We start from the raw sequence: 70,909 nt of genomic DNA, 5'->3' as shown, positions 1-70,909 counted from the left end.
GTTGAAGACTTTAGAGAATCAGTGCAAACCTGGGACCAACATCATATCATTAATTACCTCTTAAAGTTACCTACATGGTCATAGAATTAGAGACAATGAAACCTAGCAACCCTTTTTTTAAGCAGCATATTTTCATCTTCAAGTTTCAGTTTCGCAGGACCTATCCAGAAAACACGACTCTCTCATACTTACTACACTAGACGGTCATTACACTAGAGTTACCAAATCAACAACAGAGATAAGAAGTCACAGCCATCTCATTAATCAGGTGGTAAAACACCTTCCTTGTCTTGCTTGTGACCGGCTTCCGAATCGGCCTCCACTTCCCCTGGTCCGGCTCTTGTTTTGACCCAGTGAATTGCTTTCTGGCCACCCTTCTTGATGTAACTGAAGATTGCAGGCCCTTTCATGTAAAGCGTCATGGAAGCCACCCCGAGAAATGCTCCGGCGAGTAACAGCTTGCTGTCCCTTCCAGAAATGGAGGTGGTTGAGGTCGCTACATCCCGTTTTGTCAATTTCTTTGCAAACTTCCATCCCACACGTCCAATACGAGACCCAAAACGCAGCGCGGCACTTGCAATACCAGCAGCAGCTTGCTTTTGCGGTGACGCTTCAGATACGCTCTGAAAAGTCAAAACTGTGGCGATGCCGACTCCACCCGCAGCAGCAAGAACTGGCAGTGGCACCCCGCCGACGATACTCAGCCTCCTCGAACCCCCGGAAGGAGTGCGGCCCCTTATAGTAGTCGTGATCCAGCCCATCACATCATTAAAACATTGCAGGCAGTGGCAGAACCACGGGCAGTAGACGTAGATGAGCACCACAATAATAGCCACCGTCACCAATCCGATTCCGAATTTCACCAACACGTTTATAGAAGGATAAAACCAGCTCGGACTTCCTTTCGGAGGCGACGGTGGGCGAGGCACGGCGTCGTCGTCGTCGTGATCGCCGGTAGGAGCCATTGAGTGTGGCGGCGGCGGGCGAGCAACGGTGGTGTCTTCTTGGGGTCCACCACGAGCAGTCTCCGTCAAACCCGTCTCCCGAGGTAATACAGCTCTGTGAGAAACGAAGACAGTCAGAGGTATGAGTCGACGACTCCCGCTGATGAAGCGGCCGGCCAAGGCGAACTCGATGGCGGCGTACTCTTCAGCGAGAGCCGGAGGCCACGGCGGAGCGAAGGAGGGGTCCCAACATTGCAAAGAGACCAAAACGGCAAGCGAGGCTGCGGGACATGTGGAGGCCGGACGGCGTAGTGGAGGTGTGGAGAGCGAGCCTCGGGGAGAGATGGCGGCGGCGGTGAGAATGACTGTGAGAGTGAAAATGGGGAATAGAGCAGCCATGGGGAAGGGTTAGGGGTTTGTGGGAAGTAAAGGATTGAAAGTGGTGAGAGAGATGGAGGTTTTGCTCTGGGTTTAAGAGTTAAAAGAGGATGGAGGAGACGCAGAGAGAGAAAAGAATCTTTTGTGACGCACTTAATTTCTCTCGCACGACTCAGGTAGCTTCTCTTTCACGTTTAGCTTTTTTTATTTTCTTTCTTTTTTTTTCCCCTGTTTTTACGGATATGGAATATATATGGTTTGAATGTAACAACGTCTTATATGTTCAAAAAATTGGTACTTTTATGTATTAGTAATGTAATGACCGGTTGACTATTATTAAAAATTTAAATATAACAGCTGAAATTGATGCCAACATGATTGAATATCAAAATTAGAGCATAGAAGAACTTTTAGTTATAATGTATTAATGTATATTATAATTGGGCTTCTTATTAAAATGTCACTTTTAACACTTGAAATTAGAAAAAAATCAAGTAAGATTTCAAAATTATAAAAAAAAATCGGCTAATTAAATTTCTTAAACCCTTACTCATGTTTTCATAAAAATTACGAAAAATACCACTGGTAGAGTTTCGTTCCCAATCCCAATTTTGACAGAACACGCATGCCTAATCACTTCTCCGATGACAAAACCGCCTCATGCCTTCGATCGGCAACGGAAAGAATGAAGTCTCTCTCTCTCTCTCTCTCTCTCTCTCTCTCTCTCTCTCTCTCTCTCTCTCTCTCTCTCTCTCTCTCTCTCTCTCTCTCTCTCTCTCTCTCTCAGCGTGTGAGGGTTGGAAACGAGAGGCTAAAGAGGAGGTGAGATGGTGGATCTGAAAAGTTTGGGTTAGGCGCTGCATCGCCGCTGCTCTCAATTTCGTCTTCGAAAAAGACCTATCACATTACCCGTCACAATACCTATCACAGAATAAAGTTAATGTGACCGGTAGTGTGACAGGTACTGTAACAACGGATGTGACAGGTAGTGTGACAGTGGGTGTAATAGTGTGATAGTAGGTGTAACATGAGGTGTGATGGGTAGTGTGACATTTGGTGTGAAAGTTAGTGTGATAGGTAGTGTGACAACGAGTGTGATAGGTAATGTGATATGAGTTGTGAAAGGGGGTGTGATAGTGGTTGTGAGAGGTAGTGTGATAGAAGTTGTGACAGGGGTTGTGACAAGGCCAATGTGTGTGACAGTGGTTGTGATAGTGGGTGTGACAATTAGTGTAATAGGTAGTGTGATAGTGGTTGTGACAGAGGTTGTGACAGTGGGTGTGACAGTTAATGTAAATAGATAGTGTGACAGTGGGTGTGATAGCGGTTGTGACAGTATGTGTGACAGTTAGTGTTAGAGGTAGTGTGACAGTGTTTGTGACAATGGTTGTGACAGTAGATGTGACATGCCGAGAGAAAATGTGGAAATATGTGAAATTTTGCTAAAATTCAAATGAGATTGGTATAAGTATGCTCAGAATGAAGAAAATAGCAAGAATTAGGGAATCTTGAGCTTCAGTTTCATCGGAATTACTTGGAGCATCGCCATCGATGGCGGCAACCCTTTGCGATGGTTGTTGCGTCTTGTACGGTTGGTCGATTCGGAGTGAGTAGTATATCAAATGAAAAAAAGGAGCAAGATCTTTCTAACGGTACCAATTTCGTCAAAATCTATCGTCGGATGAGAAAGTTATGGCCAAAATTAGAAAAAAAAAAGTGAGAAATGACAAAACAGTCCAAAAAAAATTTTTTAAGTGCTTTTTTTCTAATTTTGTTGACCTTTTTCTAATTTCCACTTAAATGTTATGATATTTTTATAATTAATTCATAAATAATGATATTTTTCTAATATAAGTTGATAAATGGTACCTTTTTATAATTTAGCCATTGTAATTTTCCATTAGAATGTGCCGGCTTGTTTTTTCCCAATTAAAATTATGAAGTCTACTATTTCGTTACAAACATGAATCGAAAGTCGAAGAGCTTCATAACTTCATTAACTTGTAAACGCAACGGAATTACAACAATGATTTGAACGGTAGCCTCGTTATATTCTCTGTGATCACATCTTCCTTGTAGTCACCAAAATCGTTATGAGCTCGTTTGAGCGCCAGATCGTTGTCCCCCATTATCTCTCTGGCTCAAAATGTAAATCATGTTGGAGGCTTAGATCTTCTTGGTTCTCTTAATATAATTTTTTTGACTACTTCCATTCTGCCGAATGAAACATATATATAGAAGTATATGTACCCTTTTAAATGGAAAAGTACATTTTCACTTGTACCATCTACTTTTGGTCATATTACTTCATTCAGGCAAATCCAAAAGGTTTTATGTTTACCTACATATAAAATTACTACAAACTAATAGTGCACAATTAGTTTATAGTATCCTTGAGCCATCTTGTAAACCTTCTTTTGAGTGTTTAGGTTGATATTCGTGAGTGCAAAACGACGATCAACAACAACATAGTGTTGGCTTTATTGTATCCTAGAGACATATTTGATTGATCCCCTTTGCACACTTGTTAGTGAGGTAAATAATGTCTTAAGGAAATCGTTGCTACAACGTGCTTTAGAAGCATAACTCTCTTATATCTCATACCCACATTTTTGTTTTAACACATCCTAGATTGTATGAAATTGCTTCTAGCTGTTTAAAGTAGTACTCTCTCTCTCTCTCTCTCTCTCTCTCTCTCTCTCTCTCTCAAGATAGGGATTGAATTCATTGATCAATTGTGAGTTGAAAGGGTGCAATTTTCAGTTCATTATATATATTTTACCTAATCAGGCTGCGTTTCTATAAAGCATTGAGTCTACATTTGTAAAATATTTCAGAGCTTAGATATTTTTTCAGAAATTATATTGGGCAAAACAGGTGTTGCTTCAAGCCTTCAATAGAAAATATGTCCAAAGTTGTTGCTTCAATAATTTATGAGGTATGACTGTGTCACTGATTCACTGTATGAGTGAACATGGCCGGCATTTGGCTTGTGTTGGTCGTGCGGTGGCACAAGGCCACCAATCGGCGGAGACCGCAATTTTTTAATATTATATATATATATATATATATTCATGTAGTTTTAAGTAAAACAAAACTCAAGGAAATGAATGAATGTTGTTTCTGCAGAGTTGGTTAAGCATTGATGCTCGCAAGTAAGAGCATATTTAGAAATGCTACTATGCTGGTCATACTTTAGTTAAAATTCAATTAAAATAGTTTAAAAGTCATTTTAATTAGCCAATTTAAAAACACGTCTATATCAATTCTCTCTATTTTAGTTTTATTTGAGTTCAAAATATTTATTACATGCCTAAAAATATTTTAAATTTATTTATAAATTATATATAATTTCTTATAAGGAATGTTTTAAATTCAAATGTTTTAACATTGAACTATCTCATTAAGTAAATTTGTATAGTGAGAACAACTTCAGCAGACTCTCTATTATAATTTTTTAACTATTTTAAAAAGCATGTTTAGTTTTTTTAATGAAAAATAATGGTTGCACGAGACTCTCTATTATAATTTTATTTTTAACTTTGAGTTATTTGAGAGAGGTACGGTTCAAATCCCAATAATTTTGTTTGTTAGGTTTCTCACTTTTGTCTCATTTTCTTCTATGGTTTTTCCTCCTCTTATTTATTTATGCGATAACTCTTTATTTTTGTGTTATTTTTTGTTTTTATTCCTTATTTAAAATGTTATATTTGTTGTTTCTTGACAAAAAAAATTTCTGACAACATTATATTTAAATACACACATTAAGGGTGCAAAACAAATTTCGTACAGGGCCTCTTGTGATACATGACCGGCCTATGAGTGAAGTCTATCCACTGTCCTATACTCTTTAGAAAATCCCCATATATTTGATTTCAAGATTTTCATCATTTCAAATGTGGAATTTGTGACATGGAAAATAAGATTCCATCTTTGTCCCCGTTACATTATTTTTCCACTAGCTCGCGCAATGATTATGAGACGAGTTAAGGTCTGAAAATTGGATTTGTAATAACCCTAAATTTCAATACATTTTTTTTGATTCAATTTGAATTCTATAAAGTTATGAATTTCAGTTTAAATGAATATAATTGTTTGCAACTTTACGGAACGGAAACGGAAACGTTATCGGAACGTTTGATTCGAAAAACGTTACGTTTTCGAACGATTATATCGACTTTTATTCCGTCGCTCGGTTTCGAAAACTTTCTTCACGAAAGTTGTAGAGCTCGTCGATACGAGTTCGTGGATATGTGACGCGTTCTAATCGGACGACGTACGTAAAAGTTATTAACGTCGGAAGTTAGTTTCCGATTTGGAAACTAGTATAAATAGATATTTATGGGATTAGGGTTTCCATAATTAGAAACTCTCCCTCTCTCCTTTCGACCCGCCTCCCTCCTTCTCTCTCTCCCTCCCGACTCTCTCTCCCCTCAAACTCTCTCCCTCCGAACCTCCTCAACACCGGCGATCTCTACCTTCGGGCTGCCGTGGTCATCACCGCCTAGCCCAAGAGCACCGCACGGCTCTCCTCTACGAACCTCGAGGTCGTCGCAGCACCTCGTGACGTCGTGAGCCTCCACACTCCAACCCGAGGCTGCAAGCTCCATCGCCACCATCGAGAGCACCACCTTGGCGACGTGAGGGCACGAAGAGAGCATCACGACGCCGATCATCGCCCTTGGAGCTTCTGTCATCGATTTAGGGGCAAAACCCCACGATTCAAGCCCTCCCCGAGGAATCGAAGAACCGCCAGCGATCCAAGCATTCCGGAGCCAAATTGGAGTTCGTGGATTCGATTTAAGGTACGATTGATGTAATTGATGGATTGTTTGTGGTTATGGATGAATTTTTGGATCGATTGGTGAAGATCGGAGGTGTGGGAGGAGGAGGGGTTACCGCCGCCTAGAGGCGGCGCGTGGCAGCGAGTGGGTTGGCTTAGGAGGGGTCTGAGGATGTGGGAAGGAAGAGGAGGAGGAGGAGAAGAGTTTGGACCCGGCGGTGGCGTGATGCTCGCCGTGGTTGGTGTCGGCGCGTGGGCCCCACGCGCGGCCTGCCGGAGGTGGCGCGTGTATTCCACGCGCCGCCACGTGCGGCGGCGCGTGATCAGTGATTCCGAGAAGGGTATTTTGGTAATTTACTACGTATGGTAAATGTAAATGTACATTTTATTTACGTACGGTAAATGTAAATTAAATTTTACGTACGATAAATGTAAATATAAATTACTTTCAGTAATTATAAAAAGTAATTTGTAAAAGGTAATTAGTAAATTTTATTTACTGAGATTGTATTTACATTTAAATAATATGTATACGTACAGAAATACGTAAACATTATGTATACGTACAGAAACAGTATGTATACGTACAGAAATACGCAAATAGTATGTATACATACAAAAATACGTATTATTTTGTGTATTTGTACAGTAATACATGAACAGTACTGTGAATAGTGACAGTGAATAGTAACTGTGAATAGTAAATTCGTAAAACCGAAAATTGCTGAACAGTAACTGATTATTACTGTTTCGGCATTTAAAGGTTTACGAAACGTTTCTAAATCCTTTTCTTATCTTTTCAAGATGATCTATAAAGCGAGGAAATGAATTATCTTCGGAAATTGTGGGATTACGCTCGACTCGATAAAGTGAGTAAAATCTCACATATTTTATGAATCCACCCTTGCGGTGATTTTAAGATTTTTGCAAGAGTTTTAAATATTGAAATACGACAGGTATATAATATAGTGGATTATATATATTCTGTATAAATGGTAATAAGTATATATATATATATGATTTGCTATATTATATACTGTTATAAATTCATTTGAAATAGGTCATTTCGATGACAAGCATGTGAGTTAATATTGAGATTGTTAAACGTTTTGTCTTCGGACGTGTTTATAAATTATGACATGTATAAGATATAATGAACTATATATATATATATATATATATATATATATACCGTACAAATGGTAAATAAATACGTAAATATATATATAGTTTGCTATATAATATACTGTTATGATTTTATTGTGATTTTGATTTGTACAATATGATGTGAGATTATTGTACGTGATTTTTAACATTGAGATTGTTAAAATGTGAATTGTCTTCGGACCTGATGTTTGGTACAATATGATGTGAGATTATTGTACGTGTTTGGCAAGTCGAAACCTAGCCTTTGGCCGGGCGAAAGTTACGATACAGTTAGAGCTCTAGTCTGTCTGCCTTAGTACTGCATGTGAGGTAACGGGTGGTTATCTGCTCATGGGTACTCAGATTATTTTGGATGTTGGGTAGCGGGTGGCTATCCAATATGAGCGGTGTATTACTAGAGGGGTAACAGATGTGTACCAGCGTTCTTGGTACCCGTATTATAAATGCATTTGGGTAACCAGAAGGGTTACTTAATTTTCTCATGAGCGTTTCATTTTATATTCCTTTGGGACAACCAGATGGGATGTCCATTGACTCATGAGGGCATTTATATTTGTTGATTTGTGATTTTTTCGTATATATTGATATGCGAATTATATTTGATTTTACTCATACGAGCTATAAGCTTACCGGGTTTGTGTTTACAATCCCGGTGCACCAATTCGATGGTGTAGGGAATAACTCTGCAGGTGTTGATTAGTGGAGATTGAGCGACAACTCCGGAGGCTTGAAGTCGTTCGTGTCTTAGTTGTGGTGAGGTTTTTAGCATGGATTTGTGTGCGAGAATTGGTGTGATTTTATTTGTGAGATTTGTGAGTGATTGTGAGGATTATTACATTTCCATTTTATGTATGGATTATAAATTTGGGTTGTAATAACTGCTTTGTCTGAGTTGTATTGAGAACTCAGAATTGATCCGTTGTGACATTTTAATGATTTCGATTTTATTGAGATTATTTTGTGTTTAACGACTTTAGAATTTTGAGTTTTTAAGCTCGAAATTTTGGGGTCGTTACAGTTGGTATCAGAGCCTAAGTGCGTATTTGGCGATTATCAATATCATCCGGGAGCGGTGATCCGACTGCAGGCGGGCACCCATCACATGCTCCTCGGTATTGATATGTCGTCAGGCACGCGAGAGTGTTTTAGGAGCCATACCTAATGGTTTGGTCCTCTGGGAAGTATCGTGATGATACTTCGATGATTCATCTTATTATGAAATTTCATGTTAATACCTATTGAATCTGTTTTAGTTGAATTCGAGATTTCACAAGTATTGACTAAGTGTTTCGTTGTTTGAAGGTGATGAACGCTGATAAGGGCCGAGGACGGGCGAGAGGCCGAGGTCGAGGTAGGGCCGCGGGCCGAGTCCGCAACGTGGAGAACCTGTATGAGGAGGCTGCTCCACAGGAGGAGCAGGTTGAGCCAGCTCCTGCGGTTAGAGATGACGGTCGAGTGTTGAAGCTGATCAAGGATATTAGTGCACTGTCAGCGCCTACATTTCATGGGGCACTAGATCATATGGTAGCTGACCATTGGATCGAGGGTATGGAGACTTATTTTGAGATGATAGAGTGCACAGAGATTGAGAAGAGAAAGATAGCTACATTCTTTCTCAAAGGTGATGCTCTAGACTGGTGGAAGAGCATGAGACAGACTGTGGATGTGTCTACATTCACATGGGGAGGTTTCACCACCATATTCCGGGAGAAGTATTTTCCAGCCTCAGTACAGGAGGACTTAGAGTTGGAGTTTCTGGCACTGGTGCAGGGAGACATGGCCATTAGAGAGTATGTTGCTCGATTCTCACAGCTGTATCGGTATGTCAGGCCTATGGGTACGACCGCTTTAGCTCAGAAGTATCTACGAGGGCTGAAACAGGAGTACAAAACCATGATATCAGTCCTTTGCCTGACTACTAGGGAGTTGATATTTGAGAGTGCCATGAACTTGGAGCAAGCAAGTAAGACTCAAGCAGGAGATGTGGGAAGCAGAGATATAAAGGGAAAAGGCAAGGCAATCTGTACAGGTAGTGAGCACTCAGGACCGACGGGTAGGTCATGGAAGAGGCCAAGACCCCACTATCAGGTTCCGGCAAGGGCGATACCCCTAGCTAACAGGGCTGCACCATTCAGACCATTGGCAGCGGTGAGGTGTTATGGCTGCAACGAGATGGGACATTACGCCTCAGCATGCCCGAAACCGAAGAGAGCAGGATGCCACCGGTGCGGGCAAGTGGGACACATAGCTCGAGATTGTACCCGACCACTTCAGGGTAGGCAGGAACGGCCGCAGAGACAGCTATCAGCGGGCCAAGCTAGAGTGTTCGCAGTGGGTCAGCGAGACACAGGAGTGGAAGGTACATTATCACTGTTTGACTACCTTGCTAGATTATTGTTTGATACGGGAGCATCGCATTCATTCATTGCTAGTTCGGTAGTAGAGATGCTGGGATTGATTCCTACACCTCTTGGGGATGCCTTATGTGTCACTTCACCCCTTGGAGTGTCACTTGAGTTAGAGACAATCTGCAAAGCTTGTCCTATTTTGATTGGAAGTAGAGAGTTCTCTGCTTCGTTGATTGTGATTCCGGATCACAATTATGATGTGATCTTGGGGATTGATTGGTTGAGACCACAACATGCTGTGATTGATTGTTTTGACATGGTAGTGTCCTTTCATAGACCCGGAGAGCCAGTGTTTCGTTATCGTTTCCTCAAGTCAGATAATGCCATGAGATCAGGAGTTTTGGCACATGTGGAGTCGGTGGATCAGAAAGTGACTATCGCAGACATTGTGGTAGTATCTGAGTTTGGTGAAGTGTTCCAAGAGATACCGGGCCTACTACCTCGAAGAGTGGTAGATTTCTGCATTGACGTAGTACCTGGTACGGCACCTGTGTCAAAGGCGCCTTCTAGAATGGGGCAGAATGAACTTAAGGAGCTGAAGGTGCAGATCGATGAGCTATTAGACCAAGGGTTCATTAGACCTAGTGTATCACCTTGGGGAGCACCTGTGTTGTTCGTGAAGAAGAAAGATGGTTCTCTACGGTTATGTGTGGACTACAGAGAACTGAACAAGGTGACCATCAAGAATAGGTACCCTTACCTAGGATTGATGACTTGTTCGATCAGCTCAAAGGTGCTACAGTGTTCTCTAAGATTGATTTGAGATCCGGTTATCATCAGCTCAGAGTGAAGGAAGAAGATATATCGAAGACAGCTTTCAGGACCCGGTATGGACATTATGAGTTTGTTGTCATGCCATTTGGTCTAACGAATGCTCCAGCTGTTTTTATGAGTTTGATGAACCAAGTATTTAGCCCGTACTTGGATGAGTTTGTTGTGGTGTTTGTGGATGACATTCTGATATACTCCAAGACACGAGAAGAACATGTGGTGCACCTGAGAACAGTGTTGCAGACCTTGAAGGAGGCGAGACTGTATGCCAACCTAGAGAAGTGTGAGTTCTGGAAAGAAGAGGTCAAATTCCTTGGTCATGTTGTCTCAAAAGATGGAGTACTAGTGGACCCGTCAAAGGTAGAGGCAGTAAAGAATTGGAATCGTCCAAAGAACCCTACAGAGATTCGTAGTTTCCTCGGTTTGGCAGGTTACTACCGGAGGTTTATCGAGGGGTTTTCTAGTATTGCATCTTCATTGACCAAATTGACCAAGAAAGATACTCCGTTCGTGTGGACGGATGCATGTGAGGAAGCATTCAATAAGCTAAAGACCAGATTGACCACCGCCCCAGTGTTGACGATTCCATCAAGTGGTGGTGGCTATGTCATTTACAGTGATGCTTCGCTCCAAGGTTTGGGTTGTGTGTTGATGCAGCAGGGAGGAGTTGTTGCTTATGGCTCGAGACAGTTAAAGATTCATGAGAAGAATTATCCTACACACGACCTAGAGCTTGCGGCAGTTGTATTTGCCCTGAAGATTTGGAGACATTACTTGTATGGAGAGAAGTTTCAACTCTTTTCAGATCATAAGAGTTTGAAGTACTTGTTCTCACAGAAGGAGCTGAATATGAGGCAGAGGAGATGGATGAAACTCCTCAAGGACTATGACTTCACATTGGAGTACCACCCGGGGAAGGCAAATGTGGTGGCCGATGCCTTGAGCAGGAAACCGAGAGGTGTGGTGGCTTCACTTATGGTCCAGGAATGGTTCATGCTTGAAACTGCATCGGAGTTTGATTTGGTACCATCGGGAGGAGAACCGAGGGTCTTTCTTGGTAGTGTCACGGTGCAACCCACATTGATCACAAGGATCATACAGGGTCAGGCGCAGGATAGACTCGCTCAAGCTAAGTTGGCAGATCTTGTAGTTGATACACTTGATGAGTGCCCTTCTGAGTGGAGAGTTGGACCCGATGGAGGCTTGAGGTTTGGGGCTAGATTGTGTGTCCCAGATTGTGATGATCTTCGGGAGGAAGTCCTTCGTACGGCACATCGATCACGTTATACCGTTCATCCAGGGAACACCAAGATGTACAAGGACCTATGCAGACAATTCTGGTGGAACGGTATGAAGAAAGATGTAGCTGAGTTTGTATCGAAGTGCCTTACATGTCAGCAAGTGAAAGCAGAACATCAACGACCAGCTGGCATGTTGAAACCACTGACTATCCCTCTTTGGAAGTGGGAGCAGATATCTATGGATTTTGTGACCGGATTGCCTAGATCGAAGAAGGGTCACGATGCCATATGGGTGATTGTCGATCGGTTGACGAAGTCGGCTCATTTTCTCCCAGTGTCGATGAAGTACTTAGTAGACGTGCTCGGGAAACTATATGTGGATGAGGTGGTGAGACTTCATGGTGCTCCAGTTTCTATTGTTTCCGATCGAGATGCATGTTTCACTTCGAAGTTCTGGGGTGGTTTGCAGAAGGCGATGGGCACTACCTTGGATATGAGTACGGCTTTTCACCCTCAGACGGATGGACAGACGGAGAGGGTGAATCAGGTGATGGAAGACATGTTGAGAGCATGTGTGCTGGATTTCAAGGGTAGCTGGGAAGATCATTTGAGATTGATTGAGTTTGCCTACAACAACAGCTACCATTCTAGCATCGGCATGGCACCTTATGAGGCTCTTTATGGTAGACCATGTCGTTCTCCGATCTGTTGGGCCGAAGTTGGTGATGAGGCACTGATGGGTCCAGAGGTGGTTCAGGAAACCACAGAGAAGATCTCGATTATCCGGGATAGAATCCGGACCGCACAGAGTAGACAGAAGAGCTATGCAGACCTAAAAATGAGACATGTGGAGTTTGAGATCGGTGATCATGTGTTCTTGAAAGTTTCGCCTATGAGGGGTGTAGTGAGATTTGGCAAGAAGGGAAAGTTGGCTCCGAGGTACGTTGGGCCCTTTGAGATACTTGAGAAGGTGGGCGAACTAGCACATCGACTAGCTTTGCCTACTAGCATGTCGGGCATTCACAACGTCTTCCACATTTCCATGTTGAGGAAGTATGTATCAGATGAGTCACACGTGATCGATCATAGCACCATTGAAGTGAAGGAAAATGCCACATTTGTGGTTGAGCCGGTTCGTATTCTGGATAGGTCCACAAAGAAGCTTCGGAGGAAAGACGTGGAGCTAGTCAAGGTATTGTGGAGTCACCATGATGAGGGTGATGCATCTTGGGAGCTACAGTCAGACATGATGACCAGATATCCACAGTTGTTTGTTGAGTGAGTTTGAATTTCGGGACGAAATTCCTTTAAGGGGGGTAGATTGTAATAACCCTAAATTTCAATACATTTTTTTTATTCAATTTGAATTCTATAAAGTTATGAATTTCAGTTTAAATGAATATAATTGTTTGCAACTTTACGGAACGGAAACGGAAACGTTATCAGAACGTTTGATTCGAAAAACGTTACGTTTTCGAACGATTATATCGACTTTTATTCCGTCGCTCGGTTTCGAAAAATTTCTTCACGAAAGTTGTAGAGCTCGTCGATACGAGTTCGTGGATATGTGACGCGTTCTAATCGGACGACGTACGTAAAAGTTATTAACGTCGGAAGTTAGTTTCCGATTTGGAAACTAGTATAAATAGATATATATATGGGATTATGGTTTCCATAATTAGAAACTCTCCCTCTCTCCTTTCGACCCGCCTCCCTCCTTCTCTCTCTCCCTCCCGACTCTCTCTCCCCTCAAACTCTCTCCCTCCGAACCTCCTCAACACCGGCGATCTCTACCTTCGGGCTGCCGTGGTCATCACCGCCTAGCCCAAGAGCACCGCACGGCTCTCCTCTACGAACCTCAAGGTCGTCGCAGCACCTCGTGACGTCGTGAGCCTCCACACTCCAACCCAAGGCTGCAAGCTCCATCGCCACCATCGAGAGCACCACCTTGGCGACGTGAGGGCACGAAGAGAGCATCACGAAGCCGATCATCGCCCTTGGAGCTTCTGCCATCGATTTAGGGGCAAAACCCCACGATTCAAGCCCTCCCCGAGGAATCGAAGAACCGCCAGCGATCCAAGCATTCCGGAGCCAAATTGGAGTTCGTGGATTCGATTTAAGGTACGATTGATGTAATTGATGGATTGTTTGTGGTTGTGGATGAATTTTTGGATCGATTGGTGAAGATCGGAGGTGTGGGAGGAGGAGGGGTTACCGCCGCCTAGAGGCGGCGCGTGGCAGCGAGTGGGTTGGCTTAGGAGGGGTCTGAGGATGTGGGAAGGAAGAGGAGGAGGAGGAGAAGAGTTTGGACCCGGCGGTGGCGTGATGCTCGCCGTGGTTGGTGTCGGTGCGTGGGCCCCACGCGCTGCCATAGTGAGTGGCGCGTGAGCGCCACGCGCGGCCTGCCGGAGATGGCGCGTGTATTCCACGCGCCGCCACGTGCGGCGACGCGTGATCAGTGATTCCGAGAAGGGTATTTTAGTAATTTACTACGTATGGTAAATGTAAATGTAAATTTTATTTACGTACGGTAAATGTAAATTAAATTTTACGTACGGTAAATGTAAATATAAATTAATTTCAGTAATTGTAAAAGGTAATTAGTAAATTTTATTTACTGAGATTGTATTTACATTTAAATAATATGTATACGTACAGAAATACGTAAACATTATGTATACGTACAGGAACATTATGTATACGTACAGAAATACGCAAATAGTATGTATAGATACAAAAATACGTATTATTTTGTGTCTTTTGTACAGTAATACATGAACAGTGCTGTGAATAGTGACAATGAATAGTAACCGTGAATAGTAACTGTGAACAGTAAATTCGTAAAACCGAAAATTGCTGAACAGTAACCGATTATTACTGTTTCGGCATTTAAAGGTTTACGAAACGTTTCTAAATCCTTTTCTTATCTTTTCAAGGTGATTTATAAAGCGAGGAAATGAATTATCTTCGGAAATTGTGGGATTACGCTCGACTCGATAAGGTGAGTAAAATCTCACATATTTTATGAATCCACCCTTGCGGTGATTTTAAGATTTTTGCAAGAGTTTTAAATATTGAAATACGACAGGTATATAATATAGTGGATTATATATATTCTGTATAAATGGTAATAAGTATATATATATATATATGATTTGCTATATTATATACTGTTATGAATTCATTTGAAATAGGTCATTTCGATGACAAGCATGTGAGTTAATATTGAGATTGTTAAACGTTTTGTCTTCGGACGTGTTTATAAATTATGACATGTATAAGATATAATGAACTATATATATATACCGTACAAATGGTAAATAAATACGTAAATATATATATAGTTTGCTATATAATATACTGTTATGATTTTATTGTGATTTTGATTTGTACAATATGATGTGAGATTATTGTACGTGATTTTTAACATTGAGATTGTTAAAATGTGAATTGTCTTCGGACCTGATGTTTGGTACAATATGATGTGAGATTATTGTACGTGTTTGGCAAGTCGAAACCTAGCCTTTGGCCGGGCGAAAGTTACGATACAGTTAGAGCTCTAGTCTGTCTGCCTTAGTACTGCATGTGAGGTAACAGGTGGTTATCTGCTCATGGGTACTCAGATTGTTTTGGATGTTGGGTAGTGGGTGGCTATCCAATATCGGCGGTGTATTACGAGAGGGGTAACAGATGTGTACCAGCGTTCTTGGTACCCGTATTATAAATGCATTTGGGTAACCAGAAGGGTTACTTAATTTTCTCATGAGCGTTTCATTTCATATTCCTTTGGGACAACCAGATGGGCTGTCCATTGACTCATGAGGGCATTTATATTTGTTGATTTGTGATTTTTTCGTATATATTGATATGCGAATTATATTTGATTTTACTCATACGAGCTATAAGCTTACCGGGTTTGTGTTTACAATCCCGGTGCACCAATTCGATGGTGTAGGGAATAACTCTGCAGGTGTTGATTAGTGGAGATTGAGCGACAACTCCGGAGGCTCGAAGTCGTTCGTGTCTTACTTGTGGTGAGGTTTTTAGCATGGATTTGTGTGCGAGAATTGGTGTGATTTTATTTGTGAGATTTGTGAGTGATTGTGAGGATTATTACATTTCCATTTTATGTATGGATTATAAATTTGGGTTGTAATAACTGCTTTGTCTGAGTTGTATTGAGAACTCAGAATTGATCCGCTGTGACATTTTAATGATTTCGATTTTATTGAGATTATTTTGTGTTTAACGACTTTAGAATTTTGAGTTTTTAAACTCGAAATTTTGGGGTCGTTACAGGATTGAATGGATTCATGTGACGAGTTAAGGTCTGAAAATTCCACTAACTCGTCACATGAATCCATTTAGTCCAATTTACACTAGCTTAGATATTTTTTCAGAAATTATATTGGGCAAAATAAGATTCCATCTTTGTCCCCGTTACAGTATTTAGTGTAAATTGGACTAAATGGATTCATGTGACGAGTTAAGGTCTCTCTCTCTGTTTCCGCTGGCACTTGACTTAACACTGTGCCCCAATTCTGCAAAATTAGCTCCCAACCAACCTGGTACATGAACATTTTCCTTTCATCTTCTTCCAATTGGGACCTGAAACTGAAAACCGATGCTGATGAGGCCCAAATAGTATATCTCCCATCATCTTCTCCATATGGATCTACCTTCATCATCATCTTCCTCCTCCAACCCCCAATCACTTCCTTCACCCTCTAATTGGGAACACGACGTCTTCCTCAGTTTTAGGGGCGAGGACACCCGCCACAATTTTACCGACCATTTGTACTACGCTTTGAGTCAGAAAGGAATCAACACATTCAGAGACACTGAGAAGCTGCAGAAAGGGAAATCCATTTCTTCGGAGCTCTTGAAAGCAATCGAAGACTCCAAGTTTGCGGTTGCGGTTCTTTCGACTAATTATGCAACTTCAAGTTGGTGTCTAGATGAGCTGGCTCATATTGTTGAATGCATGAAACTGAGGGGTCTGGAAGTTGTTCCGGTTTTTACCATGTGGAGCCTTCTGAGATCAGATAGCAAAGCGGAAACTACGGCGAGGCCTTTGCTAAGCATGAGCTACATTTCAAGGACAATATCACCAAAGTGGAGAAGTGGAGGGAAGCTTTGAAGGAGGTGGCCAATCTCTCCGGGGAGCATGTCACCAGAGACAGGTTAAATTCCAGCCACTTTTCTTGTTTAAATGAAGTTTAGTTTGATATAGGACATAAGTTGATGTGTTGATTTATAGTATCGATATATAATTGTCCTACGTTTCCAGTTATAGGTGAGGAACTGTTAAGTAATAGTATGCAATTGTTTGTCATTGTTTAGGAGTGAAGCCGAAGTTATTCGGGAAATAGCTAAAGGGATTTCGGACATATTGAATGACATGTTATGCAAGCCGGACAGAGATTTGTTTGGAGTCTTACTTGGATTTAAGGTCAAGTGATGTTCTTGCCGTAGGGATTTGGGGGATGGGGGACATTGGTAAGTCCACTCTGGCAAAAGGAAGTCTTCAAAAAGATTCGTAATCAATTTGATGTTAGCGGGTTTGTTTCCATTTCCAATGCTGGATCATATTCTGAAGAAAAAGCTCTCGTTGAGTTGCAAAAACTTCTCTGTGGATCTTTTTGCGGGGACAGCAACATCAATATAAACACTGTTGGAAGAGGGATCAGGTTATTAAAGAAAGCACTATACAAGAAAAAGGTGCTAATCGTTCTAGATAATGTTGATGAACTCAAACAACTCAAGAGTTTTAGCACCAGGAATGCAGGATGAAGAGAGTTCCTGGGCTCCAGGGAGCCGGCTCATTATAACAACTAGAGATAGGCGCACATTGACAGAGTGTGGTGTTCTAGAATATAAAATGTATGAGGTCGAAAAACTGAATGATGAGGAACCTTCTCAGCTATTGTGTCAGATAGCCTTCAAGAAAAACGATCCACCAGATGGGTTTGAAGAGCTGTCCAAGAGATTTGTAAAGTATGCTGATGGCCTTCCTTTAGCTCTTGAAGTTCTAGGGTCACACTTGTCTGGGAGAGAGGCAGATATATGGCGTTTTGAAGATGCCTGTGACATGGTCGTGGACAATACGGTAAGAGATAAGAGTCAATAGTCTGTTTGCTTAGTTTATGTACGCCTCTAAAGATATTATTGCTTATAGGATAAATATATGTTACAAACTATAATTTAATCAACTTCCCGTGTTTTTTGTATAGGGGACAAATGCTGTTGAAGGCTTATTCTTAAGCTTGCCTGAAAAAGAAATAATGTCTTTAAAGGATGACCCGTTCTCAAACATGAGCAAATTGCGATTGCTGAAGATTTATAATGTGAACTTTCCCGATGTGCAATTTAGATACGTATCTAAAAAGTCACGACTTCTGGAATGGCACGAGTGTCCTCTAGAATAACTGTCATCTGAGTTTACATCAGAGAATCTGGTTGAAATCAAGATGCCTAACAGCCGCATTAAACAACTATGGAATGGCACGGTATATTCTTGCTTTGGGTTTGTCCTCTATGTTTTTTTACACTTGTTGACTTTTCTTTCAAGATTGATGTGTTAATTTTTCCAATGTCTCACTTTTTCCTTTTCGTATTATGTAACAGCTCTGTCTTGAAAAGCTAATACTCATGGATCTTTCTCACTGCCAATCTTTAGCCACGACCCCAGACTTCAGTAAGGTTCCAAATCTTGAGAGATTGATCCTTGAAGGTTGTACTGAGTTATCAGTAGTTCACCCATCAATTGGGGTTCTCAAGAAACTGGATTTATTGAATCTGAAGGGTTGCGCAAGTCTAGAGCCTTTCCTACTCCAGCATGACATCTCTTCGAATTTTTATTCTTTCTGGATGTTCAAAACTCAAACAATTTCCAGATTTTGTGGAGAACATGGATGCGTTAGCAGAACTTTATTTAAATGGCACGGCTATACAGGAGCTTCCTGTATCAATCCAGTTTTTGAAGGGCCTTGTTTTGCTAAATCTAAGTGGCTGTAGGAACCTTCGCGAACTTCCAAGCATCCTATGTAGTAGTTTTGACATCATTGAAATTTCTGTATCTGTCACTGTGCTCAAGTATAGAGAATCTGCCGGATAACATAGGCTGCTTGGAGTACCTTGAGGAGCTTGATGCATGTTATACTGCTATAAAAAAAAGTGCCCGAGTCCATTTGTCTCGAGAATCTTAAATTATTGTGTTTTGCTGCACTGGATATACAGGTTTAGAGTTGCCCAACAGCTTCTCAGGTTTAGGGTCTTTAACAACACTAAACCTAGGTGGATGTAACCTCTCAGAAGAAGGGAATTGCCAAAAGTTTTGACAATAGAGTGGAGAGATCAATACAAGTACTACCAGAACAAGCTTCTACTTCAATCTTCATCAGTAAAGCGGCTACAGAATTACAAAGGCTATTTCCAGCAAAATCAAGGTTCTAGGGAGTTCGACATATTACTCCACTCCAGAGGCTGTCTTTTTGAAAACAGGGATAACCAGGAGTATGCTGCCGAAGAAGATACAACGTCGTTGTTGAATCATTTATGTGTAATGGTTGAGACTCCAGCCTATGGAACCTACACTTCACTAGAGTGGCGAAGATGTCTGCAGTTGTTGCTTCAACATTCCAAGGCAGCCACTATCAGTAACAAAGGATATGGACTTCCTGCTCTGAAGCATTTCAATCCTTCTTTCACATACAATATTTTGTCACTCTTTCACAAACATCCAGTCTTTCGTCAGTGAACATTATTCTATTGGTTCCAGGGCAGAAATGAATTTACCTCCGAAGTTATGTGATGATTGCTTGAACCCTATTCCAATGTGTTCCATCACTAAAGTAAAATTATTGGAGCCTTTGTATCGTGGTGGATTCGTGTGGGTAACCTACATACCCCGTGTTTTTCTGTCGGAATTCAATGCGATTAGTGATGTAGTGGCCAGAATTTATTGTAATTGCCCGATCTTGGAAGCCGATTGGTGTGGTATCGGTCTTTTGCACCGGCAAGAGGAGGAGAGCTTCAGGAAAGCAATAACTGGATGCTTTACCTCTTTGTTTGATGATTTACCTCGCATTCGGGCTATTGCGGTACCAGAGACGTTGCAAAAAATTGGACGTAAATGGAAAGGTGGCAATTTTCCAATGCTTGAAGGACAGATCAACGTGCTGTATACTCTCTCTCTCTCTCTCTCATTTATTTTTATTATTGTAGGAATTTGATCGGGACTCTATATATAATGCAATTCCCCCCTACTTCTGTGAATATCCCGAGCTGGATTGGGTGACCCAGAGACGGGAGTGGGGCTGAAACTCCAGTTACCCGCACCATCTCTATGCAGTGACAACAGTTTGATAGGATTGGCTCTCTGTGCATCATTTTCTAATCCTTTTCCAGCTGAGGATCCTGCCTTTTGGCACTTTGAGTGTCGTTTGCGCACCAATAACAATGATTTGACATCTAATAATGAGTATCGAATGACTCCTGAAGAACTAAAGTGGCGTTCGTTGGCCGCACATCATCATTGATCTAGAGAATTCCTTTGGCTGTCCTACATACCACGAAGCTGGTTTCTGCATCAGTTAAATGGTGAGTCTGCCCTCTTTGCTGACCTCTCTGCTTCATATGATGTGATAAGGACGGGTATTGCTAAATGTCTTGAGGCTCGTCACCGTTTTGTGTACGCAAATGAGAGACCGACGGATAGTGCTCAATGTCTTGAGGCTCGTCACCATTTTGCGTACGAGCATGACGTGGAAAAGTTTAAGTAGCTCTGTGCCGATCTCCATCAATCAGTGCCTGAAAATGACACACTAGATTGAGTAGTACATCTTCCTTGTGACTTTTAAGTTTTAACGCACATCTAACAGATTGAATTTGTGATGTTGTAGATTAAAAATGAAATCGGCCACCGCAGCATAAAAATATTGTTGCCCAGTCATCGAGAAAAACATATTGTCGTCCAGTAATGTAAGGTTTGCAAAATTTGAAACAAATTTATTGAACATTTGGTGATCAAATCGTTCATGTGTACTACAAGACCCTGCTTCCTAGAAACATTTACGAGTCCTCGTACTGATGATCAATCTCATCAAAATATCTCCTCTTGTAAAAGCTGTTGGATAACGTCTTCCATTGTTATAATGCCAACAGTCACTTCCTCTTCAGTCAAGCTTGGCATTCATATCAATTGCAAAAGTTCCGGTAATAGGTGTCATGGCAATGATGGCATCACTTGCGGTCTTCTCAGTAAGTTCAAGTGCTCCGGCAATAATTGTGTCTCATCATGCCTCAATTCTCCACCTTTTCCAGCCACACTGCCATTGCCATGCATATCTACTAGTGTTTTCAATTCCGCTCTGCAAAACAGAGCTACTAGTAACTTGCTAATTGGATACTTATGAGTTATGGCCAAACCGATATCGAGTACGTACAAATAGATTAATGTGTAAGCTCTCCAAACAGAAGAATTAGTGTCACCGAGATCAGGATTGCTACCCAAGTTATAACCAGACTATGCGGAAAAAGGGGAAGTGCCTACATTTCAGCATTGCAACTTAGAGCATCCGCACCTATAAATTGCATTTGCTCAAGCAAATGGTAGGGTCAGAAGCAAATTTTGCTTCAAGCAAATCGATTTCATATTTTGCTCAAGCAAATCGATTTTTTCACACACCTATTTACAATTTGCTTGAGCAATTCAATTTTGTCTTGTTGTGAAATAATTAATTTTTTTTACCAGATATATTTACAACCAATAATAATGTGCCACGTGTCATTATCGACTCGATATTATTCAAAATTTCCGATAAGGTTTTCGACTAATAGATAATTGACAGGTGTCGCTGTCACGTGTCATTGTCGCTAAAATAATTGGAGCAGATTTTCGACTAGTAGAGAATTGACACGTGTCACTGTCAGCAAAATAATTGGACCAAATTTCTGATAAGATTTTCGACCAATTTGCTATAAAAACGTCTAATATCACTCATTATAACTCATCCTTCAATCTAAACACTTAGCAACATTTCCTTGTTCATCACTCTGATGAATCCTTTCAACTTCCACAATTTTTTCAGACGGAGACAACGTCAACAAGAAGAGGATGACGATATGGAGCAATCATTCGTGAATCAGGTGGTCATGGCGGAAGCACAACACGATGATGAATCAACACGACCAAGCGGTTCACGTCGCGGTAAAAAACCGAATAATCCACGTCAAAGGCTATCTAGGGGACACAATCTCATGGAAGATTACTTCATCGAACGTCCAATTTTCGACGTTCAAGACTTTCGTCGGAGGTACAGGATGAGCAGAGACCGATTCAACATTATCATGACGGACCTCTGCAACCACGACATCTCTTCGCATCAAAGAGAAGACGCCACTGGTTTTCTAGGGCTACTTCCCCAACAAAAGATGACCGGGGCTCTACAAATGCTAGCGTACGGGTCAGCCGCAGATCAGTGTACTGAAATTACAAGGATGGGGGAATCGACTACCCTGAAATGTATGAAGGAGTTTTGCAGCCAAGTTGTTCATCTCTATGGTCCAAGATACCTCCGCAGTCCAACACCAGCAGACCTCACGCGACTACTAGCTAAAGCAGAACGCCGAGGTTTTCCAGGTATGATTGGAAGCATCGACTGCATGCATTGGGAGTGGAAGAACTGCCCAACCGCCTATCAAGGGGCATACTCGGGCCGAAAGGGTCGCCCAACGGTTATCTTAGAGGCAGTGGCCTCGTATGATACGTGGATATGGCACAGTTTTTTTGGCTGTCCTGGAGCTAAAAATGACATTAATGTGCTCCACCTATCGAATGTGTTCTCAAAGATCCTTGCCGGAAGAGGCCCAACTGTCGTCTACGAAGTCCACGGACAGAGGTACACCATAACTTATTATCTGGCTGACGGAATATATCCAAGGTACTCTACATTTGTCAAAACAATTTCTAATCCCCAGACGCCGCAAGATAAGCTCTTCGCAAAGAAACAAGAGGCATACCGGAAAGATGTGGAGAGGGCATTTGGCATCTTGCAATCTCGATGGGCAATTATACGTCATAGTTGTACATTGCACCACAAATCGGTAATGACTACCATCATGTTAGCTTGCATTATATTGCATAACATGATTGTTGAGAAAGAGTATGTGGATGATGAGGAAGAAGAAGAAGACTTGCAAAACCCATCGAGGGCTTTCCGGGTTTATGATGGGCCGGTGAATGCACAAGGGAATCGAGTTCTTTTTGAGCCAATCAGTAGAGATGGAGCTAATATACAACGGTTTCACGACCGTGTTGCCGATCTCGAATCCGCTTACATCCATCGAGATCTCCAGAAAGACTTGGTGAAACACATTTGGAGAGTGGAAACCGGTGAAATACTTTAAATATATTTTATTGTGTGTTTTCATGATGTTTGTGTTTAATTATTAAGCTTGTGTTTAATTTCAGTATGTGTTTTAATTTAATGTGTATTTCAATTTCAACTTAATAAATAAATTGCATTTTATTTCTCGAAAAATTTAAATTACATAAAATGACAAGCCAAGCCCAGATTTATTCTTCGTACAATACTATAACTACTATGGAAAAAGCACGCGATTTGGGTGATAACAATCCGAATATGTTTCATCAGTAGGTTGATCTTGACTAGCTTCTCCTTCATTAAGGATTGCTAGTTTCCTCTTGGTAAAATACATTTTCGAGATTGGGGTCATAGCCTCCAAATCCATTGTCATGATCCTTGTGTCATTCTTTTGTTTCTTCAATCGTAACTCTTCTTCCGCCCTTGCTTCTTTTCGCTTTTGAATGTCTATGTACTCCGCATAATAATTAAGCTCACTTTCATTATGGGCTAGCCTCTTGGTATGTCATGATGCTTGGTCACTTGCAATGGTATGCAAAACCTCCACCCGTTGCTCAATAGGAGTCTTACCCTGTTTCTTTTGGCACCTAGCTTCCTTTGCCGCCTTGGTTCCCATTGGTCTAGGTGAACTCGATGAAGCTGCCGTGTTGCTTTGAGGTGTCTCATTCAATTGGTCGTCATCTAAATTGATGGTTGGAGATGATTCAGTTGCGGAAGGAGTACCGTGGTAACTACTTGCATATGGAGATGGAGTAGTAGGTAGCACCGCAACGAAAGATGGATGATTTTTAACCACTTCCCAACATTTAAAGTGTGTAAACTTTTTCTTCTTGGCATTATAGTAACATGATTGAGCTTGTCGTTCCTGATGTAAAAAACTTATATTAGGTATTTATTTAATTACATAATTTAAATAAATTAGATAAAACAAATAATGTAACAAATTAGATATATTAAAACAAATAATGTAAACAATGCTACATATTTAAACAAATTAAATAAAACAAATAATGTAAACAAAATTAGATATATTAAAATAATTAAATATGTAAACAATGCTACATATTTAAACAAATTAGATATAAATTACATAATTTAATTCATATAATCAAATAAAAATTATAATATATGATAACACAATGTACTTACTTCGTCCATTAGCGAAGTGCCGCTAGCTATACGTTGTCGTGATGCCGCCAAACATTCGCCCCATTTTTGCATGAGTAGCTTGAACTTGTTGTAGTGAGAAGCGAGCGCGATTCGGGTCCTTGGCTCCTTCGGAGGTTTCTCACCCGGTGCTAGCACCCAATTTTGCATATAATCGCCATGAATTGTCTCCCACAATTTGTCCCTATTTTGTTTGTTACCGTCATATTCATCAATGTTATGACGGACAAAAGAAATGCACATTTGTAAATCTTCGGAAGGAAGCCAATGGGTGCCCATTGTTTTGGAAAAAAATGCTAAACGAAAAGAGAGAGGAGATGGAGGAAGATGTGAAATTTGTTGTGCACAAATTGGTGTGAGTTCATAACAAATTGAAGTAGTATTTATAGGCAATTTTTTGGGAGAATTTTGAAATTTTGGGGATTTTTTTACAATTTTTTGGGTTTATTTCCGTTATGATCAAATAGTAGTCGTTGCCAATTAATTCTGGCCGTTGGATCGAAATTTCTGATTCAAAATGGAAGGCCCAGATCAATTGGACCGTTGGCCAATCAGTGTGACACGTGGCAGCCATTCATTGCCTAACATAAAAAAAATTCGCCCGTGCGTGACATCACCCACGAGCGGTGGGCTCCGCCAGGCGATCGAGCAAACGCCGGAGCAAAATTTGCTCGAGCGATCGGACGAGCACCGCGGCTAGGTTGACTGGACGAGCAGCTCGCCTCCTCCTGCTCGCCGGTGCGAGCCTCCCCTTCTCCTGCTCGAGCTCCTCCGGCTGGTCCCTCCTCCTGCTCGAGCACGCCGGCATATTTGCTCGCCGGTGCGGATGCTCTTAGTAGGGTGCAAAGCAACAGGTGCTGCTTTCTCACAACTAGCAATATATTTTCGGCATGCTTGCGTTCTTCTGGAATGCGCAGTTTTCTTGCCAAGACTTCAAGATCGACGGTGCTGAGGGACATGAGGTCTAAGGTGAGCCCAGACATTAGCCCCGCGAACAAAACCAGAAGAAGGGGATGACGTAAATGAACATTACCCGAATGTCCAACTGTAATATATTTGACTAAAATTGTAGTTGACCAGTCCTCCTCCTCGCTATTTCCTTCCACTTGGAGTTGACTAGACATTTTGTATTTTGATAGGGTCGGGGGAGAAGCTGGTATTGAAAGTTCCCGATTTATTTCCTTCCACTTGTTCCAATCCGATTCCGGCGAGACCCGAATAGTATGGAACAAGCTTCATCATCATCTTCTTGTCCCAACCCGCAAACAGTTCATTCACCCTCTAATTGGGACCATGACGTGTTCCTCAGTTTTAGGGGAGAGACCCGCAACAGTTTCACGGACCATTTGTACTATGCGTTGAATAAGAAAGGAATTGACGCATTTAGAGATACTGAAAAGCTTCAGAGGGGGAAATCCATCTCGCCGGAGCTTCTGAAAGCAATCGAAGAGTCCAAGTTTGCGGTTGCAGTTCTTTCGCCTAACTATGCAACTTCAACTTGGTGTCTTGATGAGCTGGCTCATATTGTTCAATGCAAGAAGCTGAGGGGACTGGAACTTCTTCCGGTTTTTTACCATGTGGAGCCTTCTCAGATAAGGAAGCAGACCGGCAACTACGGCGAGGCCTTTGCTGAGCACGAGATAGATTTCAAGGACAATATCACCACGGTGGAGAATTGGAGGGAAGCTTTGAAGGAGGTAGCCAATCTTTCCGGATGGCATGTGACATGGGATAGGTAATTCTACCTCACTATTGGTCGATACTTCGATTCCAAGTAATTTTATTTATGTATTACTTTATATGCTGAAACAATAAGAGCATGCCTGTTTTACTTTTGGTTCTGAGGTAGAGAGTTGGTACATTTTGGCTGGGGTGATTTCATGTTGATTTTCTTTATGATTTCTACACTAGCAATGTTTTTCAATTGTGAGGCAGTTACTTCAGCTGTTAGATTTTCTTTGTTAAATCTTCTGTTTGACAATAATTATCTCATTGGGTTGGTTTCAGATGATTAATATGACCATCTTCTGTTCATTTTGTCATTGTTATACATGCAGGAGAGAATCAGAAGTTGTTCAAGAAATAGTTGATCAGATTCTATATATGCTTGACAATGTGTTATCTGTTCCTGAAAGAGAGTTAGCTGGAATGGATGCCCGTATAAAAGAATTAGAGGCTTGCCTGAATCTAGAGTCAAATGAGATATTTGCCGTAGGTATTTGGGGGATGGGGGGCATTGGTAAGACTACTCTCGCAAAAGAAGTCTACAAAGAGATTCACAACCGATTCCACACTAGCGGGTTTGTTTGCGATGTCAGATTGCGATCGCAAGTGGATTAGCAGAAATTTGTTGGTGAGTCTTTTTTTGGGGATAGTTATGTAGACACTGTTAAAAAGGAATTGAAATGGACCAGGTTATCAAAGAAAAAGGTGCTTCTTGTCCTAGACAATGTTGATGAATTAAAACAGATACTGAATTTAGTACCTGAGAGACCTGGAGGATTGTCCGGTGAAGAGAGCTTTGGGGGTCCAGGGAGTCGACTCATCGTAACAACTAGAGATAGAAGAACATTGACTGAGCTTGGGGTACTTGAACATAAAATATATGAGGTTGAAAAACTGAATGATGAGGAAGCTTCTCAGCTATTGTGTCCAATATTTTAAAAAACTCGCCTCAAGGCTCGCCTGAGGCTTAAAAAGCTCAACACTTAGTCGAAAACGCCTCGCCTTTCTGAAAAAGGTGTACATGCGCAAAAAGCGTTCCACTAAGGCACAAAAAGCGCAAAAAACGTGCACTAATGCGCAAAAAACAGGAGAGGAGCCGCATCACAGAACCCAAAAAGATCAAAACTTCATCATTCAATAAACTAAGAACACAAACACGTAGATCACGAAGTGGAGATGAGAATCTTTACCATGAACAACCCAATCGGTGGTCAGAGACGTCGGAAAACGCTGCAAATTCGCCGGAAGAAAACCCAGAACAGTCAGTGCTTCCCCTCTTCGATTCTCCCTTCTCCGGCGGCGGTAGGTCGAGGCATGACATGGGGAGGACGACAGAGAGGACGAGGTCACAACAGACTGGTGCGCTGGCCGGAGACAGCCTGACGGTGGCGGAATCATGTCGGGAAGTCGCGCGGTCGTTGGGTTGCAGAGGAATAAGGTCGGGACTCGGGAGCTCAGTCTGTTTTTAGGATAAAATGAAGCTTCTTGTTTTTCTTTCCAATATTAATCATAGCCAATTTACTGATCTAATGGCTAGGATTTAATTGATCAATTTCTACGGCTAAGATCGCACCGTAACTAATTCCCATTTTCCAAATACATTACTTATATTTCCAAACTTTATTATATTAACTCTGGAACCTAGAAAATTCTCCGAAAATTTCTACGTTCTCGTTGTAACGTATACTTTAATATCATGCTCTTCGATCAACAGATTCACTTAATCGAAACTCACAAATAATATTTTCGAGCATTTACTGAATTAATCACCGAGATTATAAAATAATCACCATGATTATAAAATAATCACCATACGATCTCAACTTAGCTCGTCAATAATTTCGGGGCTTACAGTAGATCAAGTTATGCTGGTAAACTTTTTGAATTGTATGGTTCTAGACTTTTGCTACTTTACTTAATATATGTATGCATGACAATTGTTGTGTTTTATAAGCTATTCTTCAAGTAATATGTATAAGAATAATAGTTACACTTAAATAAGTTTATTTATTATTTTTATGTTGCAAGGCTTACGCCTTTTACGCTTTACGCCTTAAGACTCTATACTCTCGGAAAAACGCCTTGAGGTACGCCTTAGCGTTTTAAAACACTGATTGTGTCAGAAAGCCTTCAAGAAGGTCAATCCCCCAAAGGAGTTTCTAGAGCTGTCCAAGAGCTTTCTGAAATATGCTTGTGGCCTTCCTTTACCTTTTGAAGTTCTAGGGTCACACTTGTCTGGGAGAAACACAGATATATGGTCAGAGGTACTGGACAGACTTGATGAAGATCTGGATAAAGACATTTTTAGCGTGCTTCAAATAAGTTTTGATGGCTTACAGGATACAGATAAAAATATATGTAACGACCCCAAAATTTCAAAGTCGTTAAACACCAAACAATCTCGATGAAATCGAAATCATTTAAAATGCCACAGCGGATCATCTCTGAGTTCAAAATACAACTCAGTCAAACCGATTATTACAACCAAATTATAATTCAACATTATAACAAATGGAAATGTATAATCCTCACAACAACCTCACAAGATAGTCACACAAAATCCTCACATAAGCTGGAGATAAATAACTTCAAGTCCTCTGAGTGGTCCGTCAATTCCCGCTAATCCACACCTGCGGAGTTATCCACTACACCATCGAATTGGTGCACCGGGATTGTAAACACAAACCCGGTAAGCTTTACAGCTCGTATGAGTAAAATGAAAATATATAACTCGCATATCAATATATACGAAAATTCACAAATCAAACAAATATAAATGCACTCATGAGTCAGTGGACGGCCCATCTGGTTGTCCCAAAGAAATATGAAATAAAACGCTCATGAGAAATTAAGTAACCCTTCTGGTTACCCAAATGCATTCATATTACGGGTACCAAGAACGCTGGTACACATCTGTTACCCCTCTCGTAATACACCGCCGACGTTGGATAGCCACCCGCTACCCAACATCCAAAACAATCTGAGTACCCATGAGCAGATAACCACCCGTTACCTCACATGCAGTACTAAGGCAGACAGACTAGAGCTCTAACTGTATCGTAACTTTCGCCCGGCCAAAGGCTAGGTTCCGACTTGCCAAACACGTACAATAATCTCACATCATATTGTACCAATCACGTCCGAAGACAAATCAACATTTTAACAATCTCAATGTTAAAAATCACGTACAATAATCTCACATCATATTGTACCAAAAATCATGTCCGAAGACAAATCAACATTTTAACAATCTCAATGTTAAAATCACGTACAATAATCTCACATCATATTGTACCAAAAATCATGTCGGAAGACAAATCAACATTTTAACAAACTCAATGTTAAAATCACGTACAATAATCTCACATCATATTGTACAAATCAAAATCACATGCTCGATATTTAAATCTCGTCATCGAAATGACATAAATCACGATAAAATCATAACAGTATATTATATAGCAAACTATATATATATGTACATATTTACCATTTATACAATATATATATAATCCATTATATCGTATACATGTCATATTTCATAAACACGTCCGAAGACAAAAACTCGTCCGAAGACAAAACTCGTCCGAAGACAAAACATTTTAACAAACTCATGTTAAAACCACGTACAATAATCACACCTCATATTGTACAAAAATCACATCACATGCTCAACATTTAATTCTCGTCATTCGAAATGACCAATTCCAATGAATTCATAACAGTATATAATATAGCAAACTATATATATATGTACTTATTACCATTTATACGATATATACGTAATCCACTATATTGTATACGTGTCGTAATTCAATATTAAAAACTCTTGCAAAAATCTTGGAATCACCGCAAGGGTAGATTCGTAAATAACTGAGATTTTACTCACCTTCTTTCCTGCGTGCAACTTCCACGACCCTGAAAGTAATTTCCTCACTCGTTTCGTCAGTCACCTAATAGCACGATAAATGCTTAGAAAATGATACTTAAAATATCAGGTGACGAGTTCAGCACAGCTAAATGTTGTTCATAAAACATTGTTCACGGAACACTGTTCATGTTTACTAATCACTGTTCATAGTTACTGTTTTTACCAAAACACTGTTCAAAGTTACTGTTTTACCATGACACTGTTCACATTTACTGTTACAGATCACTATTCACAGTTACTGTTACAGATCACTATTCATGCGGAGTTACTATTCACAGTTACTATTCATTCGGCGTTACTGTTCACCGACCGCCACCAATCATCACCAAATTTCACCACCACAACCTAAACAACATTTCCAACAACTTCCTAGTTGACACCAAGGTCTAAATCCGAGTCTAAATAGTCCAAACAACGAAGAACATGAAATCGGCACTATTCACAAACCTTAGAAATTGAAATTTTGATTCGGGTACTTACACTTCGATTTGGCTCGATTCCTTTTGTGGGAATGTTGCTGGGACTGAGACAAGCAAAACCCCCCAAGAATCTTGAGCCATGGTGGCCGGAGGAGGCAGCGCCGCCACAGCAGTAACTTCCGGCGGTTGCTACACCGTGTGTGGTTGTCGCCGGAGTGCAAGGCGTAGCCCAAAAGATGGAGCTCGTCGAGCCCGTCAGTTTTATAGGTGGCACGACACGAGGCGACGTCGGATGGTGGAGAAATCGGCCGGAGAAGGTTTTTGGGTCGGGTGAACAGTACCCGAGCTCGGGTGAACAGTACCCCGATCTGATTTTTAGAAAAAATCTGATTTTCTGATTTTTAATCTCCTCTCCTTCCTTTTATACTATTTCCAAAATCGGAAACGAACTTCCGACATTAATAACTTTTGCATCCGACGTCCGATTCGAACGCATGACGTGTCCACGAATTCGTATCGATGAGCTCTACGACTTTCGTGAAGGAAGTTTTTTGCAACCGAGCGACGGAATAAAAGTCGATCTATACGTTGCGGTAACGTTACGTTTTCTAATTAAACGATCCGAAAACGTTTCCGTTTTTTGTTTTGAAATGTCGCAAACCTCCAATTGTCGTCTTGAATTAATTTCACAAGTTTAACACTTAAAAAATACTCGACATTTAGTTTCTAAAAATTCGGGTTATTACATTCTACCCCCCTTAAAAGGAATTTCGTCCCGAAATTCAAGTTCACTCAATAAACAACTGTGGGTATCCCGTCTTCATATCCGACCCTAGCTTCCATGATGCATCACCTTCATCATGATGGCTCTACAATACATTGACTAGCTCCACTTCCTTCCTCCAAAGCTTCTTTGTGGATCTATTCAAAATACAAACCGGCTCAAAACAAAAGTGGTATTTTCCTTCATCTCAATGGTGTTATGATCGATCACATATGCGACACATCAGGATCATACTTCCTCAACATGGAAATGTAGAAGACGTTGTGAACGTCCGACATACTAGTAGGCAAGGCTAGTTTTTCCACCTTCTCGAGAATCTCAAAGGCCCAACATACCTTGGCCAACTTTTCTTTCTTGTCAAATCTCACTACACCCAACTTTGGCCCAACAGATAGGTGATCGACATGGTCTACCTTAAGTGCCTCATAGGGTACCATGCCGATGCTGGAAGGGTAACTGTCGTTGTAGGCGAACTCAATCAATCTCAAATGATTTCACAGCTACCTTAAAATCCAGCATACAAGCTCTCAACCTATCTTTCGTTACCTCAAACTTCCTCCATCAGACAATCTGTCACATGTCCTAACAATAATAGTCGAATGTGAGCTACTCAAAATATAATCATCCTCCCGAAACATAATGATGTTTTCAGCATGGAGGCGTCGACGCCCTCTTTTGTCTAATTCACCACTCTCTTGCGATTTGACAGACTATCCTCACGTCATGAGTTAGCTCCTACCACTAAGCATGGTCAAAACTCTCAACATCTAACATGAGTCAAATCAATGATTAACACATGCCTACTACTTTCATCACACATAGTGGTTTTCAAATAAACGTGCTTTATCACGACAATACCTTCATGACTTCACCACAATGCATCGCTAGAATAACGAACCTACCATTCCTTCCAATCAACAAAATAATCTCCTTTCATGATCATCTTATTATAACCATAAAAAGTTGTCGTGCATGATACCCACTCAAGTACCATATTTGTATCGGCAACACGATAAAGAAATCTTAACTCATTGAGTTCACAACCACCACAGAACACCACCTTGGATTAAAAATTACTCTAAAAAAAAATTCACCAGAGAATCGACTAATATACGCACAAGGCAGTAGAGAACCTCTACCGCCACCACAAGAGTGACGCATCACGCATCCCATCACACTCACCAAAACTTACCGTCGAAAATTAATTACAGCTTCCTGCTTCCATGAGTGGTATGCCACAATTTGGGGTTCAAACAAAGAATGTATTTATCTCCCAACGGTGGAACATGAAAAATTAGGTGAACTTTACAGCGCAAAATCCAACACGACCACAACCGAGATATACTTTACCCCTAGTTCATACATGCCTCAAATGCATGACATACGGTCCCACACAAATGCCCCAGTGCATCATCTATGATATTGGTTCCTCCCACCGTTGTAGTACTAATAAGTTTAGTAATTACTTCAACAGAACCCGATATTAGGTCCACCATCTCCTCAAAACTAACCCAAAATGATCGCTATACCACCACTCTAAACAGTTGTTTCTTTACTTTCATTAAGAACCCTCATGGCCAACGCATTCGGCCAAAATAACTTCTCTGCAAGCAGTAATATAATTGATTACTCTTTATCGTAAAATTTATCCCTTGTTGAACACTTCAGTCAACTTCGCCTTATCCAACAATAAACAATCTGATGCATAGAGGGAAAAAAACTCTAAGTCTCCAACACTAACACCACTTGCACTTGAAAAGAAGATTTAGTCCTCAACCATTTCTTTACCAGTTAGAAGGTACTTGTCACGACCAATTCGTTAAAACACCACTAAGCTAAGGTCATCTCATACCTTACCTTCAATAGAGTTACTTCACCGCCATTGCGTCTCATTTGGACCTGTGGCATTGTGAAGTTCCAATCCCCAACACCAAAATAATTTAATCCTGAAAGATTAGCGTTCTCATTTAAATGCTCATCTAGCAAATAATTAATTCATATTGTCACATTGAGATTTCTCCATCACCTTATATTTCTTGCTCACCCAAGAACAATTCGTAACATCAATTGTCTATAGCCGAACCAAAACAAGTTAGGAATGTCACGTCGACAAAATGTGAATCTCAATTCAATAATTGTATTACCACTTTATGGACGTATCATACGCCCTACCACTCTGTTACCAATAGCGTTAGAGATGCTAGTCACGAAAATTTTCGTTAACCACCTTCAACCTATGGTCTACACATCTCTTACCTGAACATAATATCTCAACCTTGTTAGGCTTCAACTTAGATTAGTTGCATAACTAAAATCTAGTCCTCAACATTTAAACACTGAACATCCCTCAATATAGGGTCAACGCTCTCTATCAAGACTCCTTGATAGTTCTCTGCCCTGATAGGAAACTATATACTCAAACCTGTTAGCATTCCAGTATCTGGATCGCATGTCAAACTCAAAGAGTATTGTAGCATCTCTAAGCTGATCGCACCAGTCATTAAGTCTTTGAATTCATTTGCCCCATCCATACGGCGTCTTCGTTATAGGGGCTATAACACAGTATCTTCTGAAACGTATCGCTTTACTCTGATATCACAACGATGTCTGTGATAGCTACTTCAGATCCACATATTCGACATATGCCATGACTCAAGCTCTCATGGCATTATCCGCCTCGAGTCAATGATACGAAACTCTAGTTTCCTGGGTCTACGAAGGAACCCACCATGTCAAAACAATCAATCACCGCGTACTGCGGACTCAACCAATCAATTCCTATGATCACATCATAGGTGTGATCCGGAATCACGATCAAATAAGCAGAGAACTCTCAACTTCCAATCACAATAGGACAAGCCTTTCATTGTCTCCAATTCGAGGAACACTCCAAATGCGAAGTGACACATAAAGAGTTTCTCATAGATGTAGGAGTCAATCCTACCATCTCCTCTACCGAACTATCACTAATAAGTGTCGATATCATCTTCTTCTCTTTCTCAGGGTACTCAATCATCTCAAAGTAGATTATGATGCCCTCGATCCAGTGGTCCACTACCATATGATCCAGGCCTCTATGAAATACGACGTTGACAGACGATTAAAGTCCTTGATCAACTTAACACACGACTATCGTTGTCTCTAACGACAGCAGCAGGGTCAACCTGTTCTACCCGTGGAGCAGCCTCCTCGTAAAGGTTCTCCACATTGCGGACTCAGCCTACAACCCTACCTCGGCCGCGACCTCTCGTCTGTCCTCGGCCCTGTTCACGGCCCTTTTTCCAAATTCATCACCATCCAACAATTAACACTCAGTCATACATGTGAAGTCTCGAATTCGACAAAATAGATCCAACCAATATCAATCATGAAATTTCAGAAGAAGGTGAATCATCGGAGTATCGTCACGATACTCTCTACAAGACCAAACCATAAGGTATGGCTCCTAACACTCTCGCGTACCCGACGACATATCAATACCGAGGAGCATGTGATGGGTGCCCGCCTGCAGTCGGATCATCGCTCCCGGATGATATTGATAATCGCCAAATACACACTTAGGCTCTGATACCAACTGTAACGACCCCAAAATTTCAAAGTCGTTAAACACCAAACAATCTCGATGAAATCGAAATCATTTAAAATGCCACAGCGGATCATCTCTGAGTTCAAAATACAACTCAGTCAAACCGATTATTACAACCAAATTATAATTCAACATTATAACAAATGGAAATGTATAATCCTCACAACAACCTCACAAGATAGTCACACAAAATCCTCACATAAGCTGGAGATAAATAACTTCAAGTCCTCTGAGTGGTCCGTCAATTCCCGCTAATCCACACCTGCGGAGTTATCCACTACACCATCGAATTGGTGCACCGGGATTGTAAACACAAACCCGGTAAGCTTTACAGCTCGTATGAGTAAAATGAAAATATATAACTCGCATATCAATATATACGAAAATTCACAAATCAAACAAATATAAATGCACTCATGAGTCAGTGGACGGCCCATCTGGTTGTCCCAAAGAAATATGAAATAAAACGCTCATGAGAAATTAAGTAACCCTTCTGGTTACCCAAATGCATTCATATTACGGGTACCAAGAACGCTGGTACACATCTGTTACCCCTCTCGTAATACACCGCCGACGTTGGATAGCCACCCGCTACCCAACATCCAAAACAATCTGAGTACCCATGAGCAGATAACCACCCGTTACCTCACATGCAGTACTAAGGCAGACAGACTAGAGCTCTAACTGTATCGTAACTTTCGCCCGGCCAAAGGCTAGGTTCCGACTTGCCAAACACGTACAATAATCTCACATCATATTGTACCAATCACGTCCGAAGACAAATCAACATTTTAACAATCTCAATGTTAAAAATCACGTACAATAATCTCACATCATATTGTACCAAAAATCATGTCCGAAGACAAATCAACATTTTAACAATCTCAATGTTAAAATCACGTACAATAATCTCACATCATATTGTACCAAAAATCATGTCGGAAGACAAATCAACATTTTAACAAACTCAATGTTAAAATCACGTACAATAATCTCACATCATATTGTACAAATCAAAATCACATGCTCGATATTTAAATCTCGTCATCGAAATGACATAAATCACGATACAATCATAACAGTATATTATATAGCAAACTATATATATATGTACATATTTACCATTTATACAATATATATATAATCCATTATATCGTATACATGTCATATTTCATAAACACGTCCGAAGACAAAAACTCGTCCGAAGACAAAACTCGTCCGAAGACAAAACATTTTAACAAACTCATGTTAAAACCACGTACAATAATCACACCTCATATTGTACAAAAATCACATCACATGCTCAACATTTAATTCTCGTCATTCGAAATGACCAATTCCAATGAATTCATAACAGTATATAATATAGCAAACTATATATATATGTACTTATTACCATTTATACGATATATACGTAATCCACTATATTGTATACGTGTCGTAATTCAATATTAAAAACTCTTGCAAAAATCTTGGAATCACCGCAAGGGTAGATTCGTAAATAACTGAGATTTTACTCACCTTCTTTCCTGCGTGCAACTTCCACGACCCTGAAAGTAATTTCCTCACTCGTTTCGTCAGTCACCTAATAGCACGATAAATGCTTAGAAAATGATACTTAAAATATCAGGTGACGAGTTCAGCACAGCTAAATGTTGTTCATAAAACATTGTTCACGGAACACTGTTCATGTTTACTAATCACTGTTCATAGTTACTGTTTTTACCAAAACACTGTTCAAAGTTACTGTTTTACCATGACACTGTTCACATTCACTGTTACAGATCACTATTCACAGTTACTGTTACAGATCACTATTCATGCGGAGTTACTATTCACAGTTACTATTCATTCGGCGTTACTGTTCACCGACCGCCACCAATCATCACCAAATTTCACCACCACAACCTAAACAACATTTCCAACAACTTCCTAGTTGACACCAAGGTCTAAATCCGAGTCTAAACAGTCCAAACAACGAAGAACATGAAATCGGCACTATTCACAAACCCTAGAAATTGAAATTTTGATTCGGGTACTTACACTTCGATTTGGCTCGATTCCTTTTGTGGGAATGTTGCTGGGACTGAGACAAGCAAAACCCCCCAAGAATCTTGAGTCATGGTGGCCGGAGGAGGCGGCGCCGCCACAGCAGTAACTTCCGGCGGTTGCTACACCGTGTGTGGTTGTCGCCGGAGTGCAAGGCGTAGCCCAAAAGATGGAGCTCGTCGAGCCCGTCAGTTTGATAGGTGGCACGACACGAGGCGACGTCGGATGGTGGAGAAATCGGCCGGAGAAGGTTTTTGGGTCGGGTGAACAGTACCCCGATCTGATTTTTAGAAAAAATCTGATTTTCTGATTTTTAATCTCCTCTCCTTTCTTTTATACTATTTCCAAAATCGGAAACGAACTTCCGACGTTAATAACTTTTGCATCCGACGTCCGATTCGAACGCCTGACGTGTCCACGAATTCGTATCGATGAGCTCTACGACTTTCGTGAAGGAAGTTTTTTGCAACCGAGCGACGGAATAAAAGTCGATCTATACGTTGCGGTAACGTTACGTTTTCTAATTAAACGATCCGAGAACGTTTCCGTTTTTGTTTTGAAATGTCGCAAACCTCCAATTGTCGTCTTGAATTAATTTCACAAGTTTAACACTTAAAAAATACTCGACATTTAGTTTCTAAAAATTCGGGTTATTACAATATATTTCTAGACATTGCTTGCTTCTTCAATGGCAAGGAAAAGGCTCGTGTAAGAAAGATACTAAAAGGTTGTGGCTTTACTTCCGGATTAGGAATAGAAAACCTGGTTGAAAAATCTCTGATTAAAATTCAAAGGGGTAAACTGTGGATGCATGATTTACTAAGGTGTTTGGGCTGGCATATTGTTCGTGGGGAATCGCCGAATCTCCCGGGAAAACGTAGCAGGTTGTGGCTTGATGATGATAAAGGCAGAAGTTCGTGGTTTTTTGAGGATGCTCGTAACGTGCTTATGGACAATACGGTAAGAAATGAAGTTTTAATTTGTTTGGAAATAAGAAATGAAGTAGCTTCGTTCCAAAAACAAACCAAAAAAACAGTACTACATGTAATACACACGCCCATGCGGTCACACACTCACACAGACAAATACACATATTTTTACGTCTAATACAACGCTTCTTAAAGTGGTGCTATTAATCTTTGTCCGAAAAAAAGGGTTTTATTATTTATCAATTCATACAGAGTCTAGGATGCATGTGGATCAAACAGATAATTTACACAGACATGCATATTACCACATTTTCATGTGCAATACAACGAATCTTAGTCATACTGTATTGCTGATTGATACAGGTTCTACCACTCATGCTACCCCATTATAATTGCTTCTCGATCACATGCTATTTTACGTTTTTCATATAGGGAACAACTGCTGTTGAAGGCCTATTCTTAAGCTTACCTGAAAAAGAAGAAATCCCTTTGAACTCTGATCCGTTATTTGGTTTTTGGAGAAGAAACTCTGACCCATTCTTAAGTATGAGCAAACTGAGATTGTTGAAGATTTGCAATGTAAACTTTCTGAATGTGCGCTTGTCAAATCCGTGTGAAAACTTGCGGCTTTCGGAATGGCATGAATGTCCTTTAAAATCTCTGTCATCTTGGTTAGTATTGGGACAGCTGGTTGAACTCAGGATACCAAATAGCCACATTAGAACATTATGGGATGGATCGGTAAGATTATAACCAACATTCTCTACTACTGTAGTTGCACACACTGACGCACATCAAAATCGTTCATTCTGTTAGGCTTAACAACAATGTAGTTGCACTATTTGATAAGTGCTTTAATCGGATCCCTAACCTTGTTGTGGGCAACAGAGAATGACCACATTTTTCTTAACATGTGTATAATATATCAATCTTGAAGGTGATTGAGCATAACTCCTTTGATTGGTTACACTTTCCTTTAGAATTAAGGAGAATTAATACTCTGTTCTATGTTTTCCTGATTTGTAGCAGGTCAAGCTGAACATGCTAGTACGCATGGATCTTTCCAACTGCCGATATTTAACCATGACCCCAGACTTGAGTGTGGCCCCAAATCTTGAAACATTGATCCTTGAAGGTTGTACAGAGTTATCAAAGGTTCACCGTTCCATTATGGAACTCCGACGTCTGGATTTATTGAATTTGAAAGGCTGCGTGAGTCTTAAGGAGCTTCCGGATGTAATCAACCTTCCGTCTCTCCAAACCTTTATTCTTTCAGGATGTACAAACCTCGGAAAGTTTCCTCGTATTGTGGATCACATGGATACCTTATCAGAACTCTATTTAGATGGCACGGCTATTCAAGACCTGGATTTATCATTTGGGTATTTAAGAGGCCTTGTTTTACTAAATCTAAGCGGTTGCAAGAACCTTCGGGGACTTCCATTTTCCGTCGGTTTGATGCGATCGCTGAAGTATCTGTATTTGTCATTGTGCTCGAGGTTGGAAACACTGCCAGAACAGATATACTATATGAGCCGGTTGGAGGAGCTGGATGCGTGTGAAACTGCTATAAAAGAATTCCCCGAAGACATTTTTCTTGGGTCACAGAATCTCAAACTTTTGTGTTTCCATGGATGCTCTGAACTACGCTTGCGGAGACATGCACCATGGGGGCGGGCGCCATTTTTGACAACACTAAATCTAGGAGGGTGCAATTTAGCAGAAGGAGACATCCCTGATGAAATTGACATTTTATACTTGCTGCAGATTTTGGATTTGAGTGAAAACAATTTTCTGAGCATACCAAGAAGCGTCTGTCAACTTCCTGAGCTTCGAGAAATTTCTGTGCGTGGTTGTGCCAAGCTACAGTCGTTGCCGAGTATTGATCCACCTTCTATAAAGTATGTGGATATAAGGGGTTGTACAGCGCTGGGAAATAATTATTCCGACCGCTGGAGGATATTGCCTGACGGTTTGCGCATCAGAAACTGTCCAAGATGGGATGATCGGCATCCTCCATCAGGTGTGGAGTTCCATCAATTTCATCGAAGTCTTCCCTAGGACCAAGTCCCACATCATGATTTGCCGCATGTACATGACTACATCAGCATTCAGTTATTGGAAATGTTATTTACATCTTTTAATTTGCAAGGCCTTTTCATTTCTCTTCCCTGTCAATTTTAGTCTCCCGTGCCTTGTTTGTCATTGCTGCCAGAATTGCAAGGTTCAGTAAATTAGAGCATAAGCAGATGAGACGTATATGTTTATATACATTAATGCGGAGTACATGGTTAATATGGTATTAAGTGGTCAATATTTTGAACAATGACTAGAAAATTGTCAAGTTGACCATACATACAACTATGCAAGTACGAAACACTACGTTTAGTTTGTGATTTAAACTATTTACCTTTTCTTAGTTAACAAAAATTGAGACACTCTAGAATTTGGATGGTTAAAATTCATAGTAGATAAGCGTGTATTTTGCACAACTTATAAAGATTGTGCCGTGTATTTACACAGAATATACAAGAATTTCAGAATTTACATGAGAAAAAAAATGGTAGGTCAGATTTCGTTATTCTAACGGCGCCGTCGGTGGTGTTTCTTGCTCAATTGTTACCGCCAAAAATAAATCTAGTTCACAGTTGAGCTTTCACGGCGGGTGCTGCTTATAAGCATAAACCCCTATATACTGTACTCATAAAACCTTAAACCCCCAATTTTAACGGCATCTCCCTCCGCCGCCCGCCCCAGAATCTCTCACTCAATCGCCATGTCCGACTTCCTCGCCACCGCCGAGAAGAAGGTCCCACCCATCTTTCTCTTCTCCCAGTTCCAACCAACCAAATCATCATCATCTAAGACTACGAATATCTAACATGCTGTCGGTGAAACAGGTCCTTGTGGAGATAGTGAAGCTGGCCCAGAAGCGAGGCATGAAGGGCTCCCGAGGAGACTGGAAGCAGTTTCTAGCTAGCTACGACAATAAATTCGGTGCCAGCTTGAGTGATCCCGGCAAAAGGTCAACCGATGTCTTGACTGCTTTCGTCAGGAGCTTTGAGAACCCTGAGGATTTGCAGGTACCAGTTTTAACCTTTTTCTTTTGTTTAAATGATGGTTTTTCGATTGCTCATGCGTTTCTCGTGGTTTTCAGCTTTTTGCTAAAGTCGTGCAATGCAGCTTCAATCGACAAGGTGTGGAGCACTTCTTGAAGAACTCGGCGGCGAATGAGTCCAAGGAGCAGGTAGGTGGATGTGTGTTTAATGAAATCATTGTTGTTGATATTGGTTTAGTAGTTTTTGAAATGTGGGCGATGTTGTGGCTGGTGCAGAAGCTGGTTCGTGTTACGCTTGAGCACCCGCAGTATCCGGTGGACTATTCATTCCGGTCGCATAACCAGGTTCGTTAAACTGCATTGTGTGTTGGTTGTGAGGAACATTTTCTTTGTGTTTCAAACATTGGCGGGTCGTGTGGTTTATCTTTATGTTTTGACTTGTGAGAGTTGCAAAGCAGGACTGGCTGGTTACCAAGCTTGAGAAGAAGATGAAGCAGATGATGTCGAATGAGATCCTTGCTGTGGATTGTGAGATGGTTCTATGTAATGATGGATCTGAAGCATTGGTGAGGGTGTGTGTTGTGGATCGGAACTTAGAGGTATAACTGCTGTCCACCTCAGAAGGTACTGTATTAGTACTTTGAAACGTTCGAGGCCATTGTATATAATTCTTTGTTCTTTTTCAGGTTAAACTGGATGAACTAGTGAACCCCGGCAAAGAAGTTGCTGATTACAGAACTGAGATTACAGGAGTGGCTGCATCTGAGTTGGTCGGGGTTACATGCACTTTAGCTGATATACAGGTATAATGGTTGTTTATTGGTTTCAAGTGGTAAATCCATTAACATCTTTTCACCTCAACTATTCTTGTGTATTGTAGAAATCATTCAAGAAGTTGTTGTCAGATGGAACTATTTTAGTTGGGCACAGTTTGTGCAATGACCTGCAAGGTAAGTTAATTTTTTGTTTCTGTAAATTGGTTTTGAGTTGCATTCAATCCAAAATCTTTTTTTATATCCTTTTTTCAGATCCAGTTCGTCTGTTTGTTTTTCTGATTATGACGTTTTTATGGTTTACAGCATTGAAGATAGACCATATAATGGTGATTGATACCGCATATTTGTTTAGATATGCCGATGCACCTATTTATAGAAAACCTTCCTTGAATAATCTTTGCCAGGCAAGTTTCAATAAACCTGTTGATTTACTTTTATATCAGTCAAATATTCATATTCACACCATGCAAGCTATAATTAGTCCATTTCATGATAACATTGATTTCATGACTTATTGTCTTATAATACTTTTTTTTGCCTTAGATTGTGTTGGGCTATGAACTTAGAAAGAAAGGTTCTCCACACAATTGTCTAGATGATGCATGTGCTGCAATGAAACTTGTTCTTGCTAAGGTAGAGCGTGAAGTTGGTGATACCATTCCATCAGTTCAGGGGGATGTGAGTATCTGTAATCAATCAGACGATCATTTAAATTCTTATACTATGCTCCTGTTCCATCATTATTGTTGTAATATCCTTTTGTTTGTAGGTACCTAAAATTGATACAGGCAAGCTACTCCTTCACATGATACCAAGAACAGTGCCTAGACAAGAGTTGAATAAAGCCATTAGTGGAAACTTCACCTTACAAGTCAATGTATAATACATTACTCTTACTTTCTTATATATTCTGAATAGTGGTTCCTGGGATTAGTTTGCTGTAGAGGAATATGTCACTGTGTTACACATCACATTATGAATATTGATGAAATTATCTGGTGAATAATATGCCAAGGAATAGTTCTTTAATTATATTAGTTCACATTTTTCTGCGATATTTGAAAACAATTAACTCTACAGCAAGTTAACTTTTAACTTCAGTTGAAAAGTTATCTAAGTTGTCAAAAGATATTTGAAAAAAAATTAACTTTTACCCTCCCCTCTCCCTCCCCATATCTCTATTGTATTTTGACATAATTTATCGTGTACAGAAACCATCAGTTAAAGCCAAAAGAGATATATTCTCTGCCTATGCTATATTTGCGAATGAACAAGAAGCACAGCTAGCATATGATAAGCTCAAAGGAACTCAGGAAAAGGTACAAACCACAAACCATAGATATATATATATATATATATATATATATATATATATATATATATATTTTACACCATTGAGTAGAATTGGTGGCACAAATATGTTTTTGTTCTTTTTATTCGAAGTTAGTTGTCATTATGAAGTCATTTGCGTCCTTTATCAAGGAAACAGAGATAAGCTTGTCACTGTCTTATTCTAGGACTCAAATGGACTGCCACAAAAACTTGTTGAATTTAAGGTCAGCACAGGCGTAACTAGTCAATTTTATGTTCGTAAAATGGCACATAGTGGTTTCTTGGACCAAATCTCTTCTAAGAGAGCTGTCGAAGTTGAGGAGAACACATGTGCAAATAAGAAACAAAAGACAGGTCAGACAATAGAAGATGAGACAATGTCAGGCATAGATCACTGTTGCGATCATCTGAAAGAGATAGAAAAATTGAAGCAAGAACAAGAAAAGCTAATGAAACAGTGCTCAGAGCAGCTAAAAGATATTGAAGGATTGAAGCAAGAAATTAAAAACAGGGAATACGAGATTTCTATGCTGAAGAGCCAAGTTCCAGAAGGACAAGAAAAAATGCTGCATAAAAAATAGGACAAAAGGAAAAAGAAATAGACTACAAGGCAGCTCTGAATCTTTTCATAATATTTTGCTCCTCTGGAGCCATGTGGTTGCTCAAAGTTTTGGAACGATCTGTGCCGGAGAAAATACCTTCAAATTTTGCTGATGATCAAATTGGATTATGGTCCAGAATATTCAGCTTCATCTGCCCAAAGATTTTATGCAGATTGAAAGTTTTTATGTGACAAGAAATGCAGCGTGTCTTAGACTCTTAGTACCAAGACTGTTGTATACTTGTATTCATTCATGTATACTTCTATTTATAGGTGTCAAACATTATTCATTTTCTTTCTGTCCTAGTTTTCTTTTTCTTCACTAACCCGAACTACCTTTTACGGCTACTGACTCCTTGTGTTATGATGAAAGTGAGTTAAATTCACCCTTTCGGACCTGGCAAAATTGCCTGAGATGCAAAAAGATGATAAAGAACATAACTAGGAAAAATTGCAGGAGGTGGTAACTAAATTTAACTAACATCTGGTTGCCCCAATGAAAATGAGCTAATTAACTAACATCTGATTCCTATAATCATTCCGACCACTATCATTTGTTTAGAATGCTTTACACTAGTGTTTCTGATACAGATTCGAGCAACAGTCAGATAAATGGCTTCATTCACTGTCAAAGTCTTCATCCCCAAAAGAGAAAACTGAAGCATCAGCAGCTATTGCCCTAATATCCTCTGCTCCAGATTTTCCTGCCCCATCAGAAGTTTGTTTATGGGAAGAAACATTGCTTGGGTGATCAACAGTTTGAGCCGAACTTTCCATTTTATTTCCTATTGTTTTGGACGAGTGATCAGGCGCGGTAGTCCTAGCTTTGGAATTAGCCTCTGCTAGCCTGCCCTTTCGATCCCCAGACTCCTCTCCCTCACTGTCTGAAAATACATCATCACCATCTCTTTTTCTTTGATTCATATTGGCTGCATCACCACCACTTGAAGCAGAGGCATCATTTGAGCTACCATCGGGTTTTCTACTTGAAGAATCTGCTTTAGGTATTGTAGGAGAAGTGCCATTGTAGTCTATAAGGACCACTTCAATCTGAAATCTTGGAGACGGTAATTTTCTCTGCAAAATATAATCAATGGCTTTTCACAAGCAAGCACCAAGGGAGCAAAATGTAATATTCTAAATGAAGGTCACGCCATTCACCTTGTCAAAACCATCCAGATCATCGGCTTTTAAGAATATTCTGTTGTTTTCTGTCCTCGTATTTAACCAGCTGAAAATAGAAAAAGACGAGAAATATAACAAGCCATATTCTGGGAGTGTAATCTCTTTTTGTATTCATACACGTATATAAATTTTCAATTACTAAGCAGTTTCAAGGGAGTAATGCATTTTCACAAGTTGCAAATTGCCACATCTTCACTAAAATCATGAAATGATATTTCAATCCATAACATAAGTGAGAGTAAAAGAAGGGAATCAGTTTACAGACCAATAGAAATCCCCGTGGCGATCATGGAAATAGATTTTGAAATCCCCTACCAACTCTGCTAGACCAGGCTCCCCTGGTAGAGCGAAAACAACAATCCCTTTCTTCCGTGCACTGATCCAGAAATCTTCTGGCTAAAATTGAGTTGGTGAGCATAAATCAGAAATCAAATGCAGGTTCCCCTCGGTATTGTAAAGTTAGAATTCAAAACAAAAAAACAAGGAAAAAAATGCAAGCTTATCAGTTATTGTGCTGAAAAAAATGTACCATTAAATCTTTTGTTTTGGGATGCTTTCTTGATGAGAACAAAGTTCCTGAGATTAGGAAAAACATAATTTCATGATAACATGACTTGTTATAGTGTCCTAAGATTTGTTACAGTAGGTAAAGAATAACATCAATGGTGTTTTTAAAACATGCAAGGAAATATATAATGATGAATCATAAAGAAATCTTTTAAGGGAAGTTCTCTGAAGGGTGTGTGTAACCCAAAATACCATAATTTTTATCTTAATCACTCTTTTTTAACACAAAATTAAGGCCCAATAATAAAGATCTTAAGATTTTCTACATGCAAAGTGCACCCTTAAATTAATGACATGTATTGCCTCAAAGCATCATTTATTGCAGAGAGATTGATCCTTGGAACAGCAAAATCAAAGGTTACCATTATGATCAGAGACTGTAATGCAGGGCCTAATCCAGTAAGGGCAGTTGTGAATCCGGAATCCCCTGAGCATGCACCTATAACAATAGAATCTCAGTATCTCTGAAAATGGAACCTTACATGCTTGCTAAAAGACATACAGACAGTTCTATAAAAATATGTGCATGTACAAGGAATCTACAGGGAACTGATTCTAACTATTTTCTTTATGTTATGACTTGTGGACTATACACAAGGAACTGATCCAAAGGTCTTTATATCAACTCCACAAGCTAGGTCCTCGTTAGAACCTACAGATACGATGCCTATAATGTTTTATACAATAATATGTAAGGTCATATGGATTTGGAGAAAGAGAAGGGTACCTTCGAGGAGGACATTCTCCATTGAATTTTCTTGAGATAATGTCAAAATATTTCACGTACCTCTAGGAAAAGCAAGAAAAGCTTGCCAATTAAAATGATGTAAAGAAATGAAAATCATCAACCTTAAAATGAGAAAATCCACAAAAGTAATCGACTAACAATCTGACTCGGAAGAACCATAGCCTTTCCATCTACACATCTTTTATGGTTATAGTAATAGATGGCCTCCTCAGCTGTAGGAAAGAACTGCAGAAGATAGCAAAATGGAAAAAGCAAAAATGAGGAAAAATAGTTTAGTCCTATGTAAGAACACATAGATTTAACACAAGAAACAACTGTTCCACCATACAACCCACACATTGCAAGATTGCTGGTAGAAATCACACCTTAAGGTATAGGAGAAGGCTACAAATCATTACTCCTGTCCTTGCCATACCAGCTTTACAATGAACAACCACAACATTTTCAATATCCTCCTTTAACCATGAATGAGCACTTTGACAGAAGGATCCAATAAGTTGGATTGGGGGGCAATTATGATCATCAAATGGGAAACTTGCAGCCTTGAAACATTCAAGGGGAAAATACAGTAAAACTGTGATCTCACATAATGGTAAACAGATATTCAGCATTGAGACGTTTAGCCTGCGAATCTATTTGACATTACATTCCTAACTGTTCTTATATTCCCAACAGAAAGGTAAGATCAACATTCATGCAGTGCAACGCACATACATACACTTAATTAAAATGTGATGTGACGTGAACTAAAAAACTTTCAAATCTCAATCATTTATGCAGTACCATCACTGTTATACAAACAAAAAAAATGTCAAACATTGCATCTAGCAGCAACAAAAAGACCTCAGCTAATCAACAGGTTATAGACTTTTTGTAAACAACTAAACATGAGATGAAAAGTTAAATTTGAAATAGTCTGAACTTTTTGCAATGTATTTGACCATGGATTTATAGGAAAATATATGAAAATTTAAGGTGTTATGTTTCTGCAAATGGATATCAGAGAAGAAGACTTTGAACTTAATAATCCTATCAAGTCCTCCCACTTTATTAAGTATTATACAGAATCTGAGGTGAAATAATAAATTGCACCTTCCCCTCAAATCGCGATGCATCATATAACCTCTCTGAACAAAGATTGTACACTTTATAATGTCCCTGCAATATGAGAGAAATTATACTTGTATTATTAATCATTGGAGTAAAAGATATCATAAAAGAAAAGGACTTCAATTGCAGATGAGCAAAATAAAATAAAATAAATAACACCATACTTTTGACCCCTCTATTGTTTATGTACTAGGTAATGAAGATATTATGTTGCATAGAGTCAATTTCATCATTCAAATGAAAACCACTTATTACCTTGTGATTAGTTTCAAAAAACCTTATCACTTCTTCCATATGATTCCGATAAAACCCCTGTATCACATTTTGATTTGGCACTTTTAGAATGGTACAACCAAACTTGATGTATTGACTTTTAGATATATACCACATAATTGTCTTACCTCGACATATCCGAAAAATCCAGAACTTATATCTCCAGCCGGGAAACCCATAGCAATAATATTTTCAGTAATGTATGTCATATCTAAATCAAAACCTCCCTCCTGCAAATTTTGTGGTTATAGATGTCAAACTGACTTTTGCAGAAAACTTGCATATTATGTTACAGACAAGGTCATAATTAGTCATAGATGTAAATGAAGGGAACATATGAGAAAACATGTACATGCACAAACCCCAGTCTTGCATTTATTTTTAAGCAAGTCTGTAACAATTACAATATCCTACACACAACTATACATAAGCATTAGCAGGATATAAGAAATTAAGTATATCAAATGTCAAGTGCTTTTGAAGCTTCTTTTCATGCAGTATCTTATTCTCACAGAACAGTTATTTCTGTTTAAGTTTTAAGATAAATGGCCTTGCATTATATATCTCATGAAGGATACTCCAAGATTAGCCGACTATAAGAAGTCCTAAAGGAAATGGACCACAGAGTTCAAATGTGGATGAGCACTTACTCTGGTCTATAAGCCTTATGTGATTTGTGTGAACTATTGACTAATCTTATTTTCATCCTTTTCTGTATTCAAAGTATTTGATTTTGCTATCTGGTTAGTGATCTCAGGTTATATGACTAGAAGTCTAGAAACTCCCCGCTTCCCAATCCAAGAATCCAATTCACATTCTACTGACATTGAAAAGGAGATACAGTACTTGAAATCGGCATTACAATCAAGAAAGAAAACTGAAGACAGGTCTGACAATGTACCTGGTATCTTCGTTTGTTTTGAGAGACGAGATGGCGAGCCTTAACCTGCACAGCCTTGACTGCGGACTGCGACCTAGTCAGTATACCTTTCGTAAACGATCCAAGAACCCCAGAAACCATATTTGCACTCTGATCATTTTGAGTAACATTGTCTTGAGCAGATGGAACAGCAGCAGGTTGAGGTGATGGGTCACTAGCTTTCTCAGCCATTATAAAACTCAATAGAAAGTTCTAACACTATTACAGCATAGCACACTGCAATCAATACAAATGAAGAGTAACTGTGAGCAAAATGGAAGAATGAGCATAAGGGTTTCAACAAAGAAGCTCGATTCTTGAAACCCAGATAATAAAAAAGGGTCTAACAATTCATACACAAACCAGAAGGGGTAAAGTCTACCATTCAAGCTGTGTTCTTAAACAAAACAATGTGGGTAATGCATTACAGATTCAAACAATGTGAGATTTGGATTTCAATAGGGTAGCATTACCTGAATCAAATTGAAGAATTGAAAACATGCCAGATTGCATTGTTATTTGCAAATATAAATGTGATAATGTAAAGAATGAGAAATGTGAGGAGGAGTTACCTAGAGTGGGTTTGATCCCATTGAGCAGAGAAATTCGAATGAAGGGTTGTTGGGATCCTTTGGGTTGAAATGAAGGAGAGAATGGATGGTGGTGTTACTGGTGCTGCAGTGTGGCCAAAATGACCGACAATCCATTAATTTGTTTGGAGCATACAAAGCTATGGCTTCACATTTAGAAACTTAGATACACCTGCTCTTCTCCAGGGTCGTTTTATAGGCATGTCAAGTTTACACTTTTGGGTCGTGTGCTTCTTTGGCCCCCTTTCGATAAGAAGTTGTGGTCATTGAAATCCGACTCCTATTTGGAAAATTTTACTCGACATCAATACATGTTATATATCCCGACATCATGTGGTCGTCATTGCATCGTACATGAAGTTAGAGAAATAATATCAATTGTCGACTGCATTATTCCTCATAATTAAAAATTAGTGATTGTTTGTATACAATACACTGTATATACCATGTAGCAGTGCTCGGTCATTGATGAGCCTTATAATACAAAACTTACCACTATTTCAACTAAGTTTTCCAACATACTCATGTAGCAATATTATTGTTCAATTTTAGTTTCCAATGAGTGCATTACTTAAGAAAATTTCCAAAGAAAAGCTAGAGCCGTGGATTAAATTGTCTATTTTTGATACAATTCTGTTCAAACATGATTGTAAACTCATCAAGGAGATATGCCATGAAATACAAGCCAAAACACGACAAGAGCCGGGCTAGACCAGACCCAATATGCCATCCACATCAATATTACCCTCATAACATGGCTGAAAATTACGTACCCACCCTCAGTCCATATAATTTTTAGTAACTAGAAAACAGGAAGGGGCAAAACTGTCTTTTCCAATGTATCATATTTTTTCCGGCTCATTTCGGGAATTTTTGGAACCTTTCTAACGATTATACCAGTGTGTAATATCTATGAACCAAAGGAAACTCCCAAAAACGCGCCGGGAAACACACCGTAAATGGCCGAATAAAGACCCAAAACGAACAAATTCATTCAAAATTGTTCCACAAAAGACGGTTATACCCCAAGTATAACATGGCGGAAAATTACGTATCCACCCTCAATCCAAATAATTCTAGTAAACAGAAAACAGGTAGGGTAAAACTGTCTTTCCACAATGTACCATATTTTCTCAGGCTCATTTACGAGCATTTTCAGGACATTTTCAGGACATTTTCAAAGAGTATTACAGCATGTAATATCTCTGAACATAAGGAAACGCTCGGAAACACGTCGTAAATAGCCGAATGCAGATCAAAAACGAACATATTCGATCAGAAAACGTTCCGCAAAAGACAGTTATACCCCACGTAGATCTCCAAACCAAAAACCCGGATAATAGAAATCCTCGCGGCATAAAAATAGAAAACCCGCCAACCCGACTTGTAAAATCTAAAAACGACGACCCCGTAAACTCAGGTCTTCTTCTTCTTCGATTGAAACTCAAATCCAAATCCCTAAACAAAAATTCCCATTCACACCTACGTCTTCGGAAACAAGAACCAACAAAAAGATCACCGAAACCCTAGCGGCCCCCACACACAATGGACACCGGAGCGGCGGGCGCGAGTCTCGCCGCGGCCACCACCGCCGCCGCCGCGTCTTCATCGGCGGACCCCTCTTCGTCTCATGAACCATCGCCAACGCCGCTCGACGCCGTCCAGGCCTGGACCGTCGGCGTGTCCCGCCGCTACCAGCACCTGCTCGACAAGTCGACGCCGCACGTCCTCCACCGCTGGCTCGGCACCCTCGCCGTGGCCTTGGTCTACGTCCTCCGTGTCTACCTCGTCCAGGGATTCTACGTCGTGTCGTATGGGCTAGGGATCTACCTGCTCAACTTGCTCATCGGGTTTCTCTCTCCTCAGGTCGACCCGGAGATCCACGACCTCTCCGACGGCCCCACCCTCCCCACCCGCGGATCCGACGAGTTCCGTCCCTTTGTCCGCCGCCTCCCTGAGTTTAAATTCTGGTAAAAACATTGACCTAATTTCATTACTCTAATCATTTCAAAGCTTTTCAAGTTTTCGAAATTGTGATGGATGTTGAAATTGGGGGAATGATATGAGAAATGCGTTGAATTTTGGATTGGTTGTTGTGATTTGTGAAAGTTGGATTGGTTTGTTGTGGTGTTGTGGAAGGTACTCGATTACGAGGGCGTTTTACATTGCATTCTTGATGACATTTTTCGATGCGTTTGACGTGCCGGTGTTCTGGCCAATTCTTCTGTTTTACTGGCTGGTTCTGTTTGTTCTTACAATGAGGAGGCAGATTATACACATGATCAAGTACAAATATGTTCCGTTTTCGATTGGGAAGCAGGTAAGTTCTGTCTTCTCGTCGCGAAAACAAAGCCTTATAGTGTTTTTTGTCAATTTTAGACTAATATTTTGTGCCGTGTGTGTTTGCTTGTTATTTTTGGCAGCGGTATGATGGAAAGAAAGCTTCTGCGTCAGAAAGCGCAACCCTGCTACCTAGGGATTAGAACCACCGTGCAGGTACGTTTTGAATCAAACACACATGGGTGCATATCGGAATAGAATCTAGGTTTTAAGGTTGAATCGTGTTCTGATATGTTGTGTTGAACAGCGCTATAGGCCTATTGGAAGATGTGCTGTGGAAGAATATTATTCGAGAAGTAAGTCAGGCAGCTTGGGAGATTGATTAGTGTATGCTTTTGGAAACTCTTGCTTAGGGCCCCTGTAATATTTTGCTATGGGGAGATGAAGTGGTGACTAAAGGCTTTTCTATTTTTTTTTTCTTTCTTAGTGTTAAAAGATCCATTTGTATAGAAGGGACATGCTCTCTACGTTCCCATCCCAAATAATCAATTGAATGGCATGTACTCTTTAGAGTTTTGCAGTGAGGATACTAGCCATCCAAGGCAATTGGGTTATGCCACATTTCTTGTACTTTATCATGGTTTTAGTTGAACCTGGAAATTCTGGAATTAATGCCGACTCTTTTTCTTGAATTGAGGCTGAAAGTTGTTTGGATTATACTCATCTCATCTTGTTATTCTTCTGAATGTCTGCTTGCCTTATTCTTGTTGTAGTAAGGATTCACCTGCATGATATAGGTTTACAGGTTATAGAATTGCTAGTTATTGGCAAGCTTAACCGGAAATGGCTCTGCTGATGAGATTGTGGCAAGGAAGTTGAAGTCTGTTGCATGTTCTGGAACAGGAGATGAAGTTACAATCTTATAAAGAAAGCTTGCTAATGCCACAATTGATCTATAGATCAGATTTCTTTGCTGAGGACTTTAATGCCTTATAGGACATTGTTGTGTGGATGGAGGGTGCTAGAAGTTAATTTTCAATCCTGAACTAGGAAGAGCTTGTTCCAATGTGATGATATCATATGCTTTTAGTTAGAGGCAAATGTTTCCCATGAATCAACATTTTGTATCCAAACAAAACACTCTGCAATCAAAACTGAAATAGGGAAGGCTTCCATGCTGGATAAACTTATATGCTTTACTCAATTTGGCGGTCTATAGTAGCTATAGACTCATAGACTCCGTAGAAGGTTTGAGTGAAAGTCAGAAACAGCAACACAACAGCAGCAATGAAGGATAGGATGGTACAGGGATTGCTGCTTTAAGCTTGCACGCCAAGAATTCCACCTGTGATTGTAGTAGCGGTTTACATCAGCCGAAAGCCTCGAAAGATAACTGTCATTGATGTCGAAAACAACCTCTTGGCAGAGACGATTAAATAGGTCAGCAACCTCAGCATCACTGCCAAGCCAGTGCTCAATTATGCCACAATAATGTCGATACCCGACATCAGCAGGAGAGTTGATCAAGTTATCCATGAAGATGACATAGGAGGTAATGTCATTGCTGCAGTCAATATGACACTGCTCAAATGCAATGAGATTCAGGAATAGAGATTTAGTGCCATCATGGATCAACAGCCTTGGAATACTCAGAACCCCATTTTCGAATTTCACATCCCAGAACCGATCAGTCTTCCTCTTCTTGAACTTGATCCCGGCCTCTCAGCTCTGTAACACAATGAATCAACTGCTGCCTTCTTTTATCTGCAACACGTTTTGCATTTGACCATCTCTTGATCCATGCTCTTGGCACAGGTTTAGGCCCTGATCGCAATAGACTACGCCTGAAAACATCAAGGCAATGCAGGGCACCTTGATCTGACAATGGTTCAAAGGTTGTTGCATATCCAAGTGATGACTCCAACTTGTTCCTATCACTCTTTGTTAATGGCTCATCTGTTGGCATCAATGGATCAAAAAACCTCAATGCTAGCTTGGATACAAATCCTTTAAGCTCAGGATCCCCCAGCTGCAGACCCAATAGCCGGTCAAGAACAAACAGTGGTAGCTGATTCTCAAGCATTATCATGTCCCTTTGAATCGAATGCATCGAGCCACGCATTGCAAAAATGGGGTCATTTCGAGGATAATCAAGTTGCTTAAACCCTTCAGCTGCGACCCTGAATAGTCTAGCACAAAGCAACCATCAAGAACCATCATTTCAACAAACTCATTGCTACTAAGGCTTATTGCAGCCGGCCCTTCATAGCAAGACCGAGCCTTTTCTTCAACCTCCTTCATAGAATCAAGATAAAGCTTTATGTCCTGGTTAGTCCTCTTGAGCATTTGATGTAGCGAACGCCATTTGTGGCGGTCCATTTGGCGAAGGCGTCTCCTTCCATGGTGGTAAGGCCCCAATGAAACAATCTGAGGAACATAAGCTTTGTCATCACCTTCTCTAAGGTAATGTGGGATTCTGTAGATACAGAGCTTTGACCACACATTTGCTGCATCGTCTTGCGAAGCTTGCTCTAGTTTATCTTTGATGGTGAGAACCCACTCAGACTCTGGCGACTTCGGCCCTTCTTCAAATTTCCCATCACCACCATTATCGATCACAACTTGGAGTGACTCTGATTGTTGCTGCTCTTGTTTCTGCAGATTCTGATCAGGAGATTGGTTCGGATTTGCTATTCCTGATTCAATTGTTTCTCGGAGCTTGACTGTGATCAGGTACCAGCTCAGGAGCTCTTTGTTGAACACAGCAACCATTTTTGTGGGAGAATGGCAGGGCCCGTCCTGAGATTTATGGGCTCGAAGCGACGAGAAAAATTGTGTTCCTTGTTAAAAACAAATTTTGAAACAATAAGTTAAAAAAAAACATAGTAATAAAATTTTTAATAATAATAAAATGTTATAATATTTGAAATAAAAATATAAAAGTTACAAATATCAGTACCTCGTACTTAAAAATTGCCCTTCTTGCATTTTTAGAAGTAAAAGTGTCAATTAAACACGAACACTCAAGCTTTTCCGCTAACTCTTTTTCAATCGATAACATAGTCAAACCATTCAGTCTTTCTTGAGACATAATTGATTAAAGATAAGATTTGATTAACTTTAACTTTGAATATAAGATTTCATTCCAAAACATACCATAGCGTTTAGGACAAATGCTATCAAAGCTTTTTTTATTATAGTGTTTATGACGTGCTATCTTTTATACTACAATAGCATTGCCCAAACGCTATTGTTAAAACTTCAATAGCATGTAATAACTGCTATCTTTACTCATTTCAAAGTGCTTATAAATTGTTGTTCTACATAATGTAAGATGTAGTTCCATCATAACTGTTAGTAAAAGTAATATAACAACAAATATAAATACAAGTAATTGTTGTATTATATTGCAAAATTGCTCACGTAATTCATTGTCTCAACCAACAAGGTTTTGTATTGACTTACATTATTAATATCTTTTGTCCACAAAGTCAAAAGATATTGACTTACTGATATCCTTGCAAGATCAATACATTTTTAGAGGGGTCTCACACATAGAAGATTGTTAAATTTTCCTACTGGTGCTAAAGAAAATCAGCACTAGATACATATAAGAAAGATAGAAATGACAGTTACGACACACATTACATTACCCAAGACACAGTCTGATCTTCACCCAAGCCAATGGTCTTCCTGTAGCTGCTCCAAAATTCCAATAACTGAAACATAATCACCATTTTCTTCGTATACATATATAAATCAACAAAGCATATTCATAATCAAGCTAACCTATATACTTGATGAAATGAGCCAATTCAGATCTACTTTCTTAAATCAAGATCTAAATTGATACTACAAAAAAAATTAGATCCTAAACTATGACAAGCACGCACTAACTTTTTGTTTTGGGGACTTGGCGTGGCTATCCAGTAACGAGACTGGGTACCATGACAATTTCTCTCCAATCTCACATAGATAAAAAATGTCAACAATTACTAGTGATCTAAATTAAAATTGATAAATAGAAACCCTAACCCCCAATTTCACATTCTAATAACCCAGACCCAAATTAAATATTCCAACTCTTAAAGTTTTTATTATCTAACGAAATTGAAATTAGACTAAAATTGAGAGGATGGATAAAGAGACTGTCGCTGAGGTAGAGAAGACTCAGAAGAGGACATATGTTTCTAACACTAAGATTAGGAGTATAAACTCTGAAAGCTAGATGATAGATAAGAGAAAGTTTGAAAAAGCAAGAGAACTCACCTAGAAGAATTCTTGGATGAAGAACGAAGACTATGTGTATAAATTGTGAAAACTAGATGATAGACAGCTTGTTTTTTTTTATTATGTGTATATGATTAATTTTGGGGGCTATTAAAATTGGGCCAAAAGCTTGTGCTTTAGTGGCTTTAACCCAAAGCCGTCCTGGAGAATGCTATTCTGGGATTGGATTAGCTTGACTCCTAAGCAAATATAGGGACAACTAGCAAAGGGACCAAGTATGAAGAGTGTATGAAAATGATGGGGTTATTGCTTAACATTATGATACAAATTGATTTTAGATAAACATTATGACACAAATGATATACGTTCCAATTTGATTAAAAAACATATGGACCCTTTTTATGACTTTTAGGCATAACGCTATATTCTTACTCTCATGGTTTAGTCTTATGTACTTTGAAATCAAACTCTTGGGGGCATGTTGTGTTACTGTAACGACCCTAAAATTTCAAGTTTAAAAACTCAAAATTTCAAAGTCGTTAAACACCAAACAATTTCAACGAATCGAAATCATTTAAAATGCCACAGCGGATCATCTCTGAGTTCAAAATACAACTCAGTTAAACCGATTATTACAACCCAAATTATAATTCAATATTATAACAAATGGAATTGCGTAATCCTCACAACAAACTCACAAGATAGTCACACAAAATCCTCACACAAGCTGGAGATGAATAACTTCAAGTCCTCTGAGCGGTCCGTCAATTCCCGCTAATCCACACATGCGGAGTTATCCACTACACCATCGAATTGGTGCACCGGGATTGTAAACACAAACCCAGTAAGCTTTACAGCTCGTATGAGTAAAATGAAAATATAACTCGCATATTAATATATATACGAAAATCCACAAATCAAACAAATATAAATGCACTCATGAGTCAATGGACGGCTCATCTGGTTGTCCCAAAGAAATATGAAATAAAACGCTCATGAGAAATTAAGTAACCCTTCTGGTTACCCAAATGCATTTATATTACGGGTACCAAGAACGCTGGTACACATCTGTTACCTCTCTCGTAATACACCGCCGACGTTGGATAGCCACCCGCTACCCAACATTCAAAACAATCTGAGTACCCATGAGCAGATAACCACCTGTCACCTCACATGCAGTACTAAGGCAGACAGACTAGAGCTCTAACTGTATCGTAACTTTCGCCCGGCCAAAGGCTAGGTTCCGACTTGCCAAACACGTACAATAATCTCACATCATATTGTACTAATCACGTCCGAAGACAAATCAACATTTTAACAATCTCAATGTTAAAAATCACGTACAATAATCTCACATCATATTGTACCAAAAATCATGTCCGAAGACAAATCAACATTTTAACAAACTCAATGTTAAAATCACGTACAATAATCTCACATCATATTGTACAAATCAAAATCACATGCTCGATATTTAAATCTCGTCATCGAAATGACATAAATCACGATAAAATCATAACAGTATATTATATAGCAAACTATATATATATATATATACATATTTACCATTTATACAATATATATATATATAATCCATTATATCGTATACATGTCATATTTCATAAACACGTCCGAAGACAAAACATTTTAACAAACTCATGTTAAAACCACGTACAATAATCACACCTCATATTGTACAAAAATCACATCACATGCTCAACATTTAATTCTCGTCATTCGAAATGACCAATTCCAATGAATTCATAACAGTATATAATATAGCAAACTATATATATATATGTACTTATTACCATTTATACGATATATACGTAATCCACTATATTGTATACGTGTCGTAATTCAATATTAAAAACTCTTGCAAAAATCTTGGAATCACCGCAAGGGTAGATTCATAAATAAGTGAGATTTTACTCACATTCTTTCCTGCGTGCAACTTCCACGACCCTGAAAGTAATTTCCTCACTCGTTTCGTCAGTCACCTAATAGCACGATAAATGCTTAGAAAATGATACTTAAAATATCAGGTGACGAGTTCAGCACAGCTAAATGTTGTTTATAAAACATTGTTCACGGAACACTGTTCATGTTTACTAATTACTGTTTGTACTAAACCACTGTTCACAGTTACTGTTTTACCAAAACACTGTTCAAAGTTACTGTTTTACCATGACACTGGCCACATTTACTGTTACAGATCACTATTCACAGTTACTGTTACAGATCACTATTCATGCGGAGTACTATTCACAGTTACTATTCATTCGGCGTTACTGTTCACCGACCGCCACCAATCATCACCAAATTTCACCACCACAACCTAAACAACATTTCCAACAACTTCCTAGTTGACACCAAGGTCTAAATCCGAGTCTAAACAGTCCAAACAACGAAGAACATGAAATCGGCACTATTCACAAACCCTAGAAATTGAAATTTTGATTCGGGTACTTACACTTCGATTTCGCTCGATTCCTTTTGTGGGAATGTTGCTGGGACTGAGACAAGCAAAACCCCCCAAGAATCTCGAGCCATGGTGGCCGGAGGAGGCGGCGCCGCCACAACAGTAACTTCCGGCGGTTGCTACACCGCGTGTGGTTGTCGCCGGAGTGCAAGGCGTAGCCCAAAAGATGGAGCTCGTCGAGCCCGTCAGTTTGATAGGTGGCACGACACGAGGCGACGTCGGATGGTGGAGAAATTGGCCGGAGAAGGTTTTTGGGTCGGGTGAACAGTACCCGAGCTGATTTTTTAGAAAAATCTGATTTTGTGATTTATAATCTCCTCTCTTTCCTTTAATACTATTTCCAAAATCGGAAACGAACTTTTGACGTTAATAACTTTCGCGTCCGACGTCTAATTCGAACGCATGACATGTCCACGAATTCGTATCGATGAGCTCTACGACTTTCGTGAAGGAAGTTTTCACAACCGAGCGACGGAATAAAAGTCGATCTATTCGTTGCGGTAACGTTACGTTTTCTAATTAAACGATCCGAGAACGTTTCCGTTTTCGTTTCGAAATGTCGCAAACCTCCAATTGTCGTCTTGAATTAATTTCACAAGTTTAACACTTTGAAAATACTCGACATTTAGTTTCTAAAAATTCGAGTTATTACAGTTACAACCATTTAGAACTCCAATTAGATCTGGTTCAAAAAGAGGCTTCAAGCTAGAATTCAAGAAGAGTGGATATAAGTCAGCTTTGGAGAGGTAATGTCTCACAAAGGTGGGGAAGATAAAGTAAATTTACCATTTGAATCAGACTACCAATAAAAAAGAAAAAGGGGATTCTGGTTTCTTTTTACTTTGGGTCTGAGGGATTCTAGCTACTACTGTATAAAACGGAGAAGAAAACATATATATAAAATGGGTGTGTTCTTGCACTACTTCATTATATAAATTTATGTACTTTGCACGATGTGCCAATCGAGCAAGAGGAGAGGAGTGTATCAAATAATTTGTGTAGTTGAAGCCGGGAAAGAGACGGATGATTCATAGCACACATGGACAGAACATCAATTGACCTACTCAGCTGTTTTTTGAACTTTTGATAGTTTCATGATGGCGGATGGCCTCTCTGTTTAGCCTTCGCTAACCATGCTTCATGATGGAGCTGTAACTTCTTTGTGTTTTAGAGATGAGAGTAGGAAGCTTCATGTCCACCACCGGTCTCCCATTTCCAATAAAGATTTTTCCATTAAGTTTGCTATTTTTCAAAGTTAGAAATAAAATGTCTCCGTAAACACGTAATAGACAATTAAGATATAAGTAAATAAGGTAATACACATAGTCACAACTCACGAGATAAGATTTACGAGAAAAATGTGAATTCTATCCAAACGGTCCACAAAAAGTTTATGGAATCTCTTGGTATTGTTCAAAAACCAACATATAGCATTAGAACAACGTGAATTCTATTTATTTCTATAACGCTTCATTCTAGAACCGTCCTAATTTTACCTATAAATATACTACTTCGTGTGTGCGCAAATATGTACTTGGTGATTATGTCATTGATTTCACAGAGAATTGTAAGAGAAATGCAAGCATCTAATGGTCAAGAGGAAGAGGAAGAGAAAGAGGAGGAGGAAGCAGAATATGGTTTTACAAGATTGAAAAGCCCGAGGGGCAAATTCTCAAATCGAATCAATGATTTACCAAATGTATACAATATGCGTAACACATCTATATTCTCGGATCTTTATATATTTCTTAATTCCATCATAATTTTTTTAGAATTCTCTAATTCATGGATTGTTATATTTTTTTGAAGATTTGTTTAATCACAATTCCAGTCAATTCATTTGGGGAAATGGTGGGAAATGTATATTTTTGGGAAAATTCTTACATTTCTTCTCAAAAGGATCAATTACAAAGCTGTAAAGATCCCCAAGGTGGAAAGAGGATTTTAAATCACTTAATGTAGGCAAACAAATCATGGGAGATATCCCAGAAGTGGAAGTTGGAGATAACTTTCAGTACATATATATATATAGTTAAATGAGATCAGTCACATGTAAAGTTAGATTTACATTTATCTTATTGGAACTCATATTTTCTCTGTTGTAATTTGATTTTTCTAATTTAGTGTAAATAAAAAAAACAATTTATTTTTTACTTGTGAAAACCTAATATTGCTGGATTGGACTGTGGAACACTCGGAAGTTGCAAGGCAAACTGTATGTCAGGTTTAGCTAGAAAAAAAAAAAGCCAAACTAGCTCATCGCCTTGCACTTGCACTTGCAGCATGGCAGACATGCAGTAACAGAGAATCTCTGCAGAGAAACAAAGAGGGAGAGAAAACGTGAAGAGTTGAAAGAAACGGAAGCATGGACCCCTGACCAGAAATGTGAGCAGAGGACAGAAAACGTGAGCAGCTGAAAGGAAATGTGAACAAGTTCACTGAAGCTGGAAAAGAACGTGAAGAGTGGAGCCTATAAGTATCATCCCTCCTTTGCTTTCTATCTCACACCTCCCTGATTACCATCTCTACTACTAGAGAATTGAGACTGATAAGCTTTGGTTTCATTCATAGAATGACCAAAGTTTCTGAGCCAGGCCAAAATGAAGAAGAGGAAGAAGAAGATGCAAAGCCTGGAGGGTGTCAGGTTCTAAATCAATCGAATCAATGATTTACCAAATTGGTCCAAGGTATATCGTCATATGTCAGTTTCAGTTTACTCATCCCATGTTTGTTTCTGTGTAATGCTTTCGATTATGTCGACTGAAAAATATTGATGTGTTCCTCAGGTCTGCTGATAGATGTGCTCCCAGACAGCATAGTTAGACCCCAATTAAGTTCACTGGCTGCATTGAATGAAATTGTAAGTCCATTTCTTTGATTTGTATAAATCACCCATGTCACTGATGTCGAACATGCTTAGACATATACATACTGTACTCTGGTGCTTCTAGTTCATTAGTTCATTTATCTAAGAACTATTTCCTTCACTTTCTAATATATCTACCTTTTTCGTGATGCAGGCCGGTGAATATTTGGGGTCACTAGCTAAGCTTGGGAGGAGATTGAAGGGACTGAAGGCAGCAGATGAGTCTATAGGGCGGGGGTTAATTGGTTTTAAACCTCTCATTGAGTTTCTGAGATCCATTGATTGGAAAAGAAACAATCAATAGAGGTTTTGATCACCCCCATCAGATAAATCTGTCCAGAGCTTCCAAGTATTCTGCAATCTATATCACCAGCGACACTTGGACCATGATCCCAAATCCAGTCCTAGAGCCTTCCAAAGTGGACATGCTCAGAAAATTACAGGACCTGGATTTGTAGACGCTCCATACTGTTGAACTGATCATGTTTGATCAGAGACAGAAGCAGATGGAGTTTCTTTCTCCAGTAATTTTTTTTTCTGTTTGTGTAAACCTTATGCCTAGTTAAACCAAATTCAATGTCGATGTTTGCTAGCTATTATTTAGAAAACAGACGCATGAAATTTCAAAGTAGGTCGCATGAAATGGGTGAAAACGCTTGTCCAAAGTTGAATAAACTAAATTCTTGCTTCTTCAAACTATGGACAAGCGTTTCACTGATTTCAAGCGATTTCACAGAAAATTCATGCATCCGTTTTCAAATAAATAGCTAGCAAACATCGACATTGAAGTTGGTTGAACTACAGATAAGAAGAAGAAGAAGAAGAAGCAATGCTTCTAAACAATGTACTTGAAACAGAGCAATGAAATCAGAGTTCATAACTTCATATATTTTGAAGGCAAATCAGGTTGCAATGAATCTTAGCTAGGAGCATCATGTACAAATAATATCAGTAAATTGATATGATACGATTTGATATGTGATTCTCCTACTCATATGTGATTGGAAAATAACTGTTAATTGCAGAACTGAACAAGTGCTTCATGCCTTCATGAATCCCAGAGTCCAGTATATTCATAATTTGCTTGTTCTATCCTCTGAATTCTCTTTGTAGTATTTGCACGTATGTGGATTACGAGTATTTTACTCATTTGGACTGTGTGAACACACTAACCAATTTTACAGAGAGAGAATGAAAGATACAAGTTCATTAACTTAGTTGTAGATGAGGAATTGCAGTGAACAAACGCTGAGTGAACAAAATTGTGTAAGGGCCGGCTGCACGCCTGCACATAGCGTATTGAGTTTGTAGGAATCAGTGACCATGCTGACCTTAGTTTTTAAAGAACAGCAGATTAAACACCCCATCAAAATGGTATTGTATGCAATGTACACAAATCTTATCAAAGCATTTTTGATGTTGAAAATTCATCAGCCCTTTCCTGCTTTCCAAATTCTTCAACAAAGTCGGATCATATGTTATGTGAGTGAATAATTTTCAAACTGAACTTTACAGAGCTGACAATAAAAACAACACAAATGACTTACAAAAGGAAATGCCTGCTTGATTTGATTGATTCAAACTAAACTTTCAATCGAAGTATGCATTGAAATTGAATTGCACCAGAATCAGTTTTTCAGGTGGTGCAGTTTCATGGTATTTAAATCTATTTACAAACAATGGTGTGTCCCAATAAATCACAACAGCCTAGTCCTCTTTTCAAATGCTGGTTTTCACATGCTGGTGACCATCTGGATTGGGTTTTGGGCGCTATCCTTGGTTGGGTAAGAAGCCTCCATTGCAATACCACACTTGCCAGTATATGTGCTCTTCACATTCCGCTCGATCTTGAAATATCCACCCTCACCCCAGTTGGTTCCCCATGAGTTCCTCACCAACCAGTAGTCCACACCATTCTCTTTGCCATATCCAACAGCAACCACACCATGATCCAGAGCTGATCCACATTCACCGGTAAACACACCCTACAAAATACCAACCAATACAGAATAAATACCGCCATCTATAGCCTTAGTACTTGTTCAATGACACGAATCAGAGAGTTTGTGCACAATGCCAATGTCTTGGGGTGATGAGTTCAATGTGGTTTAGTACTAACTAGTGAAGGAGAGGAGATTACTTACCGAATCGTAGAGCTGAAGAGCAATGCCACCAGCTTCAATGGCAACACTTACTGGCTGATGTGCCACAGCTTTCTTCAAAGCCCCCTCATTGAAAGCCGGAACATCTTCGTACCCATCGATGGTAACAATCTTGTTGTTCACCTGTAATCATTAACTCAATCATGTCAACAAACTACTCTGCAAAACAGCAATGCATATTCAGTATTACAAATCAATGTACTAACCAAAGAAGCGTCGCATTGTTGGTTGACTGCTCTGTAAGGGTAGTCTGATTCAGTGTCCATGCCACCGTTTTTGATGATGAACTCAAAAGCATAGTCCATAAGACCTCCGTTGCAGCCAGCGTTGTATTTCCTGTCACAGTCAACAAGCTCTTGCTCTGAGAGAGACACTAGCTTTCCCGTGGCTATCTTGTTAATGCCTTCCACTGCAGCCACAGTTGAAAACGCCCAGCAACTTCCTGTAACACAAGAAACATGTGAACCAGTTAGTTGAGACACTTCAGAGTACTGAGTTGGGTTGGGTTACACGAGAGCCCATGTCATATTTTACAGTTACATGTATAAAAGTTGACTTTGGGTTGTCCTGGTGTTAATGATGAAATCATCAAGATCAGATAGCTATACAATTATTATTCTGAAAAAAAAAACGAACATTCTAGTTTACCTTTTTTTTTTTGACCAATTATTCTAGTTTAACTTGAGCAGTAGGAAAAGCCAAAAGGAAACCACAACTTTCAACCGAAAGTCCAAACTACTTTTATTTCTGGGCTGAAAGTCCAAAAAGAAAAGCATCTCTAGCCTTATCTAACAGTCTATTACTCCATTTAACTTTTCTTTTCCATGAAGCAATCCAACAAATCAAGCAAAGGAAGCTTCCCCCATTCAGGATATATTACCTAATTTTCAGGGTAGTACACATGGAGAAGATAAGGATACACAACTCATGAGTCCTAGACTCCTAGTACATAATTATGTGCAACAAATCTGTCTTAAATTTGGACCCAAGGAATTAACAAGAAAATTCATCATAAGAATACCGATGTTAAGAAACATGTTTTTCAGCTAAAAAAGAATCGAAATTTAACATCAAAATCAAAACTTAACATCAAGTGTTGTTAAGGTAATATACTCAATCTTGTGAGGGTAGTTTAGAGTTTACCAAACCAATCATTCAAGAAAAATATCTACCGTGGCCCGTGGACCAACTCTGAACGAAACAGATCTCCTTGATCCACTTAACCTAAAATATTTACTTTACTGAAACAACAAAAGAAAGAGAGTTTAAAGTAAAAAAATATCTCACCGCAGCTGCCTTGGTTTTTGATCGGATTAACAGCCCCCAACGCTCTCCAGTCGACAGATTCCGGCAACTTGTCGTCGGGGCGGACAACGTACCGGAGGCTAGGGTTCTTGGCCTTCATGACCCTTCTCTTGGGGTCGGGGCGGGTGCCGAGAAACTTAGCACGGTACTCCTGGTTGGTCAAGTCGGCGAAGGCGTTCATGGCAACCTTGTAGGACCTGTTCTCAGCGTTGTGTTGGTCGACGAAGTTCAAGTTGTCCTTGAAGATCTGGAACCTGGTCTCCTCCTCGCCGATGCCGTTGTAGACCTTCTGGTGTTTGACGAGCCAGTGCTGGTAGAGTTCACGGACCTCGGCCTCGGTGCGGAGGGTGGAAGCGTGGGAGAGGGTGAAGGAGAGGAAGAGGAGGGTGAAGAGAGTCATGGTGGTCGTCGACGACATGGTTGAAGAGAATGAGGAAGAGAGGTTGGTTAGTTGTGTTCGGGTTCGTTTTTTCTCCGAGGAGATGGTGTGTGTAAAGTGGAAGACGTATTGGGTTTATAAAGGAAAAGGGGGTGATTTTAATATTGCAGAAATATATATTTTTTTAAAAAAAATTGGAGAATTGAGAAAAAGAAATTTCCAAGTGGTCATCAATGATCCAGGAGATAAGGAGAAATTGTAAGAATAGACTTGCCCAATAAAGGAAGGATTGGGAATTCTACATTCAATAAAATCGTCGATAGCTATTGTGTACAAGTATGATCTAGCTTTTTTCTTTTTGATGGGAGGGCTAGTGCGGCCACCCAAGTATGATCTAGCTATGAAAACATAGTGCAGTGATTTAAATCATATTTATTTTAGGACTTTAGTGTGTTCTGAATGTAAATTGTGCTTACAACATTTTGAAATGTTATATGAACATAAAATAGATTCGTTAATTGTAAGATACTTTCATGCTCGGTTCTAGTCCCTGTAACTTAGTTCCTAAGTTTGGAGTCTATTGAGAACATAATTAAGCTTAGACTTATTTTCTGGCAATCTTGTAACCAAATCAAACAACCTTTGACTTATTACCGCTAATCAATTATCAATGTTAAGCAACACGAAGCTACACATCCGTTTACGTGTAATTTTAGTTCAATCTTTAATCATGCCTGACGGAGTGAATGTGAAATTTATGTTTCTGTTACTTGTCAAAGTCATGAAAGTAGCTGATCAACGTTCTTTTGTTCATGTACATCGGTACATATATGTAAAATGTTTACTGATCACTACTAGAGTAACATATGAAACCAACACCAGAAAAAGGCAAACACTACAAAAAAAACATATGTATATGCCACAAATACAAAAGTCACAAAAGTATGGATTTGTGGCTTTTAGTGGTTAGGCAATTATGAAAAAATCTCACATTTGCATTCAAATATGGCAATTATAATAATCAAATTGACACATTTGCATGAAATTTGTAGCATTTTTTTATAATGACCACTAAGGTAAAAGGCACACATTTGTCCAATTTTTTAGTAGTGAGAAAATAATAGTGACACCGGCCATTTGATCGGAGTAGCCGCCCCTAGTTTTGATGGGCAGAATTGGTAGTTATATTGGGACCTGCGAGACAACATAATTGTCACTTGATCGAAAATTATGAACAGAGTCCCGCCGATTCGATCAGGGCAACTAGCACAGTTGCATTATGCTTGCGTTTTTTCATAAGGTAAGGCTTTGATCATGGGAGCAAAAACTGCGACACGGCATGTGAGTTCCAGAGATCGAGACTGGTTGGTGAAGAAAAATACAAGAGCCAACCGGAATCGTCTAGGGTTTTGGCAGAGGGTTAATTACTAGAGCTCTGCAAGAGTATGGGGGAGAAAGCTAGAGAAACCCCAAGTTGCAAGCATCAATATCAGGGCTTGGGACTTGGAACTTGCCCAAGTTGAGGGAAGATCTTTGTCCTGCACCAAATGACTCCCTGCCACGTTCGGAGAGTTCACTGGTTTATTTTGCGGCGAGGTACCAGTCAAATAATCTGGAACTGTGTGCGTGCGGGAGGGGGTTAAAGGAAGAAGATAAAGGCTGCACCGCTGCAATTGCATTACATACACCACGAGTCTGTGATTTTTTATTTATTTATATCTTTATGAAATCATCTTCTTCTTGTTTCTTCAGAAAGAGGAAGGCAAATGAGACTGGAAAAGTAGGTATGTTCGTTCGTCCAATTTTATTATGAATTGAAGTAACGAACAATGCATGGGGAAACAGTAATGGCTCATACAAGCAGAAAAAATTGACCTCGAAATAATGTGACTGGAAATCTAGGTAGGTTCAAATACCCAATTGCACCACGAGTCTATGATGAAATCATATTTTGTTTTATCTTTATGAAAATCATCGTCTTCATGTTTACGTTAAAAGAAGGCGAGGCAATGAGACTGGGAATAGAGCTATATTCATTCTCCGGTTTTTACCATAGGATGGAAGTACCATATGATTGAAGTGATGAAGAAAGCATGGGCAAATTTTATCCTCGTATAAGCACACAAATTTGACCTAAGAATTCAGTTACATTGGAATGCAGGTGGATACAAACAGCCATTGCATTGAGACTACATAATTGAATACGTACATGGGTGAGAAAAATGGACTCTATAATGACATATAATTGAATGGAAAAGGAAAAATGGATTCCAAATTTGCATAATCAATGAAACTCTTTGTCACAATTTCAAATTGTAAATTAATCAAAGCAAATCATAGCATGCACTTTGAATGAAGGTCACCCGAATACTTATCAAGTACTTAACTTGTGACTTGTGCATATCATACATTCATACATTAGAAAAAAAATGTACTAGTTGAGTCGAGTAAATCATGTACAGAGATCTTGTACCATCCAAACTTTATTTTAAGATATTTGAGAAAACTAAATTTGAATTAGCTATGATCGTTAATTCACATTGTCTAAAAAAACTATAGCATAATTCACTGTAATTTAGATTTTACATCCAAAAATGTCCCCTAGAGAAAGAATTCTCCTAGGTAATTATTGTAATTCACTTAATATATACCTTATTCAACAAATTTTAGATGGCAAGTGTTTCATCAGTTTATTAGGATGATAAATACATTCCCATTTGGTTGCGAGTATTGTTCCTACATGTAATAGGATGTATAGTTTCTATGGGTCCGTTTCTATGATCTCTAAATGGTACGTGTTGGAGATGTCTACACCATCAGGACTTGTAAAATTGGATCATTATCTATAGTTTTACTGGATTTTAATGAAATTGACATAGTTACTAAAAAAACATGTCATGAACAAATTAATTAAACATTTTAACAACGCAATTAATCATTTCATTTTTAGTGGTGCATTATATCAAGCCTTATATCAATCAAAATTTACCTAAAATAAACATGAAAAACAGCCGAAATATGAATAAAGAAACTTAGTGGAGAAGATAATGAGATGATCATTCATAGTGAATCGCACATGGAAGCAATCCAGAGAAAAAGGAAGCATGTAGAGGAAAGAAAAGCAATGGAGGCTGCTGCTACTTTGCCCAGAAGCTAGCCACACGCTTTTCTTTTATCTCCTATCGCATAATATCCCAATTGGCCAAAAAAAAAAACGAATATAGAGGACTCCTGATGGGTCACTTTCGTATCCTTGTGTTTGGTTTTTGGTTTCCCTCAAGAGTTGGAATTGTGGCTATATTATCCAACTAACAGTCGTCTCTGCTATCTATCTAACTTGTTGCCACTCCATAACCAATCAACACCCATCTCCATACCCAATGCCTAACTCACGCAATCCCTTCCATCATCTTCTTCAGTCTTCTATGAAATCTTTCCTTTGAGGCAAACTGTAGCAAACCCATGAAGCCCCGTGACCTTTCATTAATGTTTGGCCGGATAAAAGCACTCCCAAAATCTTGAACTGCTCCATTTTTGTATGTATTCACTGATTTGCACACAGAAACTGCCCAAGTTCCCACACTGATTTCTCTTCAGTGAAATGCGATGATAAGGCTTGATTGGATAAGAGCCAATTAGAGAGTAATTTGTGTTAATTGTACTTTTGTTAGATTATTTATAGAACACTTCAGTGTAAGAATAAATCATACAATATACAACAAACATCAGTCTATTCTCTTGGCATCAGAGCCTTTTTTTTTTCATCCCCTGTTATTTCTGGGTTTATGTTTTGGCAACCTGCAGCAGTGACCTCACTTGCGGATCACCTCTTCTCCACACAAAAAACTCGCACCCGGCCAAGTCCAGCCCCGGTAGCCGCCTTGTCTCCACTCGAGCTCGAGGCTCTGCTCAAGCCGCCTGCCACCTCCCTCCTCCTGCTGCCCAAGTCGCCTGCCTGCCTGCCTCTGTCACACCGATATCCCGAACGGCCCCGCTCGGCGAGCTCTCTCCGAAGCTGCTCCCGCTCGACTGCCGTTGCAATCCGACGGATGAGAAGCTGCTCCCGATCTGATTTGCCGATCATAAGCGTGTAGTTCCTCAGGGCATCTCCCGGTTCCGTGTCCTTTTTTTGTGTTCATCAATGCACGTTTGCCACCGGTGCAAGTGCACCAGAGGCAGTGCAATTGCACCAGAAGCAGTGCAAGTGCACCAACAGTGCAAGGGCACTCGAGGCTGGTTCCTTTCAACTTTTTTTGTTTCCGCTGCATAACTACTGATTTGTTGATTATTTTACAATGGGTTCTAGAAATGACGAAGAAAGTTCTCAGATTACTGACATTCAGAAGTTTGAAGTATCTGTCAAGAATTCTGAAAGTAGTTCTTTTGGGGGAGCCAAGCTCAATGAGACCAATTTTCGTAAATGGCAGAGAATTATGGAAGCTCATCTTCAAGGGATGCACAAGATGGGGCATGTAACCGGAGTAACTAAGGCTCCTAGTATAGATGATATTTTTGCCTACACTAAGTGGGACGACGATGATGGTCTTGTAATGTCAGTCCTGTGGAAAGCAATGAATAAAGAGATAGTTGATATGGTGGAGACATGTGACACTGCGCAGGCAATATGGAAGACACTAGAAGGCTTATATACTAATTACTCTGATTTCATACGGGTTCATGAGTTAATGTGCACAGCTTTGGCAATGCAACATAATGGGCAACCAGTGGCGCAATATTTCACCAAACCCAAAAATATTTAGGCTGAGATTGATGTGAAACGTCCTTGCATGATCAAAAATCAGGAGGATATTGTTTGGTACCAACAAAAGAAGGAGCTTGAACGAGTTCACCATTTCCTGAAAGGTCTTGATGCAAAGCATAACAGTGTGAAAGGAAAATTGCTCTAAAATCTCGAACCCACTAGCCTAATCACAGCTTTCACATATATCCGTAAGGATGAGTCCCAGCAGGAGATTCTTCATCAAGCACGAGTTGAAGTTTCCAGTCTTACTGTTCATGCTATATCTCAAGCACCCATTCAGTAGGCAACTTCAGCTCCATTTCATCAACAAGGACCACCACCAGGCTTCGGGAATCAGCCTCGCCCTCCTTGCTCTTATTGTCATGATACTAACCATGCTCGTGTAACTTGTTGGAAGTTGTATCCACATCTTAGGCCTAAGATGCCTAATTATCGTTCCAAGGCGAAAGCAGCTATTCAATTCATCCAGTAACTAGATATTTATGGTGCAGTTGGATATGATCATCATACAGCAGGAGGAGCAACACCTACCACATCCATAGTTGGTCGTGGTAAAATTGGTATGGCTTTAAATATTTCTAACTTTGTTGGTTTTGATACATGGATTCTTGATTCTGGTGCGTATGATCATATGACTTATGACAAATCTTATTTTACCATATTGTCTCCTCCACCATTACCCTATGTCACTAATGCTAATGGTGAGGCCTTCCTTGTGTTTGGGAAATGGTCAGTTTGTATTACTCCCACAATAGAGCTTCACAATGTGTTATATGTACCTGTTTTATCTCATCATTTGATATATGTCTCACAATTGAACACGGACGCTAAGTGTTATGTGACATTTTTTCTTATGTATGTGATCTTTCAGGATCTTCTCACCGAAGAGTTAATTGGTCGGAGATATCTAAGAGGTAGGTTGTTTCATCTGGATTAGACATATGCGGGGGAGAAACCGGGGACACAGTCTCAGACCATTTTAATCTCCACTTCTGACAAGCTAAGTGAAGTTTGGTTATGACATCGTCGCTTAGGGCATCCATCTTTTAATGTTATGAAAAAAATCTATGCATACTTTGTTTATTAGTGTGGATGAGTCTTTTTTACGTTGTGAGACATGTGTTTTGGGCAAGAGTCATCGATCTACTTATTCCCCTAGTACTTCTAAAAAAGTATTTTTCCTTTTGAATTAATTCATTCTGATGTTTGGGGATCTTCTAAAGAGTATACTGTGTCAGGAATGCGATATTATGTGTCATTTATTGATGATTGCACACATCTTTCATGGATTATTCTCCTTAAAACTAAAGATGAGGTTTTTTCGGCTTTTCAAGCTTTCTATACCATTGTCCAAACACAATATAATGCCACAATTAGAGTTCTTCGTTCTGGTATTGGGGGAAATATGTGAATCGTGTCTTTCAGGAGTTCTTTAACACACACATAATTGTTCATCAAACAACGTGACCTTACACACCTGAGCAAAATGGCGTTTCTGAAAGGAAAAATCGTCATTTACTTGATATGGCTCGGTGTATCATTTTTAGTGCCCATATGCCTAAGTACCTTTGGGGTGATGTTGTCATAAATTCCGCCCACCTTATTAATCGTCTTC

The 70,909-nt window shown here is 39.6% G+C and overlaps 6 protein-coding genes, 1 long non-coding RNA gene and 3 pseudogenes across 11 annotated transcripts; 5 read left to right on the top strand and 5 right to left on the bottom strand.

Moving 5' to 3' along the window:
* Positions 1-16,361: 16,361 nt before the first annotated feature.
* On the top strand, positions 16,362-20,415 carry LOC126801143 (disease resistance protein RPV1-like; annotated as a pseudogene).
* Positions 20,416-20,868: 453 nt separating this feature from the next.
* On the bottom strand, positions 20,869-25,370 carry LOC126801132 (DUF21 domain-containing protein At2g14520-like; annotated as a pseudogene).
* A 45-nt stretch (positions 25,371-25,415) lies between these two features.
* LOC126784392 (disease resistance protein RPV1-like) lies at positions 25,416-26,591 on the top strand. Its single transcript, XM_050509860.1, has 2 exons — positions 25,416-25,981; positions 26,304-26,591. Exons 1-2 carry the CDS (start codon positions 25,470-25,472, stop codon positions 26,584-26,586), a joined length of 795 nt encoding a protein of 264 aa, XP_050365817.1. The 5' UTR covers positions 25,416-25,469; the 3' UTR covers positions 26,587-26,591.
* Positions 26,592-28,370: 1,779 nt separating this feature from the next.
* LOC126784434 (uncharacterized) lies at positions 28,371-37,010 on the bottom strand. Of its 4 annotated transcripts, none has more exons than XR_007670928.1 (3): positions 36,735-37,010; positions 36,213-36,276; positions 28,371-28,616 (listed from the first exon to the last, which is right to left on the bottom strand). It is a non-coding gene; the product is annotated as an uncharacterized LOC126784434 (long non-coding RNA). The 4 variants fall into 4 exon arrangements; XR_007670927.1 differs by lacking the exon at positions 36,213-36,276 and adding an exon at positions 29,861-29,924; XR_007670930.1 differs by lacking the exons at positions 36,213-36,276; positions 36,735-37,010 and adding exons at positions 29,861-29,924; positions 30,383-30,668.
* A 388-nt stretch (positions 37,011-37,398) lies between these two features.
* Positions 37,399-39,953, top strand: LOC126784320 (disease resistance protein RPP2B-like). The gene is made up of 3 exons (XM_050509793.1): positions 37,399-37,700; positions 38,102-38,410; positions 38,696-39,953. The coding sequence occupies exons 1-3, from the start codon at positions 37,548-37,550 to the stop codon at positions 39,728-39,730; spliced, it is 1,497 nt and encodes a 498-aa protein (XP_050365750.1). The 5' UTR covers positions 37,399-37,547; the 3' UTR covers positions 39,731-39,953.
* A 435-nt stretch (positions 39,954-40,388) lies between these two features.
* On the top strand, positions 40,389-43,745 carry LOC126784259 (small RNA degrading nuclease 1-like). Of its 2 annotated transcripts, XM_050509749.1 has the most exons (12): positions 40,389-40,478; positions 40,570-40,752; positions 40,827-40,916; positions 41,004-41,072; positions 41,186-41,326; positions 41,414-41,530; positions 41,608-41,677; positions 41,807-41,907; positions 42,047-42,181; positions 42,273-42,380; positions 42,715-42,822; positions 43,021-43,743. In XM_050509749.1, exons 1-12 carry the CDS (start codon positions 40,446-40,448, stop codon positions 43,414-43,416), a joined length of 1,551 nt encoding a protein of 516 aa, XP_050365706.1. In that variant the 5' UTR covers positions 40,389-40,445; the 3' UTR covers positions 43,417-43,743. The 2 variants fall into 2 exon arrangements, with proteins under 2 accessions (XP_050365706.1, XP_050365698.1); XM_050509741.1 differs by having other exon boundaries at positions 40,827-41,072; positions 43,021-43,745.
* Positions 43,746-43,887: 142 nt separating this feature from the next.
* On the bottom strand, positions 43,888-48,465 carry LOC126784299 (phosphatidylinositol 3,4,5-trisphosphate 3-phosphatase and protein-tyrosine-phosphatase PTEN2A-like). Its single transcript, XM_050509773.1, has 12 exons — positions 48,221-48,465; positions 47,448-47,549; positions 47,302-47,358; positions 47,029-47,094; positions 46,302-46,478; positions 46,075-46,161; positions 45,916-45,977; positions 45,551-45,627; positions 45,151-45,197; positions 44,887-45,017; positions 44,598-44,667; positions 43,888-44,513 (listed from the first exon to the last, which is right to left on the bottom strand). The coding sequence occupies exons 1-12, from the start codon at positions 48,428-48,430 to the stop codon at positions 44,055-44,057; spliced, it is 1,545 nt and encodes a 514-aa protein (XP_050365730.1). The 5' UTR covers positions 48,431-48,465; the 3' UTR covers positions 43,888-44,054.
* A 1,755-nt stretch (positions 48,466-50,220) lies between these two features.
* Positions 50,221-51,800, top strand: LOC126784402 (protein RER1A-like). The gene is made up of 4 exons (XM_050509870.1): positions 50,221-50,798; positions 50,968-51,148; positions 51,252-51,324; positions 51,416-51,800. Exons 1-3 carry the CDS (start codon positions 50,374-50,376, stop codon positions 51,309-51,311), a joined length of 666 nt encoding a protein of 221 aa, XP_050365827.1. The 5' UTR covers positions 50,221-50,373; the 3' UTR covers positions 51,312-51,324; positions 51,416-51,800.
* Positions 51,801-52,308: 508 nt separating this feature from the next.
* LOC126784288 (UPF0481 protein At3g47200-like) lies at positions 52,309-53,889 on the bottom strand (annotated as a pseudogene).
* Positions 53,890-62,229: 8,340 nt separating this feature from the next.
* On the bottom strand, positions 62,230-64,632 carry LOC126784353 (cysteine proteinase COT44). Its single transcript, XM_050509818.1, has 4 exons — positions 64,136-64,632; positions 63,055-63,290; positions 62,831-62,971; positions 62,230-62,671 (listed from the first exon to the last, which is right to left on the bottom strand). The coding sequence occupies exons 1-4, from the start codon at positions 64,569-64,571 to the stop codon at positions 62,420-62,422; spliced, it is 1,065 nt and encodes a 354-aa protein (XP_050365775.1). The 5' UTR covers positions 64,572-64,632; the 3' UTR covers positions 62,230-62,419.
* Positions 64,633-70,909: the final 6,277 nt, after the last annotated feature.

Source organism: Argentina anserina, chromosome 1 (assembly GCF_933775445.1).
Source record: "Argentina anserina chromosome 1, drPotAnse1.1, whole genome shotgun sequence".
Taxonomy (NCBI): domain Eukaryota; kingdom Viridiplantae; phylum Streptophyta; class Magnoliopsida; order Rosales; family Rosaceae; genus Argentina; species Argentina anserina.
This window is presented reverse-complemented; position numbering and strand designations above follow the sequence as displayed.

Bases quoted from the DNA above. Each gene is read 5' to 3' on its own strand.
- LOC126784320 (XM_050509793.1), top strand. From the start codon at position 37,548: ATGCATGATTTACTAAGGTGTTTGGGCTGGCATATTGTTCGTGGGGAA. The intron at 37,701-38,101 runs GTAAGAAATGAA...TTTTTCATATAG, and splicing joins ACGTGCTTATGGACAATACG to GGAACAACTGCTGTTGAAGG. The intron at 38,411-38,695 runs GTAAGATTATAA...CCTGATTTGTAG, and splicing joins GAACATTATGGGATGGATCG to CAGGTCAAGCTGAACATGCT.
- LOC126784259 (XM_050509741.1), top strand. From the start codon at position 40,446: ATGTCCGACTTCCTCGCCACCGCCGAGAAGAAG. The intron at 41,327-41,413 runs GTATAACTGCTG...GTTCTTTTTCAG, and splicing joins TTGTGGATCGGAACTTAGAG to GTTAAACTGGATGAACTAGT. The intron at 41,678-41,806 runs GTAAGTTAATTT...TATGGTTTACAG, and splicing joins TTTGTGCAATGACCTGCAAG to CATTGAAGATAGACCATATA.
- LOC126784402 (XM_050509870.1), top strand. From the start codon at position 50,374: ATGGACACCGGAGCGGCGGGCGCGAGTCTCGCCGCGGCCACCACCGCC. The intron at 50,799-50,967 runs GTAAAAACATTG...GTGTTGTGGAAG, and splicing joins CTCCCTGAGTTTAAATTCTG to GTACTCGATTACGAGGGCGT. The intron at 51,149-51,251 runs GTAAGTTCTGTC...TATTTTTGGCAG, and splicing joins CGTTTTCGATTGGGAAGCAG to CGGTATGATGGAAAGAAAGC.
- LOC126784353 (XM_050509818.1), bottom strand. From the start codon at position 64,571: ATGTCGTCGACGACCACCATGACTCTCTTCACCCTCCTCTTCCTCTCC. The intron at 63,291-64,135 runs GTGAGATATTTT...CTTGTGTTACAG, and splicing joins CAAAAACCAAGGCAGCTGCG to GAAGTTGCTGGGCGTTTTCA. The intron at 62,972-63,054 runs GTTAGTACATTG...TAATGATTACAG, and splicing joins AACAATGCGACGCTTCTTTG to GTGAACAACAAGATTGTTAC.
- LOC126784392 (XM_050509860.1), top strand. From the start codon at position 25,470: ATGGAACAAGCTTCATCATCATCTTCTTGTCCCAACCCGCAAACAGTT. The intron at 25,982-26,303 runs GTAATTCTACCT...TTATACATGCAG, and splicing joins TGGCATGTGACATGGGATAG to GAGAGAATCAGAAGTTGTTC.
- LOC126784299 (XM_050509773.1), bottom strand. From the start codon at position 48,430: ATGGCTGAGAAAGCTAGTGACCCATCACCTCAACCTGCTGCTGTTCCA. The intron at 47,095-47,301 runs GTAATAAGTGGT...CTCATATTGCAG, and splicing joins TTTTTGAAACTAATCACAAG to GGACATTATAAAGTGTACAA. The intron at 45,018-45,150 runs GTACATTTTTTT...ACTCAATTTTAG, and splicing joins CCAAAACAAAAGATTTAATG to CCAGAAGATTTCTGGATCAG.